The following is a 72,089-nucleotide window of genomic DNA, read 5'->3' as shown; positions in this document are numbered from 1 at the left end:
AAGTATTTTAAAAAATATTGAAATTATGTATTAATTTTGAAGTTAAAAATCCAACTAAATTAAATTAATTAAAAAATTAATTAATTATAAATATTGATATTACATTTATTTCTCTACCACATTAGACGAACTAATAAAAAAAGGAATATTGAAATGAATAACACTTTTCTTATTAACATTAAAGTTTTATAAATCATAAAGATATATTTGTGAATTGAATGTTTGCAAGCAAAGAATTCCTTCATTAGAACAAAGAATAAAAAACATGTGTGAAAGTGCAAGATCAGAAAGTCATTGCCTAAGTGTAACTAGAAAATTGAAATTAACCTATTTGACTCAGTTATATACAAGTTGTATTCTTTATAAATAAATAAATAAAAGTTTAATTCGTTTCATATTGTCAAAATTTTTTTTATGAATATTATGATTTCTATTGTATATCATGTTGAAAATGATGTTATTCATATAGATAAAAGATTAATATAATTTCGGCTCGTTTTACCCAAATTTTAGTTTAAAATAATTTTTACATTTTTTAAATAATAAATTTTAAGAATTCAAAATTTAAAAAAAAAATCTTGAAATTGTATTTTTCACGTCCTCTGTCCCTTCTGACCTTTGTCTTTAACAAGTTAAATAGGGAAGATTGATTTTTTGGGCTGGAGAAAACCAAATTCATTTATTTCTAATTGAATTGGTCAAACACAAAATTCAAAATTCATCCAACACAACAACATGAAGAGATATATTTGTTTAATTTAAATAAGCCCATGTGTTCATAACCATTCGCTCAGTGTTATTAAATCCGATCCGACATTTGCTCGGTGTTATTAAATCCAGTCCGGACGTTGATCCAACTAAAGAACTGAGTGGACCCAGCCAAAGCTAAAGAACTGAGTGGATGAGTCAGCTGATTTAACCAGCGGATCATAAAAATATTAATAATATATATTAATTAAATAATATAATATAATAAAAATATCAAAAAGCCAGAATACTGGTTCTCTTCCTTAAATATGGTTCTCTTTCTTTTGAGACCAGTTCATTAGTTCCCTGGGGACCCACCGGGTTTAATAACTATGCATTTGCTATTTCATTGCTAAAAATTTGTTCAGAATTTACTTTTATATTCATGTTCTAGTGAGACCATGTCATTAAAATTTACTTTTCAGGTATCATATGTTCTTTTTTTTTTTTTTCCTTTGTTTACAAAGAGCCGACAGTTTCAATCTCAATGCCAAAACAAGCACAAATCAGTAGGTTCTCACTCATTTATTTATAAACAAAAGAAATCATACTGATATAACCGCAACAGTGTAACCTGAATTCATGTCAAATATGAATTCGGCTCTCCCATGTCTCTCTCTTCTATAGCACAGTAACTAAAGTAATAACTCTTTTCAAACAGTAGTAGAAGCATGAAAATGTAAGTACTATGGGTGTGTGAAAAGCATTATCTTTGCAAGTTCCAGTGCTTTCGGTCGTCCAAACAGCTTCTCAACAATTGCCAACGCAAACTCCATTGAAGTTCCAGGCCCTCTACTAGTAATGAGGTTGCCATCAACCACAACCCTGTTCTCGGTTTCACTTCGATCTGACAGCTTCTCGCACAGCGGAGGAAAAGCTGTGGCTTTTTTACCCTAAATGGCAGTAGAAATGCATTTTGTAAATGAAAATGGCAATTGCATGATGTATAGATAGCTTACCTGGTTTGGAATATTTCAACAATCCAATTACTAAGACAGATTTAGTTTAAGTTCCACTTGGCATCTTGTTGATTTAAAAATTTATCCGGACAGATCGACACTTCATCCTTTTAATTTTATTAAATGATTTATTAACTATCTCTTGAACTCTTTGGCGTCATTGATATAAATTAGAAAAACATCTGACGCACAAGACTAGTATGCTTTTTCACACAAATTATGACCTGTTCATGGTGGGGATGTAATTGAAAAATGAATATATATAAATTTTATACTAAGGTGATGATATAGAAATCAAAACAAACTGTAGGCACCAAATGCGGCCTATCACAACTGATTTACCCTTTTTTTAAACTGACATTCTTGTCTGATTAACCAACCTAAATAATATATCTAAAACTCAATTTAGCAAAAAGTACTGAATATCAGTAGCATTTTTAACATATCAACACAAAGGATAAATAAAATTATTGTATGTATAATACAAATGGTCATTATTAACCAATTAATTAATATGAATTATTTAATTATCCACTTTTAAATAACTTGACATACTGAAGAACAATCCAGACCAAAAAAAGGCCAGTTTTCTTTTTTGGTATATCCAAAAAGTCCATTAATCAGCTACCAGGAACATATGAGTCAAACAGATGATATTCATTATTCAGTATCTTAAAAAAAGTACTGATGCAAGATAGACTGATCTTTGTAAAGATGATACCTTAAGCAAGCCATGAGGCTCCAGGACTAAAGCTGGAGATGCACATATTGCTCCATATGGTCTATTTGATTCCCTCTGTTTCTTTAGCATATTAACCAGCTTTTCTGATTTTGCAAATGCTTGGGCACCACCCAGCCCACCCTAAATAGGGCAAAACACAATTTAGTTAAACATCTTGGTAAAAAAAAAATTAAAATAAAATACAAAAAAAAGGTTACTTACAGGTAAGACAATTAGATCATATGAAAGTTTAGCAGCCTCATCAAGGAGCATATCTGCCTCTAGTTTAACTTTACGAGAAGCCAAAACTTCCAGCTTGTCCTTAACGGAGGCCACAATAACATTTGCCTTAGCTCGTCGTAGAATATCGATTATCATAATAGCTTCCATTTCCTCTGTACCATCAGCAATAGGCACAAGAACCTGAAAAGAAAAGCAGATGCAAAATCATACAACAAAAGCATTTCCCACAAACAACTGAAAAAAATAATGCTAGTCATGATCATTCATTCATAATTGAGAAATAACAAAAGATCGAAGATCAAAGCAAAAGTATGCTACCAAAAATAGATAACCTTATCAACTTTGCCCAAGTCATGGAACTAGTCCACTCAAGACTAATCGTATGCTACAGTACTACTGACTACTTTAACAAGTCCACATAGCTAACAGATAAAATGATTAGTTTTTTCATTTAAAATTACAATATTATTCCAACAAGTGATTTTCCACCTCATGTCAGATCCTATACTGTTCCCCACAAACTGAAAAACCATAAACACATTGCTACGGAATGCTGTTTAGTTGACATATATCTCTTTAAACAGCCTCACTCAGTCCTTCTCTTTATAAGAATAAATTACAGAAAAGTTGGATGTTGGATCCATAAACAGGCTTGGGTTGCATAACCATAGATGTTATTTTGCATGTGCCCCCCTACACTCTCCAACTTCATAATCTACATCTCACTGCAGCTAATCATGCTTCACAAATCTTTAAAACCTAACATCACATTTGATCTTTCCTTTATCTTGTAATCACACATTAATATCTTTTGATAAATGGAAAAAATAAGTTGAGAGAGAAGAATGAACACAGTGATAGAATCTTTTTCTCTTTTCCTTTTTTTTAAACGAGGCTGGTTGGTTGATATTAAGGAAGCAGGAGAAAGAACAAAAAGAAAAAGAGCAACATCTGAATCTCACCTGAGGAATATTATCAAAGGTCCACTCAACTGGATTTAGCTCCTTTATGGTATATTCATCCCCATGGTTGGTACGCATCAGCTGCATACAGAATAATAGTAAATATGTACTTGGTGAGTAAATCCTCAACAAAAATATGTTATAGCATAAATTAATATTTGAAGCTGCTTAAGAAAGAAATTTGAGTTACATGTTTTCTTGTAGAGTGAGCATTTTCACATATTCAAAAATATTGTGCATTTTGGCTGTACGAAGTAATGTTTTTAACAGCTTTAAGTAAACATAAATATAAGATGGTAGACGACTCAGTTAATCCTTAATCCCAACTAGCTGGGTCAGTTACAACGATATTGCATTCCACCCACCCTATGGTACCTCTTCTTGGAAGATCTAGGGCTGTTTAAGTCTATTTAGCTACTTCCCTCCATGTCACTTTAGACCTGCCCCTCCCTCTCTTATCTCATACCACTTCAACGAGCTTCACCTTTCATCCTGGAGCATTTGCTGTTCTATATTGGATGTGGCTACCTCTTTTCTCTTAGTTTTCCTCAGTAATTGCCATCACCACCTTCTTACAAATGTATTATTAGCCAAAGCTACTATCTATGACAAACAACAACTAAGCTTAGTCCCAATGTAAGTAAAATTCAATCTAAAATTCAGTGGATCTACATCATGTTTCTCAGTCCAAAATCACTTAAAACTCAAAATCAGGGAACTCAATCTAAACAATATTAATAGTTTGACAAGTAAACACAAATTACTGTTAAACAACACTAGCTAGCATGGCCTGTGTTCACCATCTCGAACAGCTACACAACTTTCTAAAGTTGGCTAATGAATAGTTAACAATGATAAGTAAACCACTCTACAAAGATAGATACAACTTTTTGGAAAAATCCAATAATAGAAGAATATATAAACTTCCTCATCTAAATTCTGAACTCAATATCATTGACTCCAGACCTGGAAAGAATGAGTATCCTTGTGCAAACCAGCATCACATTTCAAATACAGAAAAGATTTCGAAGGTGTCTGGATGCTGCATTCAGGCAATCCTACTCACAGTCATTGAACGGTTGAAGATAGTGCTCAAGGTTACCATCACAAACAACCTAAGGGAAGCTCATAGGCAGGTCTTCAAACCAACATGCAAAAGAACATTGGCAAGTGCTTCGTGAATTCTAGCACATGACCTTTAGGTCTTCATCAAGTAAGAACTGAACAGAATCTCAAGAGTAATACTTTCTCATCAGTCCTTAAAAAGTTCGTCTAATTACTCCAGTACCTTTTGATGAGCATACTAGTTTTTCTTTAGTATTTGTGGTGAACATCTTTAACAATTATTGATATAGAACAAAATCTAATCCATTATTGTAGCTTAAATTGATTTAGTCAAGTATATAGAGAAATTGAGGGAAAAGTAGACACCAGAGGACCAGAAACTTCATTAGCCTTCTCTTTCCCATACAATTGCTCAACCAGCGCAACAGCAAACTCCATGGTAGTGCCAGGTCCGCGACTTGTGACAACTACGCCGTCCTGTTGCACCCTTGATTCAACAGCCGTCGCAGAAGATTGCAACTGCTCCATAAATGATGGGTAACAAGTTGCCTGTCAAAAACAATAACACCATGACAACTTAAGTGTCATCATCATCAACAACAACAACAAAAGCATAAATTAGACGACGATATTAAATGGCTATCTCTGCTTACCTTTAATCCCTTTAGCACACCCCATGAGCCAAGAGCCACTGCAGGAGAAGCACAAACCGCTGCATAAAGCCGGCCATCTGCAGCCTGCTTCTTCACCATGCTTTCCAAGGCGCCAGAATTTTTAAGGTTGGTAGCGCCCGGCATGCCTCCCTACAAACATAATAGTGAAACCTCAAGTTAACATTAATAATTGAAAGAAATACAGCTAGAAAAGGCAGGGGAAAAAAAAAATACATGCAGCAAAAGTAGCACTAGTTAAAGTTATGGAATCACTTCAACATGACAAGGGTGATATAAAACTTCAAATTTCCAACTACTTGATGTATTTGTAACACACATGGAAATCAAATAATTGCACGTATTTAACAGTTTATAAGTCGCTTTCTGCAAAAACTTGTTATGGAAATATGGAAGATACATTTTCTGAAAGTTTAACAATAAAAGTTCTATTTTACTTTATTGGTAGCTCCAAATTGAATTTCACATTTCAATAGAACAATCAAAATTTGAGATACAACCAGTTTAACCATAGGCGTAGTAGGAAAACTTTGAACATTTCATTTGCCTTAAAATTTCTCATTCACCACAAATAGTATAGACAAAGCACCACATAGTCACAAGACCCCCATTAACCAGCTCACTAGAACTTCTACAATTCATTAACAATATAAGTGAAAACCAATAACACAGATATTCTACTAAATTGAGAAACAAATTTGAAAAAAATTCAAAAATAGAGCATCAACAAGTTTTATACTCTAATTGTTTGACTATTAAACATTCTCTTTTTCATTAAGCTTAACAAGCCATAGTCACAAGCATGAACCATCTATCAGTGAGTTTAACAATGCGAGATAAAGCGAGAGACACTTACAGGGAGAGAAATAAGATCAAAAACGGCGTCCGAGCAATCAGAAATGAGAGAATCGGCGATGATCTTAACGCCGTGGCCAGCCTCAACACGAAGCTGCTTCTCAACAGAAGCTACAGTAACGTCAGCGCTGGCTCTCCTTAACACATCGATAGTTATCACCGCCTCCATCGGCTCCGTTCCATTCGCGACCGGCACCAAAACCTAACAAAGACCACAAAACGCCTCATAACAAAATTTTACATTGAAGTTGTCGTTTTGGACAAATTAAAGTGTCGTTTGTTCTAAGGTTACCTTCTTATTAGAGGAAGCCATTGTACCTGTAACTTTGACAGAGAAGGAGAAGCGAGACTTGGAAGCAGGGAGTTTTGAAGACAACAGAGAAGAGTGAAGGAGAGATTGAGGGGTTACGTGGCGCATTAATGCCATTTTCGTTTTTTTTTTTATTAATTATATTTTTAAAAGTGGTAACAAATCCGGCTTTTCCAGAGCAACGATGAGTGCTGTTTCAGTGTGGCTAGCTAGAGCTAGCTTAGCGTGCGGATATGGCGGAGATGATTGAGATGTGTTGCTGTGATATTAACACGTCATCGAATAATTTTTTTGATTAATATATTGATTTGTCCAATTTGTTTTTTTATCTGGAACAAGGTTAAATTTGCCCTTCGACTTGGGACCAAAATACAACTTATCCATTTTTGACCTTCTTTTTAACATTAAACCCGCGAGTTTGGCACATAATAGAATTCTCTCTTTTTTTTTAGCTTGGTTTAGTGCGTGAACAACACGCTTTCTAGCCTCTTTAAAAAATTTAATGTGCAACGGCTGTATATCAAAGAGGGGCTAAAATCCTAAAGAGCAAAAATCTCCAAATCGTCTCTTGAGTGAAATCGACAAAGCATAAGTTTCAGCAACCACTGTTCAACATCCTTACCATTTAAAAACCATGGTACGGCTAGACTTAAATACGTTTAGGAGGTTTAATAAAATACTGTAAATTCAAAAGTCAAATTCAACCTTATTCCTTTCTAATTATATAAATATTAATTATTTAAAAATTTAAACACAATTGTACGTTGTAATGAAATTTTTTTAAAAAATTATTATATTTTTATTGATCATTTTTCACATCAACAACCTCATCGCTTGCTAACAAAATCTGAGGCATGCAACAAGTAGATTGTACACGAATTATAAAAATAAATATAAAGTTAATGTGGATTCTTAATGTGATTTTGGATTCATAGATATTCATTTCACTAGCTGTGCAATAAATGCAAATTTGAGCATTGATTCATTATATTTCAATTCAACTATAATTACAAGAAATGTAAATGGATAATGCTTTGAAAAGATAAAGATAAGACTTGGAAAATAAACTACATCATTGATTGATTAACTTGTTAGCGAGTTAATTTGTTTGGTTGAATTTGTCGATGAATAGATTGGGTAGTTTGTTTCTTCTTGTTCATCTTGCTTCTTTTTTATAGTTTATTTGGTAATTGACGGTTAATATTATCCTCCACTTTTTTTTTTTTTTTTTTGAAAGTAATATTATCATCCACTTGGTAAACCAGCTCTTCCATTTCAGCAGTTCTGTACATGTTTAAGTTATGCTCCATTGCCTTAATTTACAATTAAATTACAGCTTTAAGCTCATGTTTAATTTACGAAGCCCACATCAAAAACCATAAAATGGGTTAAATAATTACTCCTATGTTAACTTCGCCATCGGATAATGCTTAATATGTTAGTTCATTTTGGAGAGCCAACGCTCATAAAAATTTTTAAAAATTTGAAATTAAAAAAAATATCATCAACAATCTTCCCTTTCTAAACTCTCAAAACTCATAGAAACTTTACACTACCCAACAACAAAATTATTTTTTAAAAATCTTACCTTTGTCTCTTTTGTCCATCAATATCAACAATCAAAAATACAAAACCACCATCTGTACTCTTCCTTATTGGGGGCTGCTTTTCTGATTATATACAGGAAGACACATCCATATTCCTCATATAAAACAATATGAGAAATGAAAAGAATATTATATTCTCCATTGCCACTTAGGAGATATAATGAATTAATTATATCTCATATGAACCTTCCTGCTTTGATTTTGGTCACTGTTCTTAAGTTTATGGAATGAATGAATTGATCATGGAATAGGTGTACAAGTCATGTTCGAAAAAGCTTGGGATCTACTGTTTTAACTCTACAGCACATTAAGGTTTTTGATTAATTATCACAACTTTTTCATCATCTTTGTAGGGCCAATATCAATTATTCTTCTAGATATTTATGCTTTGACAAGCTTATTGATTGTTGGAGATACAAATTGAGCCTAGTTCCCTTCTCCCTTTGGTCATTTAACTCTTACTATTTGGCATATAAGAGTATGTATTTTCTAACACTCATAAAATCCACAAATCATCATAAGTCAGCCACATCAATTGCAGTTCAAATCAGTATCAAACTGGCTAAGAATCGAAACTAAATGGAAAGTCAAAGGTGGCCTTTCTCCACTTAATCATACTTCTAGAGCTTTCTAATGGAATATTGCACACTAAAATCCAACTTAAATTGAGCCTGGACAAAGTAAAGAAAATCAGAACAAAAGATTAAAAATCGAGTCGCAGTTGGACAAGACCAAGCCATGTTGACCATACAAGGGGCTACAGTTATCACAATTCAAAAAGACAAATGTATTATTCGCTCTGTGAAAACAATTAAACGTTGATTAAGAGTTTGAGTGTGCAAGTATTGAAGTCCACCAACAACCCAAGTAAATTATAAATCTATAATTCAAGTCTATAGTCTGTAAAAATAAAATATAGTGTAAACAAGTATGTTATCACTCAATAAGTTTAGCTATTGGATTTCTTCTCCTCCTATTCATAAATTTAGGAAAACAATATTCAAAGACTAAAACAAACTATAGAACTGAATGATTTTGATTCTAGATCTGATTATTGCTATGAGGGATAAGACGTGTAGATTTAGAGATTCATCCCTAAATTGCCAACCAAATTAACTAAAAAATATATATTTTCCCCTTCACACCTTCTATTTTCCTTTTTCTTTTATTGTTACTTTTGAAAGATGTGTGATCATCCTAGAATCCCCAAAAGGAGCTAAAGTTGATATTTTCTAATTTGATTTAATTAATTATTTATTGATTTGTTCATAAATCTTTCATATCGCATATGCATTAATTATATTAAATTGTTCACTCGAAATTATTTTCATCAAATCATGCTTTAATCTTCAGTCAAACAATTATTACTCTAAAATAAAATTCAGTCCCTAAATTACTCCTTGGTTTCGAGTTTTAATGCATGTTTTTCAATTGGACAATTAATTTGAGTCATGATTGAGATTTTTCCGAAGGTTTTCTTTAAAAATTAAACTAAAGGTGACAACTCTTTTCTTTAAAATAAATATAGATTAAATAGGCTTTTCTCGTTAAATTCAAGTCCAAATGAGTGTTTTGATCCCTTTAATGGATTGGATGAGGTGCTCGGATGGGGCCTCACACCATCAAATATGGACAAAGTACTAGTTCATTAGACTATATGTTGTTCCTTTGGATTTTATTATGCAAGTTTATCTTCTATTTGGCTCATGCACCTGCTTTCGGCCGATACTATTACCCTAGAAACTATACTTATGGATTCAATTTCCACTACATGCACAAGTTAATTACCACTCTGCCTTTTACTAAATGGAAAGGTAGTATGTGGATAGTATGGCTTTGAGAAAATTTCACTTTGTCGCTAGTTAATAGTGTGTTTAGTAGCATATTGTGGTTAATTTTATTTTTATTTTTTACCAAAGGACGCCATTTCTATTTTTTTTGTAACCTTAGATACCTTAGCAGTCTCTAGTTTATCTCATTTAATTAATAAGTTAGCAGTGACCAACCTCCCATCATGGTTAAATAATAGACAACAATTTACTATGGAGGAAGCATTGAGACATTGGGTTTCTCTACTATTGAGCTGTTTTTACATGTGAATGTGTCCTTTAACGTGAACTTTTCTAGTGTTGCTACTTTTGAGGCTTATGTTCCCAACCTGTGGTAGCAAGCAATGTTGAATGATATAGAATATTCCTGAGTTGGGAAAGTTTATGACCTCCATTTCGTTTTATAAAAAGTGTTAGTCCTCTACTTACGTGCGTAATGTGTCAAAATCATAAAGGCAGAGTTCAAAGAAATTATTTAACTCTACTGAAGACCCATGCATTGCATAACTTACCTTTCAAAGTTAGTAGACCGCTCTTCACACTAGTGTTATGGTTAAACCATTTGATTTCGCAGTTATATTGTTTACCCTTTTGAACTCCTATATTCCCAATCTACTTTCTGATCTCTTATTTGCTTTTGCAGATTTTCTTCTCCTTCGGCAATTTGGATCCACCAAGCAAGAATAGAAACATGACTTCCTAACAAAAGAGATATGTGCCAAAGATATAGACTCCCTGGAAAAAGTAAAGAAAAAGGCACCAACATAGACCAAAAAACACTTGCATCTAAGCGTTCTGTGTAAGTAGCCAACAAACTAAAGCCCTCATAAAGATTAGTCTGATAAGCTTAAGGCATATACAGATGACTCAGAGGCACAAAATCTCCACCGTAATATAGAATTTACAAATACATACTGTTAAACTGTCAAAAATTGAGTTGTGAGTAAATTGTGAATTAGCCTTTGTAGGCTTAATTGAGTGACTCTTCAGTACCTCGCCTTACTTATATAAAGCTCTCTCCTATCTCATTTGCTTCACTTTGTGTTTCTTGATTGTCAGAGCATCTCTCTCTAACTTATCCAAGTAAATTTTTACGTTTTATCTCTTTCTTCTTTTTTCCTTTTTCGTTGGTTAGGACTATGAGTTCTTCTAGTGATAAGGATATTCAAGTATCACTTGATCAATCCGGTGATGAGAACATCGAAAATATAGACTTGGGGGTGGGCGAGGCCAAAGGTAAAAAGGAGAATGTTACGATCACCGACATACCTTCTAACATTGATGAGGGCGAGCTACTGGACATATGTTTTATGTATAGTATTGTGCCATAATACAAATTGATTAGACCTTTAGAAACTATAAGGGTAATCAAGCTATTGGATGAAGACTCTATCATGGTGTATGAGGAACGCTTCCGATCTGGGGTTCAATTTCCTTTGTCCGAGCCTCTGAGATCATTTTTTTAATGATTACAACATCAATATTATATAGTCAGTTACACCCTAATGGTTTAAGACTCTTATGTGGTCTGATAGCATTGGCTAGCAAAGGTGGACATGCTTCAACGGCTCGAGCGGTTCGGGAGCTTTATCACTTTTCGTTTCGCCCTAACGAGGATCATTATATTCTTTAGGCGAAGAAAGAATGCAATGTCTTCTCCTAGATTTCCAAGATTTCTTATTTGAAGAACTGAAAATCCAAATATTTCATTGTTAAACGACCAGAGGGTTTGGAGTATCGAACTAGTGGTCGGAAGATCCACTTCTCCATCTCCCTACTTTACCCACCCCCTATGATCGAATTTGTGTGGAGTTAATAAAAGTCAGGGGACTGAGATCTATTAACCTAAGGTAGGTGATAGTTGATGGTTATCCACTTACTCTCCTGATGGACCTATAAGGCCCAAACCTTCCCTTACTAATAAATGTTGTCCTTAGTCGTATTTTATCTTTGATCTTTATAGTGACATTTTTTAATTTCTTATTTTTCTTTTTGTGTAGGTATGGCTAAAAAAATGAAGAGTTCTAAACTTTTCAAGGTGGCTGAGGCGATGAGGAAAAAATCAAATGCAGGCAGTTCAGAGAAAGGGGTGCCACAGGTTGTCGAAACAGGGGCGACTCTGGAAACTCCTCAAGTAGAGCACACTTATTCCAATCCTCTTGTCGAACCGAGCTGTAAGAGACCAAGAGATGCATCTGTTCCAGTTTCTCCTCCTCCTCAAGCTGGCGAAGCGATGGATATCCGAGCTTACTTTATGAGTAGGTACGGGGCTAATTGCAGTTTGCTGTCTAATGCACCTAGTCGCGAGATGGCTCGCCACTACTTGTTTCCTGTGGATGCTTATTTCTTTGATTCCATGGATGACTTGGCGAGGAAGGATTTTATAAATTAGAGTCTTTTTCAAGCATTGAATGCTAATAATATCAATTTTGCTCTAACCAAGCTAAAAGGCGCCTATACTGAGATGGAGGTGAAGAAGATTCAAATGGAGGATGCGTTGAAGAGTGCTGAAGTCTCAATGAGGGAGCAAGAGGCTCAATATAAAGTAAAGCTGGTTGCTTGTGACGCCGATCTAGAGAAGTTGAAGGAGGAGAATTGGGACTTGCTAAATAAGAATAAAGATCTTGAGGACAAGGTAAAAGAGATGGGGGATGAGCTAAAGGGGCTTCGGGACCAAGAAGGGTCTATGGTGGAGGATCTGGCTAAGGCGTGTCTGAGCTTTAGAAAGAATATTCTGACTAAGCTATAGACTAGGAACCCTGATTCAACTTGGAGTTGGGTGAACAATGTATATGCTAATGAGAATGAGGGGCAGAAAATGTTAAAGCGGACAATACTTCACAAGATCATAATGTTGGTGGTTCGCCCCCTCTAAGGATAGATACCGAAGTGTCAGCCGACATCCACCCTATTTCTTCTGAAGAGCAAGGCACAACTGAAGATATACCTTTTAGGCAAGACATTTAAGTTGTTTATAGTGAAATCTATTGTACTTAGATTTAATAAGGGAACTTTTTTATAATTTATCCTTGTTTAGGAAAATTTTTAAGATGACCTATATAAAACCTTTCGCCCTTATGTTAATGAAAAGAAGTTTTTTGAGTATCGTTTATAGGTCATTCTTGCCACTTTTATAATTCTAAGTATTTTTTTATGTTGAGTATTTATTTATGCATAAAGATGTATGTCAAATCGGTGAATTGTGCATGGCCGAACTATGTTTGTATGATGATTTATTTCCTACCTTGAGTAAGGATTGTTTAAGTTTATTCTGGCGAGCTATTAATGTCCTAACTACTGGACTTGGATAAACGACCGCTTAAGTTTATTCTGGCGAACTATTTATGTTTGAACTACTAGACTTGGATAAGGGACCGCTTAAGTCCATGTGGCGAGCTAGATACGTCCGAGTTGATGGACTTAGATAAGGGACCGCATAGGTCCATATGGCGAAATAGGTATGTCCGAGCGGATGGATTTAGATAAGGGACCAGTTAGGTCCATATGGTGAACTAAGTAGAAAGCAAAAAAGTTTTTAAGTAAGATCCTTCAGGAAAAACTTAATGCATCATGTCTTTCTTACCTTTATAAGGCATGATCCATTAAGTGAAAAAACTTGAGGTCCCTTTATTATTAAATATAAAGTTATTTTTACATCTTATTGGGTGAAAATACAGTATGTCTTCTTTAGATTATTTGCGTTCCATGTCCTGGGAAAGTCAGCTCCTTCAATCTTCATAAGTTTATATGTACTCGAGCCTAACCACTTTGAAACTTCATAGGGACCTCCTAGATCTATCCTAACTTGCCCACGCCCGCTGAGCATTTGGTTATTTCCACCTTTTGCCATACTCTATCCTCCTTTTTGAACTGTCTACCTTAGACCTGCCTGTTGAAGTACCTTCTAATCCTTTATCTGCATGCTTCAACTCGGACCGCAGCATCCTCTCTAAGCTCCTCTCCAAAGTTTAGGCTGATTCTTAGATTCTCGTTGTTGCTGAGCTCCTCATATGCTCTTGTCCTTTTGCTGGGTATACCTATTTCTACTAGTACCATTGCTTAGGTCCCATATACCAAGGAGAAGGGGTTTGTCTTGTTGCTTGCTGAGGTGTAGTTCTGTAAGCCCACAGCACGCTATTTAGTTCATTTACCTAGTTAGCTTTCTCTCCATCTAACCTCTTCTTTAAACCTTGTTAGATGGTTCTGTTGGCGACTTTAGTAAGGGTATTTGTTTGCGGGTGAGCTACTGAGGTAAAATGGAGTCCGATGTGTTAGTCTTCATAAAAAGATCTAAAGGCTCCTGAGTCAAATTGCTTTCCATTATCAGTGACAATCTTGTGGGGCACATCCTACGTGAATATCACATTGTTCTTAAAGAAGCAAATGACCCGAGCTAGGGTGATGGTACTAAGGGTCTCGGCTTCTACCCATTTAGGGAAATGATCAATTATAACTACCATAAATTTTCTTGTCCATGTTGTTGTAGAAAAAGGCCCTAGAATGTCTATCCCCCAATGAGCGAAGGGCCAGGCTGAACTTAAGGGTTGTAGTTCTGAAGAGGGCTTTTAGCACACGATCATATTTTTGACAAGTACTACAATGTCGAACATGGTGGCGAATATCTTTTTTCATTGTTGGCCAATAATACCCTGGGAGTAGTATTTTTCTTGGAATAGCATTTGATTACTAGGCCGGACATCATTTTGTATGAAATCAATGATCGAGCTCATCCAGTTGCTATTAGGCTGGGATATAAGGACTTCATTTAGCTCATAGCTTCGACGACTTTGGCGTTTGGTCATCACTTCCTTTGGCAAATCTTCTTCTCGCGCTGCAGCTTCTGCTATGGAGTTTGCTTCCTTATTGTTACCGCACATGTTAGAATAGAGAGCAAAGTGAGAGCCAATCAATGAGAGGAGAGCAACAAAAAAGGGACAGCAAATGATTATGTTATTACAACACAAAAAGAATTAAGAGGCTGTGATTATTTTACAAGCTTAGGACATGGGACGCCAAGGCCAACCACACAACAATTTTCAAAGTTTGTTATTTATGCCTATTTTTCCTTTTGTGTATTTTATTGTGGTTTATATATTTGTAATAATGTTAGGCTAAATATCCAGATCTACTTATGGGATTTTTTATTAATTTAATATGCAATGTTAAATAGTTTGATTTATGTCTAAATGCTAAAATTTCTTATTTAATGTGTTTGAGCTTAATGCATGTAATGTGTTAGGCCCCATATTTGCATGATTTTGAATCTGCTTGTTAGATTGAGAAATTGATAAGTTAGATCGGATCCCACATATTAAGTTTAAAAGTTTAGACCTAGAGATATGTTAAGTTCTTTGAGGGTAAAAAAATTTAACACCGACTTAATGAGTTTTAATCGTGTTATGCTATGAGAGTAGATGTCACATGATTTTAACATTCCATTTAAACTCAAGAGAGGAATTTAGATACCCTAGGTTAGTTCTCCTTCAGGAATTGACATAATAACTTTTTAATCACGTTATGCTATGAGAGTAGATATCACGTGGTTCTAACAGTTCACTTAAACTCGAGAGAGAAATTTGGACATCATAAATCAATTATTCATGGTTTGCACTAGAATTAATAGAGATACCATAGCTAGATTATCTCAATCCATTAATTGCTCGAAATTACTTTTGATTATCTCCACTTGCTAATTTTAATTTGAATATATTCAATTTAATTTGCAACTTAGTTTAATCATTTTCGCCATATCTAATGTTCCTAATAATTGTTGAACTAAAAAATTAATAGCCTATTCACTAATTCATGTGGGATGATAATCTTTTTACTACTTGTATGATCCGTGCACTTCCGGAGCACATTCAAAAGAGCGAACAATTATATTTGTGTGTCAATCATATGTGAGAATTCAGGCCTTATATTTCTAAGTAACACCAAAAAGTTAATTATTTTGAAAAATATAATGAAAAAGTTATGAAGGAATGTTTTAAAATTGAAACATGAATCTAAGAGAGGAGGAACATTTTATATGTTAGAGTTAAGCATAAGCTTTTTTATCTTTATTTCTTTATTTCCTTTGTCTTCTCTATATTCTTCTCCCATTCCTCAATCCATTGTTATTCTTCCACTTTGGTTGTTGTGTTAGTAACAACCTCCATTTTAGCCTTTGTTCCTCATTTCCTTATTCACCCGCTAGCTCCTTAACTCCATCACCAATAAATCTATAGTTATCTTCCACTTTAGCATTCATAACTCTATCTTTTGTTAGAAAAACAAAACTCATTTTCTTTCAACTCTTGACATGCTTCTCTTTTAATGCACACTAACCATGATATTTGGTGGACAAATTGAGCAACTATATTTATTTCATGATGGAATTTGTCAAAAAAACTCATTTTGAGCTTTTTGTATATCTAGGCCAAGTTTAAAGGCAAAATGAGCATTTTTCTAAATTTAAACAGTAAATGAATAATGCTTAATTTATCTTCTACATTTAAATCTGATACATAATTTATTTAAAAATCAAGTTTTTAATCATTTATCCTGCACACTTTTTACCATATGCAGTCAATTTAATAAAATAAATAACAAAATTGATCATGTAACTATCTTTTCATGATTTTTAGTAGTAGCCAACGACTTCATTGTACTTTCAATCTATGCAATTCACAATTGTTCAGCCATAATAAAATCAAACTATTTCAAAAACCTAAAATGAAAAATCCTATGATTTCTAAAGACAAATAAACATCAAGAGCAACATTCTTACGCTTCTTGTAAAGCTTATCAGAAAAACTATGAAGAATGGAGGATAGAATCATGAAAAGTGTATCAAATGTGAATAAGAAAGATCAAAACCTTGCAATTTCAGTGGCTTAGATTGCAGTTCTAGAAAAGGAAAAAAATAAAAATTTATTACATAAGAACTATATGATGTAAACTAAATTATTGAGTTTTAAGAAACTTTACAATTCAAAAAAAAAAAAAAATCAACGTTTATAATTTTTCAGCTTTTAATTCAACTCTTATATTTGTAAACTCAATTTTCCCTTTTATAAAAAATATTATTGTGATAAGATGTTTTATGATCCTAATCTAGGGTTAATTGTGTTTGTTGAGTAAGAAAAAGAGGAGATTAGAGAAAAAGTAGAAGAAAAGAAGAAAGAGGAAGAGAGACAAAAGATTGAGAGACAAATGAACTGAAGAGAGAGAATAAATTATTGAATTATTATTTCTATAATTTTTAATTACAAATCAGATTTATACCTTTTATGCATGCTTGCCATATCAGATTAGTTAAGCTATGCGTTACTGACATATCACTAATATTAAAATATAAGCTTACCATAAATTGCTAGCTGATTATGTTTGGTGAGTAAGAAGGAGAGATGATTAAAGAGAAAATGGAAGAAAAGAAGAAAGAGGAAAAAAGGCAAAAAAATTTGAGAAAGAAACTAAATGAAGAGGGAGAAAATAATTGTTGATTTATTATTTATGACATTTACACCCTTTATGCATACTTGCCACATTAGATCAGCTAAGCTATGCATTATTGATATTGTTATTGATATAATATATAAGATTGCCACAAGTTGTTAGTCAGATATCATATGATCTTAAATAAAATTATTCGTGTTGGTAAGTAAGAAAGAGAGAAAGAATTAAGGAGAAAATGGAAGAAAAGAAGAAAGAGGAAAAAGACTAAAGAGATAAAAGAAAATAAAAGAAAACTAATTGAAGAGGGAGAAAATCATAGTTTATTTATTGTTCCTGACATTTCTACTTTTTATGCATGCTCGCCGTATCATATTAGCGAACCTTTGCATGATTGACACATCACTAATATTGATACATAAGATTGTCAGCTAAGTATATCAGTTATTACAGTGCATCAATAATATTTGCAATTACATATAATTTTATTGCAATAAGCCCTTAACTCTTACCATCTAGACAATTGTATCTTAACAAGAATCTAAATTGTAAAAGAATTATTTTTTAGAGAAAAAAAAAAATATTTGTTCAGAATAACTTAGACCACATTAGTCACACACATTTATACCCTTTATGCATGCTTGCCACATCATATTAGCAAACTTTGCATGATTGACACATCACTAATATTGACACGTAAGATTGCCAGCTAAGTGCATCAATTATTATAGTCCATCAGTAATTTTTGCAATTACATACAATTTTATTGTAATAAGCCCTTAAATTTTATTATCTGGATAACATTATCAAAATCTAAATTGTAAAAGAATTATTTTTTAGGGAAACAATATTTTTACTGAATAATTTGACCACATTAGTCACATATCCAATTTAATTCAATTGACCTAATTATTTTTATTATTAAAAATGTTAAAAGAGAGAATGTACTATGTAATATAAGCGTTATAAATGCTGTTTTTTAAGTTTTAAACAAGTAAAACATAATATAAATTATTTAAAAAAAAAACATAATATAAATTAAGCAAATCAACTATGGTAAAACAATTTCCAAAGTGGAAAAAGTACACAAGATAGTGGCGCATTGTAAGATGGGTCAAGTATCGACCGATTTAGTTCAAATCAAACCAAATTAATATAAATCGAATAGATTAAATTATTTTAAATTCAAAGTAAATTCAAATAATGTATAGAATGAGTTATTTAATTTATTCCCATTTGATTTTTAAACTAATTTTGGCTGATTTAAACTTATTTTTAGGTTTAATAGAAATCAAAATGAACACAAATTCACAAAATGATTTCAATCTTTCTATTAAAATCAAAATGGAACCCATTATATAAAATATCAAATCGAATTGATTTGGCTTGAACCAGTATAAACCAAATTTCATTATCGTATCCATTTCATTAAATTCCATTTTAGGCAAAGAAATTGTCATTCCGTCTAATAATTTATTAGCAAAAACGGAAACGCAAATGGACAAAGCAAAAGCAAAGCAGAGTCCGTTAGACAGTAAGAGAGAAAAAGGTCAAACAAAACAAAGCGTACACTACCATTACATACACTCTCACATGGTAGTTCTTTTAGAGAGAGAGAGTGTACATGCCATTTGTTATACCGGAGAGAGCACTATTCGGGTTCTCCAAGGCCAACCACTGCTCTTCTCTCTCTGAACAGAGCCCACTTTTAGTGCTCTCTCCATTTCTCTTATCAGGATTCTCCTTTATCTATTTGTCTCTCCCCACTTTCTTCCTCTTATGAGAAAAACCCATCAATTTTCTTTAGATTTCATACCCTAATTTTATGTGATTACTTAGCTTTTATTACAGTTTGCAATCAAGGTGAGGCCTCCTTATTCTTCTTGTTCTTATGTTTTTTTTTTTTTTTCTTTTTTTTTTTTAAGATTTTGTCTTTTTAGAACTATTTGATTGAAATGTGAAATTCAAATGTGAGAAATGTCTGCAGTTTCTTACTTTTCTAGGTTGCCATTTCAACATTTCTCTTTCTTCTTTCCTTTTTCCTTCTCTTAGTCTCTGTTTTTTGGTTACCCTTAGATCTTAATTTTTCATTTCTCAGTGCATGTTCAATTCCGGCTGTTTCTACAATTTTTGGATTGAAATTTGCCTGATATTTGAATCTTTATACAAGATTGGTTTGCCAGTTCATGCAGTTGGAAGTGGTAATTTATCGGGGAAATGTAATAGTGGGTGGTGGAGTTTTATAACGACTTCAATAGTTGATGTTAATTGGCGGTTGTGTTTGAAGGAACTGTTTAGGAAAAATATTTCTGCACTATGTTACCATAAATGACATTTTTAAGTTCGTGTGCTTTTTAGGTTTTATTCCTTATAGGACTGTTATTTGAATTTAGATTCTTTCCTCTTTTGATGTCAGATTAAAATTGATTGAATAGTGTTGATGGAAGTCTGGCATTTTTTTCCTTATGTAGTTAAAATGCTGATTGAGCTATGTGAAATGTAGATAATTTTGTTGTTCAAGGCGACATAAAAATTATGGCAGTTTTAATTATTAGGAAAAGGGAAGGTTAGAAAATAGTCAAAATAGAAAGTCCTAAGCAGTTTCAGGTTTTCAGAAACCCAAAGAAAGCTGAAACCAGCAGTGTATCGAGCAGATTAGCAACTGCCATCCAGTTGGGAGTGTTATTTACAGTTTCCTTCAAATTTGTTATATCATTTACTTAACTGAAACACCTTTTGCTTTAACTAATCTATTTATTTATTTTATAATTTCGTCAGTTCCCTTCTATATTAGATTTGGTATTTTAGGTAATGCTATAGCTGGAGGAATGGCTTCTATGCTATCATGTGGTTACCTTCCCATGGTAACAGACAAATGATCCCCATCCAATCCCAATAGTTGAAAATATTTCTTTTTTAGGATTTGTTTCTCCGTTTTTGCTGTGTTATGATTGTAAATTTAATCAACTGCACTGATTGTTCGAGCTCATTCATAAAACTGATTATTTCATTGTTGCTTTGATTTCTCTTAAAGTTTGGAATGGCTGAATGGTCACCTTTGGGAATTGTCTCACTAGCTATTGTGCCTTAATTGTGGAAAATTGATAAATTCATATTTGTTTTATCCATGCACTCCACATTTAGAAAATTCCCCTGGGACTCTCCTCTCTTTTCTTTGATGGGTGGTTGGTTTGAGAAGTGGGTGATTATGACACTTTAGACATAACATGCTATTATGAGGGTGATGGATGTCTCGTGTGTTCTCTTTTCCTTTAGTTCCATCTGGTGCAAAATTTCTTAAGTTTGAGGAAATTATCCTTTCACACTTGATTTAGGTCCATAGTGCATGAAATCTACCCAAAAGTTTTTACAACGTTGTTGTTATGTTGAATTTGGTTCTCTTTGATTTAGAAGTTTACATATTGTTCTCTCTCTTTTTCTCTCTCTCTAATTTCATGGTATTTTGTTATCAATAAATGGTGGAACCAATATAAACTTCTAGGTTTATATAATAATGCAGCTGCATAATTGGCATTATGTATTGCCTCTTGAGTTGCATACTATTGGCATACTACTTACTGTTTTTGCCTTTTGTTTTTCTTTTTTCCAGATCATGACACATTAATGGGTGCCATTGCTTGTTAACATATCTAGTACATTATCAAGTGGTTAGCTTGTTGCATTGGAGATCTAATTTGCTGTTGGGGTAGGCCTATCTTGTGTCTGAAGTTATTAAATAGCAAAGGTTAGAAACTGTGGGACATAGTAGTAATGCTTGACTCGAAATTTGAGGATTGGTGTAATGATGGCTTTGGGGGTTCACATCATGAGAGCTGTATTTTTTCAGAAGTTTTCTTCGGGAAAAAAACTGGGGACACAAGTAAGGGGAGTCTTCTTAGTGGTTCAATTAATTTTGAGAGTGAGGACAGTAGGACGGCTGATATTTTATGCTCCAACAGCGAGAACTCAGCCATAACAAGTCAGTCCTCCTCCAAAAGTTCTTTGGTGGAGGATTCTGATATGAATGAGAATTCTGGAGGAGCTTCTGCAGGTTGTTTTGAAGAAAGACTAGAGAGAGATGACCAGAAGATGAGTGTCAAGCGAATGAAGTTTTCAGTTGATGGCCCATTCATCGCTGAACCTGATACAGTAAAAGTTTTTCCTTCATCTATGCAACCTAAAGAGATTGCTAATAATGAGCCTGCTGTTGATGCAGACTCGGCTACCCAAACTATAGCGTTATATATAGTTGAATCATCCTGTCGGGGTGCGATATCTTGTTGCCATCTGCCAAAGCAACAAGTAGAAATGGACAGAGGTGGTGATGCACATGAAAAGGATACACCAAAATGCAGTTCACTGAATGCTGATGGAAATGCTGGCAAGGAGGTGGCTATTTGTAAAGCTATTGCTTCACCTGTTTCCCAAGAGAGTTTTGCAACCAAGCTTTTGCTTCCATATCCTTCGGCAGCAATTACAGATAGGCCTGGGTCTCCTATTCATGTTGAGGAAAGATTAAGGGAATTGGAGTCACCAGGATTGGATATATCCAATACCTTGAAGATGGATTCTAAGAAGGATCCTCGTCCTTTTCTCCAGAGCCATATCATTCATTTACTTGCAGCATTGGGCTGGTGTATTGAAAGGCGTAAGAGACCTAGTCGGAAATATCCAGAGACTGTCTATCGATCTCCTGAAGGAAGGATGTTTCGTGAATTCCCTAAAGTTTGGAGGGTATGTGGTCAAACTTTATATGCAGATAGATACAATTTGGTGAAAGAAGAAAATGTTAAGGAATGGACTGATATAAGTCATTTTTGGTCTGATCTCTCAGTTGCGTTATTGAATATTGAGAAAGAGATAGATCAAACTGATTTTGTTAACACATTGGCTCATCAGTGGAGTCTTTTAGATCCCTTCGTTAATGTTGTATTCATTGATAGGAAGATTGGTTTATTGAGAAAGGGAGATACTGTCAAAACTGCAGGAAGCTTGGTGATTGACAAGCATGAGAAAAATGATGCTATTATGGCCTTGGCGAGTGAGGATGGTTTGCAAAACCAGTCTGATCTGAGAAATTTGTTGCCTTGGCATGGTGATCCTTCTTTAAGTACTCAAAGTGCATCAGAAATTAATGAAAAAAATTACCATGCCTATATTCAGCAATCTGGCGACAGGAGTTTCTCAAAATATGATGAACAGAAAAATGGGGTTGCGAGAGGTCAGGGAAATGATTCTATTTATGTAGCTGAGAAAGAAGGAATGTGTTTAGTTGATGCTGCCAATGGGATGGGAAATGAGCCTTTCAGAATGTGCATGGACAAGGTAAGCTGTGTTGATGTGACTTCCTTACTACCTTGTGGGTCAGAAAGCACTTGCGCTCAGTTGTGTGGTTGTGTTTGCGATGTCTCTGTCACTAATGGAAATATTAATGTGCTGGGGGGATCTGAATCTGTTTCCCCTCATCAAGATAGTAGCTTGGTTGATGCTGATGATGGCGTTGGTCACTTAGATTTTTCTTATGCTCAAGGTGAACCAACTTATACTCGACTTGTAACTTCGGATGTTGCGCAGAAAACAGAGCTCGGTGAAGAGGATAGACAGTGCACTCAAGCTTCTAGTTTAAAAACTATGGATAGAACTGTTGTTATGAAAAAGAAGACACGCAGGAAGTCCAGAAAGATATCTGAAATCAGATCAGCCCCTTTATGCCAAAGCAATGATGTTCAGTTGGAGCCAAAAGAACTGAAGGAAAACCTTGCTAGCAACTCAAGAACTAAAAAGAGCTGCAAGAAGATCTCACCTCTTGCTACTGGCCTACATCAGGTAAACAGAAGAGGCCCAAAGAAGAAGATGCATCATAATCTTGATGGTTGTAAAAGCGGACGAAAGAAACTAAATGAATGCCTAATTAAAGATGATGACTTATTGGTGTCTGCCATTATTAAAAACAAAGATTTCAGTGCGGATGCCATCAAATCTACTTACAAAAAGAAGGCATTCAAATCAAGAGCTCGGAAAAAGATTAAGAATAAGAAAGGCAGCTGTAGTTTACTCCCTAGAAATTTTAGCAAAGTGGGGAAAGGTTACAGCAATGGTAAGTGGTCAATAATGCAATCTAGAACGGTTTTGTCATGGTTGGTTGATGTTGGGGTTATATCTCTAAATGATGTGATCCAGTATCGAGAACCTAATAATGATGCTGTGGTGAAAGATGGTCTGGTCACAAAGGATGGCATCATGTGTAAATGCTGCAATACAATGCTTTCAGTTTCTAAGTTTAAGAATCATGCTGGCTTCAAGCTAAGTCGTCCATGTTTAAATCTCTTGATGGAATCTGGAAAGCCTTTTACTCTATGTCAGCTGCAAGCATGGTCATCAGAATACAAGACCAGGAAAAACACGACTCCAGTGGTGAGAGCTGATGATGATGATGAAAATGATGATTCATGTGGACTTTGTGGTGATGGTGGTGAGTTGATATGTTGTGATAACTGTCCCTCAACCTTTCATCAGGCGTGCTTGTCTACAGAGGTTTGTCTTTTGCATTTTTACATGGTTTATGCTGCTTCTCTTTACATGTTTTTATAATTGCCTTCTTCTTCTCTCCTTTCCCTTCTTCCCTTTCCCGTTTATTTGAACCTCTAGGAAATTTCAGTATCAGCCATAAGTGGCTCTGAATAACACTGATATTGAAGACCTTTTCATTGAGATCACCAATTTCCATCAATCTTTCTGCCCAAACATGTACATTTATTAAGTAGACCGCTAATTTTTCAGGCCCTTGGTAAAAATGAAATAAGTTTGTTTAAGGAGGGTGATTGTCGACATCTAGGTTTGGCTCAAAGTTATAGAGCTAGCTGTTGGGGGGGGGGGGGGGGGGAGAGAGAGAGAGAGAGAGAGAGAGAGAGAGAGAGAGAGGGAGGTGTATCTAATTTTTCATTTCTTCCCTTATTCTTGGAGATTTTTCTCTGTTGCATAAACAGGTATGAGAGAAAGGTTTTTGTATATTTCTGTGTGTTCAATGACATTACACACATCTTATTTATACACAAACATCTAGCTCAAAATTGGGAAAAATGCAAATAAGGGAGGAGCAATATTCTCTATAAAAGTAAGGAAAACAATCACAAAAGTGGACAGGCTCTTATTTGGTTTTCTTGATAGAGTAGTACTAGAATTAGGCCTAATTATGTAGGTTGACTTTACATTTAATATTCTAAGAAAAGAATGTTGTGTCAAATTTATATTAAAAACATTTTTAATTATAAAATTATTTCAGGTTTTATAGTTTTACTAGCCACATGCTTGTGCTATGCACACTTTTGATAAATATTAATTTTTAACATTTAATTTTAATTTTAACATTTCACTTTTTATTAAAATTCTTTTCTAATATTCATGTAACTTATTTGTAATCAAATGAATTTAAAACTTGTAAAATTCAAATTTATGATTTAATTTTTTTTTTATTTTAAATGATAAGAACATCATGATAGAAATAACAAATAACAATCAATAATTATAATAATAAAAATATTTTAATGAGAATTAATTGAAAATAACAGTTACAACTTACATGACAATTAATAAAGGGAAATGAAATGCCAAGTGTAGAAATAAATATTAATAAATAATATTTTAATAAATATTTACTTTTTTTAAAATTTTATGTATCAATTTTCATTAAAATATTTTTAATATTTATACAGTTGATTTGTAGATAAATAATTTTAAAATTTGCAATGTTCAAATTTAATTTAACAAATATAGATAATATTTTGTAAATTGTAATTATAATATTAAACCATTTTTAAAAAATATACGATGATATGGTTACAAAATAAAATATTCTATTCGTTAATTCTATTTATTTATATAGTCAAATAAAAATTTGTGATTTTGATGGCCATTTCATTTAGTGGAAAAATTTGATTGAGCTAATTATTTATTTAATCATTTATTTAGTCAATGACTATTGTTTCATATATTATTGATTATCATGTCTTGACATTTATGATTTTGCATTTAATTAATTAATTGCAATGCATACTAAGAGGAGGCTAATTGAAAAAATACGCCATATGACGTTTCTTGGAAAAACATGCCAAGTGGAAGCCTTATAGAAATGCCACATGTCAATTTCTTGGAAACAAATGCTTGCTTCATATATATATATATATATATATATATATATATATATTTATTTATTTCTTGTAATTTAGAGGTAATAGTTAATTTCGAACATTGTTATTTTTAGGGCTGTAATGAGCCAACATATTTATGGTTTTGCCTTTTAGATTCTGAATTCCATATGATTGTGGATTACAATTTAGAAGTGTAGCATGTATGATCGTGAAGCTTGTGTTGTGTTTGAGATGGTTGGGAATGTAACGTAATGATACACATGGATTTGTATGCTGCAAAATGTTGTCCTTGTGTCTTTGGAAGGAGGTGATGTGATTAAATTTAATTTCCCACCATGTAACTGGATGTTTTTCTTGCCCTTTTTTTTTTCTTTTGTAGGAGTAACTGGTGAGCATCTCGGTAAACTGAACCAAACCCGTCCCAACTGAAAAACCATATTTAAAAAATATAAAAACCAAACCAGCATAGGAAACCAAACGGAAATAATCCATTTTCTTAAATAAAAAAATGAAGCATAAGTAACCGACTTCATAATTATTGCCTTTCTAAGCAAACCGATTTATTTGAAAAATAGAATCAAACCGATAAAAATATGTCGATTCTGTTCAGTTTTCTTGTTGAACCAAAATTTGAATCGATCCGAACATAATTTCAGTTGTTTTGGTCTAGTCAGTTTTCTTGAAAAACCAAACCGAAAACCAAAATTTTTATTTCTTGCTAACCGAACCAAATTCGCTGAAAGTTCAATATGAACTGAACCAGGTTGGTTTTTGTTTAGTCATTTGGTTAGAGCCAAATTCTGCTCATCCCTACTTTTAAGAATATCCTCAATATCATTAAGGATGAGAAACAATGCTTTTGTTAATTGTTTTGAGCTGTTGTATATTCTCAACATTTGCTACATAATTTTTTGTTTGTTCTGTGATTCTGAGTGAATTATTTGATTAACATTATATCCAGTTTAATATACAAGAACTGAGAAATTATTTTCGTTTGTTTACTTCAGGAGCTTCCTGAAGGCAGCTGGTATTGCTCAAACTGCACTTGTCGGATATGTGGGGATTTGGTTAATGATAAAGATGCTTCCAATTCTCTTGGTGCATTGAAATGCTCACAGTGTGAGCACAAATGTAATGTTTCCACCTCTCAAGGCCAGCTTTGCTGCTGGATTGTTTGCTATTTGTCTGTAGCTATATTATTTTGCTTGAATCCAGTGTTTTAAATAACAGAATTGGAAATAGTAACAGAAGCAGAAACTGTGTCATGGAATCAGTCTAAGAAGGATTTTAATTGTTCCAAATTGGCCGCCACCTGCTGTAAATCACTCAAAATAATAATAAACAAGAATTCGTTTAAATATAAGATAAATACACACATATACACGCGCACAAATATGTTAAGTGAATAATTGGACAGAAATGGTTGTTTTTGATATTCTGTCTGCTGTTCTAGGTTATTGGTGAATAACCCATAAAGAAACAGAAAATAACATCACAGTGGGCTGAACTTCCGAAATGTTAAGAAATGACAGTTATTTAACATCCTGCTTTATATCTATTATTTTTACTGAAGCTCATGTATGACTTGGAAATCTTTGGTGCCAAATGTGCATTTTAAAACTGGACCTTAAGTTCAGGCTAATATTTTTTGGAGTAAAAAATTTCTCCAAGGCATGCAATGGCATATAGTATTGATTTAATGTGTAAAGTGAAAGCTTTTATTGATTTGAAACCCTACTTTTATGTTGATAACTTGTACGCTGCTTATCCACTCTTGTAGTAATAAGTAATGTTGGAGAGCTTTTCAGAATTTGAAGAACCATGTAACTTTTGGATCATGATTTGCTTGCAATCTTTGTAAACTTTGGGCTTTTATATTCTGTGTACAATCTAACGTTGGGCTTTTATATTCTGTGTACAATCTAACTTTGGGCTTTTTGCATTTGATGCCACTATTTGTAACTTCTGTAAATTTATAAGTAGTTTATCTTTCCAAAAGCATCCATGAAATCAATTGGTATTCTAGAAATACTTGTGTAGCCATTACTTCTACATGTGAGCAGTTATTCATGATTTCTCTGTGTTATCATGTTGTTATCCAAGTCATTAGGACCTTCTGATCTTGGCTTCTAGTTAGTGGTTGATGATGGTAACATGGACTTTGTAGCTTTTAATTTCTATAATCAATGTTCTTTTCTTGTCATTGGGTTTCTAATTCACCTGCCGATTCTTATTTTTATAGATCATGAAACATGCTGGAAAAGGAAAAATATACATAAAGATGCGGCTTCTGATTCTTGGTTTTGTGGTGGGAGCTGCCAAGAGGTATTTTTGCTCAACTTTCATAATCGTTAATTCATAGAAGTCTGAATTATTACCATAGTTATTAAAGGCGCGCCTTACTTGAGGCTCAAGGGCTTGCGCCATTTACCTTTCTATTTTTTTTTTTCCTTGAACAATTCACCTAGGATTTTCTTTGAATGTAAAGCTGTCCTGCTGAGATCTGTTACATAAAATAAATAAAAGAAATAGAATACAACATAAAAACCAGTAATGTGCTTTGCAATTCAGCCTTGGCTCTTCCATCTAGTGCTCACCTCCTACGATCTAGCTTCTAACCAACTGCCATTCAAATGTCTCTCAATTTCTCTTCCTATATTTGCCATCTATTTTCTTTCTATTCTCTTCTGCAAGTAGTTTGGGAATAAGTCTTAGTTGTTGTTATTGTTCTTAATTCTACTCCTTTCTATCTTAGCTCCGATATCTTAAAATATAAGTCATTATGTTGCTGATTTTTTTCTGATTTATTTTTTTTCCTTCATTTTTTCTTATTTATTCCTTTTCTTTTCTTGATATGTTATATATAGTTTTTAGATTTATGTTTTTTAATTTTTTCTTTTAAAATTTTTGCGCCTCAACTCGATCGGGCATGTGCCTTTGCCTAGAGGCTAGCGCCTTGGCTCAAGCAGCCCTTTGCATCTTTAATTACTGTGATTAATACCTTTTATAGTAATGGAACTTCTGGAGTCTTTTCCCGCGTCTTTGTTGCCTTCTCTATGATTGTTATGTGGTTATTAGTTTTTTTTTGGCCGAATACATAAATTTACCCTTGAACTTTGCTAATTTAACCGAATAACACTCTAAAATTTTATGAATGACCTATTATACCTTTAAAGTTGTCAATTTTGCCTACATTGAACACCTAAAACTTGAAAGGACAACATGAAATCAAATTCTTTTAAGCTGATAAAAAAACAAATTTTGTGTACCCTTTTTGGTCTTTTCCACTATTACTTATTCACCTTTTTTTCTCACCGTATTTCCTTATCGTCAAACTTTCTGTATCTTCTCAAATCAACTCTCTCTCCTACCATTCTTCTTCTTCTTCTTCTCCTTGCTATAGTAGGCTCTATCATTCACCTTACATTAGCCTCTCTTGTAATATAATGGAAAAAACAACAAATTTCAGTTTCAGATCTGTCAGGAGGAAGCCCAACAGAGATGAATTGCTTTTCTGCCAATATATGAGAAGAGCAAGAATGGATTGGGAATATTTTTTTTCTTTTATTTCTTTTAACTAGACTGGGAACTGGGGATGGTAGTAAAAGATTTGATAGCTTTCTCCTTTTGTTTTTCTTTTTTTTTTTTTTTCTTTCTTCCTATTTCTCCTTTTCTTTTTATGATTCATTTCTGGATTTCTCAATCATCTATCAGACCCATTTGTAGCTTTTCAATTATTCTTCTTATTGAGACCATAAAGAAATTCTAAATCTTGTATTGTTTCCGCAATGTTGAGCTAAATAGGAAAGGTCTGAAGAAAGCCAATTGTCTCTTCATGTATATTTTTTTTTTCCTTAAAAGAAACAAAAACGCTCATCTGACTTATTTCTTTGACTTTTTTACTTTTCCTTTCTATATGGAATGCATGTGAATCGGTCCATATTCCTCATAGACAGCCTGAGTCTTAAATGTGAACCTTAAGGCCTACATCAGCATGCCTGCTTATACATTATCAATCTAAGATGTCCTTACCTTTTATTTTGGCTATATGCATTGAGAGATAGACTTGCTGTCTTTGACCAAATAAGATGCGAGTATGATTCAAACAAATCTACTACCAAGAGAATGGTATCTGCATAAACCGCTATATGTAGCTTAGACTTTTGCGTTTCTGTAATAATCTTGCCTTAGAGGTTAAGCCGTGCCTTCTGCGCGAATGTTAATAATATATGTTTATACATGATTGTGACGAGAAAACTTGGATTCACTTGTATATGCAGGTTTGCTCAGGTCTTCATTCCTATGTAGGAATCAGTAATCATATTGCTGATGGCTTTTCTTGGTCACTTCTAAGATGCATTCATGAGGACCAAAAAGTTCATTCTGCTCAACGGCTTGCCCTTAAGGCGGAATGCAACTCAAAATTAGCTGTTGCTCTTACTATTATGGAGGAATGCTTTCAATCTATGGTAGACCCAAGAACAGGCATAGACATGATACCTCACGCTTTATACAATTGGGGGTGAGTGCTTCAGCTCCTGCAATCTTTTCTTTTTTATCAAGAATCTTTTTTTTTTTTAGGCAATCATATGCAAGTACCATCTTTCTCATATATTATTGCCTCTTGGCTTAAGACACTATTGTCAAAGACATTCCAACTGCAAGTTGTGAAAAATAGTCTAATATAACAAGTACTGCAAGAAAAGTTTCTGGATGGCCTTCGATATGGAAAGGTTAAAGGCCTTGGGGGCATTTGTGTTGAGAAGGTGAAAAGCAAATATTGGATGGTTTTAGGGGAAATACCCATATAGAAATCAAGGTTAAAGCTCTTGCATCAGGAAAGAGATATTTTGTTCAAAGGGACAGTGCCCATCCTTTCTAGCTAGGGATTTCTTTGCTATTGAGATATTTACTTGTCATGTAATCTTATCTAGAGTGGAGTGGCTGTTCTTAACAAAATAAAGTCGACTTTATTGTTAACCGCTGGAGAAAATCCATCCTATGGTTAAGAAGACAAAGTAGATTTGACTTTCTAGGTACAGTGGTGGAGTGCTGGTCTGAACCAAAATCGGTGCTATGTCAGACTGGCAGGGAACCAGGTTGGATTGGTTTAGGCTGTAGGCCCCACAGAACCGGACAGGACAAGAATTGCGGGGTTCTGTTCTAGTTCTAAACCAAGAAAGAAAAGGTAAAATTGAATTAATTGCCAGTAATGCCCATGCGAATGACCATTGCTAGCACCTAGCACTCCTGGCTAGTATGGACGCAGGGGCAATACCCCTTTAGATGTTAATCTTTTTCTTTCAATAAGAAAAAGGTGTAAAGGGATAAATTTGCCTTTACCAATAGCCAAATAATTGCTTGTTGAGAGGGACATTTTGGGAAAATAAAAAAAATTCTACCCTCTATAAATATAAAAAAACTTTTATTTCTCTCTATGTATAATTCCTTCAACCTCCATTTCTTCGTTTCTTCAACTCCTCGGTTGAAATTCCATTGTGACTTTTTCCTACTTTTCTTTTTAAATGCAAGAACTTTGCACAATTCACCCCTTGGTGGCTATTGACAAAGTAATGCTTACTTTGTAAATTCCAAGTTAACTTCGAGTCTCCCAAAATTTTAGCTCTTTTGATCACAAAACCTTCAAACTTTATGGAAGTTACTAGACCAGCACAGACCCTTCTTTCTTCCTACTTATTTTCCTACTCATAATAAGATTTAATGAACCATCCAAAATCTCATATTTAAGTTGCTGCCTCTAAAATTCCTACAACCAGAACTTTTAATGTACGCTGTCACACCAACTTTGATAGACCTTAGCCTAAGCAGTTAAGGGTATATTCCAGAAGGTCCAAAGAAGGGCCCAAGATCAAATGGGGATTGCTGCCTTGGGAATTAAGGGAGACACATCAGCCACACCAATGATTAGGACACCTGTCCAAATTCAGTTACAAACAAGGGGGTGATCGTGTATATAGTACAGCAGAGGGCAAGGAGGAGGCATCGGATAAAAATATTCCTTTTTCATTTGTATTGTTGGAGAGCTACTGCAGGCTCTTGGCTTGATTCTTAGGATTCAAAAATTTTCCCCTTTTGTTCTAGTTTCTGTTTTCTTTCTTCTTCACTTTTAATATCTGAAGATTGTAATCTGTTACACTTGACTCTGAATTGAAATACAGATTTCTTCTTCTTCACTTTCTTTTTTTTTTTATTTGGTTATTTCCTTACTCTATCAATTTGGTCCGACCTGCTCCTGGATTCCAATGACTACTACGCGATCTGATAGTCGTTTCGAACAGATAGAGAGGAATGTTTCCACCTTAGAAAACCGTATTAACTCCATCGACAATTCTCTCCAGACCTTACAAACAGAGCAGTCCAAAACCTTCCACACATTGGAAGCCCGTCTCTCCTCATTTGACCAGAAATTTACCACCATTGAGACCCTACTCCATAACCTCTCTTCACAACATATCACTCCTCAATCAGGTGACTCCTCAAACCCAAAACAGTGCACACCTTCTTCATCTTCTATACCCGACCCACTTTACACTCAACACCCCACTATCACTACCCTGCCTATAACCTTCAATAACCCACAGCCCACTAACCCGACAACTCATTCACAACCTTACCACCAGATTCTCACCCATAAAAACTCAGACATTCCCCAGTTCAATGGAACAGATCTCGTCGGATGGTTTGCCCGAGTCGAACAATTTTTTGAGATTCACCATATCCAACCGGACCAACGTGTCTTCGCCGCCCTCGTTGCCATGGTCGGCGCACCCCTTCACTGGTTCCTCTGGATTCGCCAACGCAACTCAACTCACTTGGGAAATGTTGAAATCAGAGTTAACCCATCAATATGGTGGCGACATCGCAAACAACCCTTAAGAACATTTGGCAGCAGTAAAACAAACTGGGTCTGTCGCTGCTTTCCTTGATGAATTTATAGCTCGCGCCACACAAGTCCCAGCCCTCTCCGATTGCCAGTATTTGGGGTATTTTCTGAATGGGTTGCGTAGTGACATCCGACTCCGCCTTCGCTCCAGGGATACCGTCGATCTATACAATGCCATGAAGGTCTAGCGAGAAATTGAAAGAGAACTACAGTCATCTCCACTACCCAAGACTTCAACCAGCTCCAACACCCAAACCCAGCCACTTACCCAATTTGGCATTGGCCCAAAGACTACCAGCCCATCCTCTTACAAACCCACAGCCCATATCACTAGCCCCCAACCCAAAACTACCTCCACTTGCCCCATATCACCAACTCATCCTTCTTCATCCATCAACGTTCCACTCTCCCTTCCAGCGCCACCCCACAAACCAGCCCCCACCACCCAAAACAACCGTAGCCGTGGCACAAGGCAATGCTCTCATTAAGAGTACCAGGAGCTACGCGCCAAAGGCCTTTGTTTCAAATGTAAAAACCCTTACACCCCCCTTCATGAATGCCCAAATAAATCCCTTCGAGCACTCATTGCGGGAGATGACGATACCCTTCCTATCAATAATGAGACCACTGAATCATCAGAAAATTCAGCATTGCTAAGCCCTGTGGAGTGGTACGAGATTCACTTCTCCAATATTGAACTTCCTATGTGTTCAATTGGCGGTATCACCAGACCCAAGACAATGAACTTGAATGTATCTCCAACTCCAGTTTACTACGTCAAGTTAGGCGACGGGTACCGCATTACTGCTACTGGGGTCTGTATGGGTCTTGAGCTTCAAGTGAGTGCCATAACCCTCACAGCTGATTTCTACGTCTTTCCCCTTAATGGTGTGGATTTTATTCTTGGTATCGCTTGGCTTGAAACACTTGGGAATATTCAGCACAATTGGGCAACCATGACCATGACATTCCACCACCAAAATCAAACCATCACCCTCTCTGGTAACCCTTCTTTGTGCAAAACCCCTGCTTCTCCATACTCCCTCCACAAAACGACAGAAATCCTTTATTCTGTCCTGCTATGGCAATTGGAACCAACACAACCGCAATCACAAGCCTCCGCAAATTCCATACCTACAGCCCTGCAAGATTTGTTGCAACGATACTCCAAAGCTTTTGCCGAAATCCAGAACCTTCCCCCAGAGCGCATCTCAGACCACCAAATTCCTCTTAAACCAGGCCAAGGCCCTATATGTGTCAAACCCTACCGTTACAGTCATGTACAGAAGGACGAAATTGAGCGGTTAGTGGCTGAAATGGTAGCTGCCGGTATTATTAGGCACAGCAGCAGCCCCTTTTCTAGCCCAATATTATTGGTCCGCAAAAAGGACGGGAGTTGGCGTTTTTGTGTGGACTACCGTGAGCTCAACAAGGTAACAATACCCAACAAATATCCAATTCTAGTGGTTCAGGAACTCTTGGATGAACTTCATGGGGCTCATATCTTCACCAAATTGGATTTAAAAACTGGGTTTCATCAGATTCGGGTTGCAGTTCCTGATATCCACAAAACAGCCTTTCGAACTCATTCAGGACATTACGAATTCATGGTTATGCCTTTCGGCCTTACCAATGCACCAGCGACCTTTCAGGCGGTTATGAATGACATTTTTCGTCCATACTTGCGACGGTTTGTGCTGGTTTTTTTTGACGACATTCTGATCTACAGCAATGACTGGGACTCTCACTTACAGCATCTCTCCACTGTTTTGCAAGCACTAATTGATAACCAGCTCCATCTCAACCAGAAGAAATGTTCATTTGGACAAACTTCAATTGAATAACTGAGGCATGTCATCTCAAGTACTGGTGTAGCTATGGACCCTGCTAAGATATCCAGTATTCTTCGTTGGCCCATCCCAAAGTCAGTGAAAGCAGTCCGGAGGTTTCTTGGTTTGACAGGGTACTATCGGAAATTCATCCGACATTACGGCCAAATCGCTTAGCCATTAACAGCTTTTCTCAAGAAGGAGGCCTTAGATAAATTTTTCTGGACAGAGGCAGCCCAACAATCTTTTGATTTCCTCAAGCAAGCTGTCACATCTTCCCCAATTTTGGCAATGCCCGATTTTTCCCAACAATTTGTTGTAGAGTCAGATGCTTCGGGAAGCGGCGTAGGAGCTGTGTTAATGCAAAACTCAAGGCCAATCGCCTACTTCAGTAAAGTTACCTCAGATTGTTCCTCCAAACGATCAGCCTATGATAGTGAACTAATGGCTCTGGTACTTGCCATCCGACATTGGAGGCCCTACCTCATAGGGCGGCATTTCTTGGTTTGAACAGATCACCGAAGCCTTCGCCACCTCCTCAATCAGTCCATTACTACACCAGCGCAACAATATTGGATTTCCAAGCTTATGGGGTATGATTTCTCGATTGAATATAAACCAGGCAAACAAAATGGAGCAGCTGATGCCTTATCTCGTAGTCAAGAGGAGGTCTACCTCCTTTCACTTTCCATTCCACAATGGGTTGATTGGGAGGAAATACACAAGGAAATTATGGTTGACTCGTACATCACAGAGATACTTACAGCCATGAGAGGAACAAATCCGCCAAGGCATTACAGTTTGGTTCATGGTCGGTTGTTCTTCAAAGGCCGTCTAGTTCTACTAGCTGCCTCACGATGGGTTCCTAAGATGATCTCTGAGTTTCATTCCACTCCAACCGGTGGCCATTCCGGAGCATATAGAACATACAGGCGCATTGCATCGAATTTCTATTGGAAGGGAATGATGCGTACCGTTCAAAAACAAGTGGCTGAATGTCTCACTTGCCAACAACAAAAATATGAAGCTCAAAGTCCAGCTGGTCTCCTCCAACCCCTTCCAATTCCAAGTCTTATATGGGCAGACATCTCCTTGGATTTCATAACTGGGTTGCCTAAGTCCAATGGGTTTGATTGTCTCATGGTGGTAGTGGACCGACTATCCAAGTATGCACACTTCATTCCACTCCGGCATCCTTTCACGGCCAAGAAGGTGGCTGCCATCTTCGCCAATGAAATCATCAGACTACATGGCCTGCCACATTCCATGGTTAGTGATCAAGATCCCTTGTTTCTTAGCAACTTTTGGGGTGAACTATTTCGACTACATGGAACCAAACTTAAGTTCAGCTCAGCATATCATCCGCAAACCGATGGTCAGACGAAAGTAATGAACCGTAGCCTAGAAGCCTATTTGAGGTGTTTTTGTTCTAAACAGCCACATACTTGGAGCAAATGGGTGAGTTGGGCCGAGTATTCATACAACACAAGCTTCCAAAGCTCAGCTGGCACCACACCATTCGAAGTAGTCTATGGCAGGCCACCTCCAACATTGCAGCAATTTCTTCCGGGGGAAACCAAAGTGGAAGAGGTAGCCACTTGCTTAGTAGAGATGAGATCCTTCGCAAATTAAAACTCAACCTCCTCCGCGCACAGCAAATGATGGTGAAATATGCTAATCAACACAGCAGAGATGTTGAATATCAAGTTGGAGATAGAGTTTTTCTGAAACTCCAACAATATCGTCAAATGTCAGTTCAAAATCGGCCTCATGCCAAGCTTGCTGCACGCTACTACGGGCCATTCGAAGTTATAGGTCGAATTGGGAAAGTCGCCTATAAACTCCTGCTGCCAGATACATCTAAAATACATCCTGTATTCCACGTGTCACAACTGAAAAGGGTTATAGGAGATCACAAGCCTATAACGGATCTTCCTGTGGATTTACCCATTGATGAAGAACCCATGGTTGAACCAGAGCAGATTGTGCTGTCCAAAACCATCACCAGAGATAATAGAGCTATTAGACAGGTCCTGATTAAATGGAAAGGGCGACCCATGGAAGAGGCCACATGGATGGATGCATCCGACATTGCGGGCCAGTTTCCTCAATTCAGCCTTGAGGACAAGGCACATACTCAAGTGGGTGGTATTGATAGACCTCAGCCTAAGCCGTTAAGGGTATATTCCAGAAGGTCCAAAGAAGGGCCTAAGATCAAAATGGGGATTGCTGCCTTGGGAATTAAGGGAGACACATCAGCCACAACAATGATTAGGACACCTGTCCAAATTCAGTTACAAACAAGGGGGTGATCGTGTATATAGTACAGCAGAGGGCAAGGAGGAGGCATCGGATAAAAATATTCCTTTTGCATTTGTATTGTTGGAGAGCTACTGCAGGCTCTTGGCTTGATTCTTAGGATTCAAGAATTTTCCCCTTTTGTTCTAGTTTCTGTTTTCTTTCTTCTTCACTTTTAATATCTGAAGATTGTAATCTGTTACACTTGACTCTGAATTGAAATACAGATTTCTTCTTCTTCACTTTCTTTTTTTTTTTATTTGGTTATTTCCTTACTCTATCAAACTTGCTCCTCTACATCATTCACTACAATCCCAAGTTAGCTTAATAATCTTAATACGCTAGTCATGTGCAGGCAAATCACAGATCTATCTTATGTCACAATGAGAAGAAAAGAGAAGATATAACTCTTTCATCTCGGATGAGAGAGATTCATAAATTGGTTGAGCGCATTGTTATTTAATATGCATTGGATATTGTTTGCTTGTGAAGGTAGCTGAATATGTTGCAAATATAGAGGAGAGGTTTAAGTTTCTCTCACTGTTAAATTATTAATTCCTGATGTGAGACTTCCATTTCAGTTTCTAAAGAGCTGCTTATCCCCTTCCATTTGTATGTTTTTCATCTCCTCTATAGATTCAGCATGTCTAAATGGAGAATCAAGAATGCTGTGTATTTTTCTATATATCTTCAAGCTACTGAAAGCCAGGCCTCACTTTCCATTAACTGCAATGTCATGGACGTATGGCAGCAATGGAAATTAATTAGTTAGATTATTAGCTTAAATAGGATTCAATAAAACATGGATTCCTAATTATTATAGGCTATTGACTTAGTTGATTTGGAGTATCCTTGTATAGGCTATTTAGGAGTATATACTGCTCTTTCCCTATTTATTCTTTTTCTATTTTAGAATTTGATACTTGTGTATAAATAGGTTGTATAAGGTCTCATTGAAACACAAAAAATATATAACAAATTTTTCCCAAACCCGTTCTTAAAATCAACACGGTATCAGAGCCAAAACCAGACTTTTTTGGCATTTTTTGAACCAAAACGGAACCAGATCGGAAATTGTATAGGGAAGCAGGGTACCAGAACTCTTTTCACGATCGGCAGGTTTCTAGGCGGAGTTGAAGTACACCACCACCCCTAGAAGAAAGTCCAACCGCCGGCAACCTAGACCCCAAAAGTCGGTGACCATCCGACGAAGCGCGTGAGCTCGCGCGCCGATTGAATTTCCGGCGCTTCCACCACGCGCCGACGCATGAAGCCACCTTCTAGCATCCTCTCGTGGCAGGACCTACTCTGGCAGGTTCGTTCACTTCCGGCGACTTCGTTCATGCTCTGTAAGCCTCATTAGTGACCGTTTTCGTCACTTCGGCTATTCCGGTACCGTTTTTTCTACTGTTCTCTGGGTTTTTCATTTGTCGTTGCGTTTTTTGCGTTACCATATTTGCTACTGTTATTTGTGTTTTTATCTGTCCTTGCCCTTGTACTGTTGTGTTTTCTCATCCTAGTAATTGTCTACTTTCAATAAATCATGGGTGATTGTTTTAAAATCATGGAAACATGTTGGAAATTACTTGGACAACCGATTAGGGGTCGTGGGAGTAAAAGCATGAGTCGTGGTGGTAAAAGGATTGGTTCAACTAGACTTGTTGCACCCCTACCTGAAGCATCTTCTACTCGGAATTTTTCTATTGAAGAGGTACAATTATTATGACATTTTTTGACAAAACTTCACTCTTCATCCTCCGTAGCTACTTCCAATTTTGTGCAATCTGGTATGGCCTTTCTTACTAATTCTGTTTATGATTCATGGATTATAGATTCAGGAGCAAACAAACATATGACAAGCTCTTTTCATAAATTTTTAACCTATTCTTTTTGTACTGGCAAAGAAACTGTTCGCATTACTAATGGTTCTTTGGCACCTATTTCTGGCACAGGTTCTATTAAGTGCACATCCACCATTGATTTGGCTTTTGTCCCTCATATCCCTAGTTTTCCTACAAACCTTTTATCTAATAGTGCCGTTAGAAAAGCTCTCAACTGCAAAGTTGAGTTTTTTTCCTACTCATTGTGTTTTGCAGGATCTAAAAATAGGGAAAACGATTGGCTTTGGTAGACTGCATGATGGCCTGTATCTTCTCGAAAAAAATTGGATTCCTTTGGCTCATAGTATTCTTCGAGCACTGTTAGGAGCTCATGGTAATGCTAGTCGAGAAATAATTATATGGCATAGGTGATTAGGACATTCTTCTTTTTCAGTTCTAAGGAAATCATATCCTAGTCTTTTTGAACATTGTCAGTTAGAATCTTTAAAATGTGATGCCTGTGAACTTGCTAAACATACAAGGAATTCTTATATTTCCCATAATAATAGAAGTCCTGTCCCTTTCATGGCTATTCATTCAGATGTATGGGTTCCTACTTCTACTTTTTCCTTGTCTGGTTATCGAGGGTTTGTTACATTCATTGATTGTTGTACTAGATTAACTTCGGTTAGCTGCTGAGAGCAAAAAGTGAAGTGTTTTCTTGCTTTAAATCTTTTCATAACATGATTAGTACCCAATTTGATGCAAAGGTTAAAATTTTGAGAACTGATAATGGAACAGAATATATGAATAGTATGTTTCAGGCATATTTAGACTCAACTGGGATCATACATCAAACTAGCTGTGTGAATACTAGTGCACAAAATGGGGCGTCTGAAAGAAAAAATAGGCATTTACTAGAGGTAGCTAGATCACTTTTATTCACCATGAATGTTCGTAAGACTTATTGGGGAGATGCAGTGCTTACTGCAACTTATCTCATTAATAGAATGCCTCTTAAGACACTCAATTTTAAAAGCCCTATAGCAGCTTTACAGGGTAAGACATCATATATTGTTCCTCCAAAAATATTTGGTTGTTTATGTTTTGTTCATCTTTGGCATGGAGGCAAGTTAGAACCTCGAGCTTTGAAATGTGTATTTGTTGGTTATTCTACCTCTCAAAAGGGTTATAAGTGTTATCATCCTCCAAACCGAAAATACTTTGTGAATATGAATGTGACCTTTAGAGAGTCCGAGCCTTGTTTCTCCCCAGCTCCTCTTCAGGGGGAGATTAGGATAGAAGAGGAAGCTCCTTTAGCTCCTATGTCTGTATCTGTTCTTGAACAATTTTTGAATCTTAACACTAGTAATGAGCATGAACCCAAAAATGGTAGACTTGATAGGCCAGATTTAAAGAGGTACAGTCAAAGAGAGAAGGCTAAACGCATGACACACCTGGTCAACCGTCGTCTCTGTAACAGCTCCTGAAAAATCACCTGGTAAGTCTTCTATAACTCCTAGTTCTAATTCTGATGCAATTTCTTCTGTTATTATTCCTAACCCTAAACCTGCCATTGATGATGTTGATCTTCCCATTGCTCTCATAAAAGGGGTTAGAACTTGCACCAAACATCTCATAAAAGGGGTTAGAACTTGCACCAAACATCCTATATCCCAATATGTTTCTTATGACTCTTTATCTCCTTCCTATAGAGCCTTTGTGTTGTATGTTTCTTCTGTTTTGTTCCACAGAATTGGCAGGAAGCATATCAAGATCCAAAATGGAAAGCAGCAATGGTGGAGGAGATGAAAGCTTTGGCAAAGAATGGAACTTGGGAACTTGTTACCCCTTCATTAGGAAAAAAACCAGTAGGGTGCAAATGGATGTTCAGTGTTCACAGTAAAACATAGGGCAGACGACATAATTGAAAGGTACAAAGCCAGATTGGTAGCCAAGGGATTTACTCAGACTTAAGGGGTGCACTATCAGGAGACTTTTGCACCAGTTGCAAAGATGAACACTATTAGAATCCTATTGTCTTGTGCAGCCAACCTGGATTGGAGTCTGCATCAATTTGATGTAAAAAATGCTTTTTTGTATGGTGATCTAGGAGAAGAGGTGTACATGGATATTCCTCTAGGCTTTGATGATGAGAAGACTAGAGTTAAGATTTGCAGATTGGAGAAAGCATTGTATGGGCTGAAGCGGTCACCTAGAGCATGGTTTGACAGATTCAGTAAGGCCATGATTTCCTTTGGCTATTCTCAAAGTAATGTTGATCATACCTTGTTCATCATACACTGTAATGGTAAGATCACTTTACTAATCATCTACGTTGATGATATGGTTGTAATTGGAGATGATGAGGAGGAGATTGCTCGATTAAAGAAGTTTTTGGCTCAGAAGTCTAAGATACTTTTTGGGTATAGAAGTTGCTAGATCAGATAAAGGGATCTTTCTCTCTCAAAGGAAATACATCCTGGATCTCTTGAAAGGAATTAGCTTGGGTTGTAAATCAGTTGACTCTCCCATTGATGATGAGGAGGAGATTGCTCGATTAAAGAAGTTTTTGGCTCAGAATTCTAAGATACTTTTTGGGTGTAGAAGTTGCTAGATCAGATAAAGGGATCTTTCTCTCTCAAAGGAAATACATTCTGGATCTCTTGAAAGGAATTAGCTTGGGTTGTAAACCGGTTGACTCTCCTATTGAAGTTAATCACAAGTTACAAGCAGGAATGGGCGAACAGGTTGACTTGGGTCAATATCAAAGATTGGTTGGCAAATTGATTTATCTCTCACATACTAGACCTGATATAGCATATGCTGTAAATCTTGTTAGTCAATATATGCATGATCCTCATAGTTCTCATCTTGAAGCTGTCTTTCTCATTTTAAGATATCTAAAGTCTTCTCCTGGAAGAGGTCTACTTTTCTCTAAGTATGGTCATCTCAAAACCAAAGCCTTTACTGATACTGACTGGGCTGGATCTCCAGATGATAGGAGATCAACTTTTGGTTTGTTGGAGGAAACCTAGTTACTTGGAGAAGTAAAAAGCAGACTGTAGTAGCACGTTCGAGTGCAGAAGCGGAATATAGAGCTATAGCTCAAGGAGTTTGCGAACTGTTATGGCTAAGAAAGATAATGGAAGAATTGCAAATGTCGAAAGGAGAAGATTCAACTTTGTTCTGTGATAACAAGGATGCAATTAGTATTGCTCAAAATCCAGTTCAGCATGACTAAACAAAGCACATAGAGATTGATAGATATTTCATAAAAGAAAAAGTCATTCAAGGTGTTGTGAAGCTTACTCATGTGACTTCGGATAATCAAATTGCAGATGTTCTGACTAAAGGGCTTAACAGCAAACAATTCCATAACTTGGTTTGCAAGTTGGGCATGTGCAATATCTATGCATCAACTTGAGGGGGAGTGTTGACTTAGTTGATTTGGAGTATCCTTGTGTAGGCTATTTAGGAGTATATATTGCTCTTTCCCTATTTATTCTTTTCCTATTTTAGAATTTGATACTTGTGTATAAATAGGTTGTATAAGTTCTCATTGAAACACAAGAAATATATAACAAAAGTTTCCCAAACCCGTTCTTAAAATCAACATAGGATCCCTAGGATTAGTTAAATTATTAGCTTAAACAGGATTTAATAAAACATGGATTCCTAATTAGCATAGGATCCCTAGATGTTAGTTAGTCTATTCCTAAATATAGATTAAACTTCCTGTTTTTATAATTTCCTAGTTTATGTGTAACCTCTATTTAAAGAGGTATTATTGGTATTGTTAAGGATTAGTTGTAAATAGAGTTCTATTAGGAGTTAGATTCCTAATTAGTTTATGATTTGTATTCCTAAATAGCTAGGTAACATAGGAATTCCTTATATATAGACCTATGTAATCGATTGATGAGATACAAAAAATACAACTACAATATTATTCTCTCAACATGGTATCAGAGCCTTCCATTAAAAAAAAAAAAAAAAAAAAAATCCCGAAACTTCCCTTATGAGAAGCCACTGCCACCCTAGGAAGCCTTTCTAGAGTTAGTATTTTGTCTCACCACTGACCTCAGGATATTCTCTAGCCGCTGATCAGCGCCTCCCCAGAATCCAGTTGTCGGATTCCAAGTGAATGGCCCCCACGCGTCTCCTCTTTCTTCTTGCTCTAGTTCATGCGTTGGCGCATGTCCAATGGTCTTTTTCACTCCGGTTCCTCTCTCCGACGTTGACTTGAAGATAGACGTGCAACCCAGTGAGTTGCATCTTTACTCTTGGGCTTATTCAATAGGTTTGTTTGCTGTGATTCTGTTACAGCTGTGTCGGGCAGTCTTCTGCTACTGTTGTTGCTTTAATTTGCTGAGGAAACATATTTTTCCTTTGCTGTGACAATTGGTTTAGGTAATTTTCGGTGATTTTCTAGTGATTCCTTTTTGCATTAGGGTTTAGTACTGCACCTTTGCTGCAGTTACGGGTATTCTGCTTTTGAACTCTCTCCTTTGTCGAGAGCAGTGCAATCCCAGTGAGTTAGCATTGTGTTCTTGGCCTTCAGTGGTGTGCTCTGTTTGCCAGATTTTCCTTTGATGCGTTTCTGAATATCTGTGCTACTGGGTTTCCTCTTTGAGGCATTGATTATGGAAGCTTGAAACAGCCCTATGAGTTGTTTTCTGGTTCAGTGAGATTTGTTTTGACAACCTAAGTGTGTTGTCTTGATTCTGCTACTACTATTTGGTTTGGGGTTCTTTATTGCTATAATGAAGTGGGTACAGTTGCTGAGTATGGTATTGTGCTTTGCTGAAAGTAATAGTTTGTAACAAGTTGAGCATGATTATCATCTATGCTCCAACTTGAGGGGGAGTGTTAAGGATTAGTTGTAAATAGAGTTCTATTAGGAGTTAGATTCCTAATTAGTTTATGATTTGTATTCCTAAATAGCTAGGTAACATAGGAATTCCTTATATATAGACCTATGTAATCGATTGATGAGATACAAGAAATACAATTACAATATATTCTCTCAACAGGTATTAATAAAGTAAGTTGGGATCTTTCCCAAACATGAGATTGGAGCTCTCTCTCTAACGAGATCCAAAGGTGTCGAGCTCCCTTTGATGAGTTTGAACATAATTCACGATAGGTTGCTCAAAGTAATTGTAATAAGAGCAGATCCTTGAACCAGATTTCCAGTGAATCACCCTGTGACAATATCCTGGTCTAGGGAACATAACATGCAACTTTTAGATTGTCCTATAAATGTTCGAATAAATTCTGTTGTCTGAGACAAGAACACACCATACAAGGTCTTTTACCCAGGAACGTTGTAGATTTTAAAGATAAAATAATGAAACAATAGATCTGGTTGCTTGTTATACACACGAATCCTATAACCTGTATTCATAACTTGCCTTATCCATGAGAAGATTGTATAATAGCAGGAAAGTATTTGCATTTTCCAAAAAGACAATAGTTAAAGTTGCAAGATGGATATACTTATGATAGTATAGCTAATGTTAGTGATATTGATATTTGATTAGGAGATTCTTCACTATGTAACTTAGGATATTGTGGGCTATGAATCATGGATGTATTTGGTTCCTATGTGTTCTATATTTTTTATTGTCTTGTTCTAGAGAAAATAATACGAATCTGAATTTTATGTTATCTTTAATTGCTTCAATTTGTGCATGTTCTTCAGGTCAGAATTTGCTCGTCTTAATTTTCATGGATTCTACACTGCAGTCTTGGAGAAAGATGACGTTCTTTTATCTGTAGCCTCCATCAGGTAGTATCAAATGTTTACCCATCTGTAGGACATGTCATAATTTGAATAACATCTAAAGATACTATCATGTGGCAAATAACTGTGTTAGATTTAATTGTTTCTGTTTGATATCACTAATATGGTTTTATTTTTACTCCTGAAACCATTTCTATACTTTAAGCTGATCAGTTTCCTCAATTAATGACTAAATCTTTTTAATAGACTTTGTGATGATGCATGGCATATCTTGAAACTCATCTACTATAATTTGGTGATTTAGGGAGTATGTGGAGTTTAGGTCATGTGATGGTAGACTAAATCGTTTATTGCTCCTCATAAAAAAGAAAAAGAAAAAAGAAAATACCAAAATGTTATGGGGCTGGTGATTAGATTGAAGAATGGCTCAGAAACAACTCAATGGAATTTCAGGAGAGCACTAAGAGAGAATTCCCAGGTTGATTTAACGAGTGGCTGAAATTAAAGAAGCTGAGCTTCTTATTGACTTAAAAGTGCAACAAAATGCAAATACTGTAGGGTCATGACAATGCTTAAAGATCAAGGACAATTTGGGGCGGTTAAGTGTTGCAAGTTCTATGATTTCTCCAGTAAAAAAAGGCTGTTTTAATAGTCTGGTGTTCTGCTGTTGTATTTATTATGATGATTACTCACTTAGAACTAGAATAAAGAAGGTATCATGAATAAATTAACGAACCATTTAGTTTTCTTTTTGTTTTTGCTCTTGGCTTTCTTAAAATCATACGGCGAACAAAAACAATTTATCAAGTGCAAGAGTTGATTGTTGCATAAAGTTCCTTCTTACAATTGATTTTCACTTTTTTTATGTGAAAGGAAATTCTTGTATATATCACGCATGCCATTCTATGGTTAGTTTTTCTTCATAGGAAAATCAAAATGTGCGAGACAATGCTTTTCAAAAGAGAAAATCAAATTAAACCAAAAGGAAAAGGACATTGCTATATTAGGTGAGAAAAATGTTCCTAATAGGGATGTTAGCAAAATCAAATCCCTGAAAAGGACATTCTACTTTCCTAGAATGCCATATGGAAAAAACTCAACAGCCTTTCTACTTCCTATTTAATTTACAATTCCATTAACCATACCTTCTCTCTCTCTTTTTTTTTTCTTTTCTTTTTGAGCGGCAACTATACCTTCTTTAGTGACAGGAAGTTAAGAAGATATTTAAAAAAAAAAAAAATCTTTGAAGATAACATGGGGAATCAAGTTCAAGTACCAATTTGTAAGTTAGGATTTTGTTAAACAACCGGTCTTCAAGGCATAGGTGTAAAAATTTACTCTTTTAAACAAATTATTCTTGGTAGGTTAATACTTGAGAAATCTATAATTATCACTTCCTATGTAATTTACGATGGAATGCTTTCATAGACTCTATGATAATTGCTAGAAAGTAAAAACATGCAAATATGAGTGGCATGTAGCTTTTTGCCGCCAAATAGATGTAATGAAGCTATACCAGTGAATTCTCTCTGCTCACCTCTAATGGTTGATAGATTGAGGAGGCTAGGGTCCTTAGACACTTATTGAAGAATAATTTCTCTTTGAAGTATCAAAACAAGATTCTACACTCATTGGTCGCTAGACATTCACAAGCATGATATGAATCAATACCACACAATGAATGTGACAACTTGTCTTTAATACCCTTCTCTCCATGTACTCCCAATGAAAATTGAAGATATTAATTGAAACAAGAAACTGTAAAAGAGAAAGAAGAAGAGAAGTTTGAAAACAAGCAATCGGCTTGATCGATTCCTCATATGAGTTTAGGGTATATATAGTACAAAGTCTATAATTTAAAAAGGAAAATAATCTCCTAAGTATCTCTAATTATGACTAAATATCACCCTAATATATGCACAATATATTCTAATAATTACAAGGTTCTAACACTCCCCTTGAAGTTGGAGGCATACACGTCATATGCTCCTAGCTTGTTATAAATGTATTCAATGCGGGGACCTCTAAGAGACATTGTAAGGATGTCCGCTAATTGGTCATTCGAACCAACAAAAGAGGTAGAAATACATCCTGATTCAATCTTCTATCTGATGAAGTGGCAATCTATCTCTATATGTTTTGTCCTTTCATGAAACACTGGATTAGAGGTAATATGAAGTGATGCTTGATTATTACAAATCAATTTCATATATTTGATTTCTCCATATTTTAATTCTTGAAGGAGTTACTTTAGCCAAATAAGTTCACACGTAGCCAATGCCATGGCTTGGTATTCTGCTTCTACACTCGATCTACAACTTGTTTTTTACTCTTCCAAGATATCAAATTTCCACCAATCTGAACACAACTCAAAAGTGGACCGTCTATCAGAGCGAGAACCTGTCCAGTCTGCATTAGAGTATCCAACAATTTGTCAGTGATCCCTGTCTTCATACAACAAGCCTTGGCCAGGAGTTCCCTTGATATACCTAAGAATGCGAATCAATGCATCTCAGTGGCTATCACATAGAGATTGGAGGAATTGGCTAACCATACTTACTACAAAAGAAATATCAGGTCTTTTGAGATAGTTTAGCTTACCAACCAACCTTTGATATCTACCAGGATATTCTAATGGCTCCCCAATCCAGAAATAAGTTAACAATTGAGTCCATGGGCTTATCCACATATTTGCAATCTAGCATGCTAGTTTCTTCTAGTACATTTAAAGCATATTTTCTTTGTGAAATGGAAATACCCGTTTTTGATCGTGCTACCATGATCCCTAGGAAATACTTAAGATTTCCTAATTCTTTGGTCTGAAAATGGCTAAACAAATGCTGTTTGAGTTGAGAAATCTATTCATGAGCATTACCTGTTATCACTTGTCATCAACATAGGCCACTAAGTAGATACACTTGCTATGATCTCCATGTCGGTGAAATACTGAATGATCAATTTCACTTCGGTTCATTCCAAATTGTTTCACAACAGCACTGAATCTTCCAAACCATGCCCTAGGAGATTGCTTTAAACCACAGATCTCTGCGTAAACAACAAACTAAGCCAAACTCCCGCTGAGCAACAAAATCAGCAGCATTTTTAATTAATGGTCATCATATTCTTGTCCCATAAATCATACTCTACTGAAGCATACCGGGAGATATAATTACTACTACCTTCCAATTTAACGGTAGTAATAGTGGGAGAAGTTGAGAAAAGAGGTTTGAAAAGACCTGGAGTTGGAGTCAGAGTTCCATTGTTCTCAGGCATGATGAGACTGAAAAAGGAGAAATGCTATTGCTGAACCTGCTGTTGTATGCATTCCGGTCAGAGAGGTTGCTGGAAAAGATGTCTGAATGTACTGTTTATGTCTTGACAGAAGAAGGAAGCTGATCTGAGAAGAATGGAGGTGGTAGAAGAGATCGTTGGAAGCAGGTGACCTTGCTGGTAGATTTCCCAGTCAGAAACATCGCCGGAAAAAGAGCTCGCACTAGTGAATGGATCAGAGTCCGGACTGTTACGGCGGGGCATGGTAGTCAACGGTGGGGATTCCGGGGCTGGGATTTTGTCTCTGAGGTCGCCAGCAGCCGCTGAAGCAATCTAGAGGGGCAGTGAGAATTATTTCTTTCAAAAATAGGTGGTTTTAATAGGTCAGTTTTTGAACTCTACTTTCATAGTAAGCCGATCAGGGTGAGGAAGAGATGAAGAAGAAACTCAGGCCAACTGAGGATCTGATATCATGTAAAAGAGAAAGAAGAAGAGAAGTTTGAAAATAATCTCCTAAGTATCTCCTAATTATGACTGAATATCACCTTAATATATGCACAATATATTCTAATAATTACAGGATTCTAACAAGATTCTAACATACAAACTTGAAAATCATAATTCTTGCTCTAATGGCATAAAGCATCCAACCATTGTAAAAACTTTGAATAGCAATAGAGGCCCACATATAATGTAGGGGTATATCCAAATGCACTATTGGAGTTGAAGTCATCCTACCAATGATGCCAAGTTTTTGTGTCATGGGCATTAGGATTGTGTCATTGAAGTCAACCATCATTCAGTTGTGTTTCGTGGGTTCTGTTTGCATTTTGTTGCTTACACGAGGTATTTTTATTAGAATTCCATATAAACACAGCTTGTACCTAAAGTGTGCATGGTAACAAAGTGTTAGCTAGTAGCTAGTATGAAAATATTGTTTTAAGTTTGATGAAAAATTTATTTTGATGAAAAATTTATTTACCTTTTTGCAATTATTACAAATACTTAGCATTTCAGCTAACTGTTTAATTAGAAAGTTGCAATAATGCTTATTAGGTTGTAAGCTAATTTTTTTTATGGTGGTAATACAGTTATTATGGTAGTATCGATTACATTATTGTATGTTACTGTCCATGCAACTATAAATAGAATTATTGTGTTAGGTCCTTTTCTGAATTCTTATTCACTGGTGCATAATTGGTATGTGTAGCATATTCCCCTTGACAATTATGTGTAAGCATGTTTGCACATGCACACATTCTGGTGCATTAAAATACTATCTATTTTCCCAATAATTTACTGTCATCTTTCTCACCAACACCTCAATCAAAAATCACAAAAAGGGAAAAGAAAAAAAGAAAGAAAGAAACCTTAATTCCACCTCCACAAATGATGGTCAAAATACAACTATGCATAACTTACTGTCGGTGACGGCTGTTTTAAAGACTTGATGTCAGAAAATGGAACTGTCTTCAAAATTTCCTTCTCTCTTGAATTCCTAAAATTACTGAAATTATAATTTGATTTAGGTCAGCGACTTTTCTTAATTTGAGTCCTTCAGTCTGGAGATAACGAAATGATTTCAATTGAGTCCTTCCATACTGGACTTAATGAAATGATTTCAACATTAACCCTTGCTTAGAGAGACTAATAAAGAACAAATGCACATAATCGAGCCATAAGAGATCTTGTAATAAATTTATAGATCTAATTATTTATTACCTTAGAAGATTCAATTCTAACCTTTAGCGGATAAGAAATTTGAGAGTGAAAAATTAAGTTGAATGTTGCTTTTGTGTAGTGCTGTTTTTTACACTTTTTTTACCTATAAAGAGACACCATTTGTCTCTAACCTATTCCCATCTCCTATTGTCCGTTCAATCACCATCTCCAGCGGTTTCACCTGTCACAGCTGCATCTTTGCCAAATTGCCAATGACAAAGAAATACACGCATCACCATTTTCACGCAGTCATTTATTGCTGGGATCCCTACAACCCATTGTAAAATACTGGTCTCTATTGAATTCATTGTTCAATCTGTCACAGCCAATTCCCAGACCACGGTCCCGTTATTATTTTCGCACCAACTAATCACCTTCCACCACCACTTTCTAATTTAACAACTATGATCTCCTATCTGCATAACCTATTAAACATCAGCTGCAATACCTGTAATTGCAAACTGCTGAAAATACCTCCTAAACCACAATCAAATTTGAATTGGGGAACATAATTACAGAATCTAGAGAATAGACAATTGCAGATGCGAATTCTTTAGGCAACTGCAGAACCACACCAAATACTTCATCATCAACACAGCCGTACCATAGCTGTCCAAACATCAAACCATCTGTCAACCTACCACTCTACTGACCACCAAGTTTCAAGAGAGTAATCAATTCCTTGAGCTCAAGTTAACTTCACCCAGAAGCCACCCAAATTTTTTCTGAGTTAGGTTTGCTGGTCATCCTAGTAATTTTTGGGCATATGGAGCTTTAATAAAAAATTTATACAATTTTCATGATAGTGCCATCATGAACTTCCTTTTTGCTTTATTTTAGTCGACTCTACTCATTCATTTGTTTTCATTTGCATCTTTGTCACTATTGACATTTTGTTTATTTGCAGGGTACATGGAGCAACAGTTGCAGAGATGCCTCTCATTGCAACTTGTAGCAATTACCGTCGTCAGGGCATGTGTCGACGCCTTATTACTGCTATTGAGGAGGTATATTGATACTAATAAAGTATATATGCACTATTGCATTGATTGACTTAGTACTTAATCTTACACAGCAGCATCTTATTCTTTGTGTCATAGCTCAGCTATAATTAATTGGATTTAGCAAAACAATTTGATATGAGCAGAACTTTTAAATCTGAACTTCCCAATAGTTTTGCTTGGCTTTGTCCTTGATCCACTTCTTTGTATATAGGCCATGATTTCCTCATTGCATCAACCCATCATATCAGATTTCCCTGAGCATTTAACAGAATTTAATCACTCTTCAGAAGTGGTGAAATTGTTGATTCATAATGCATTGTCAAATTCCTTGAGACAAATTTCTCCTCCTTTTAATTGATTGGTAGCATATGGTTTTCTAGGCATTCTTTCTTTATTCTTTCACTAGTGACTAGTGAGTTCTTGCTTCGTTTTATTGCCTGTATGCATCTCTGATATATCTTTTCTGGTTAGGCTTACTTTACCAATTGCAGCTTATGTTCTAGTTGCTATAGGATTCTTACCTCTAATTTCTTGAGACAAATTTCTCCTCTTTTTAATTGATTGATAGCATATGGTTTTCTAGGCATTCTTTCTTTATTTTTTCACGAGTTACTAGTGACTTCTTGCTTCATTTTAATGCCTGTATGCATTTCTGATATATTTTTGCTGGTTAGGCTTACTTTATCAATTGCAGCTTATGTTTTAGTTGCTCTAGGATTCTTACCTCTAATTTGGCTGCGTTTAGGCTCTCACAGTTTCCTTGCTTTTGATTCTCTTCGAGTTTTAAATTGCTTTTATAAGAAGCCTATTCTACGACTGATACTTCCCTTTTCCTCAATTGTGTTTGCAGATGCTAGTCTCTTTTAACGTGGAAAAGCTGCTTGTATCTGCCATTCCAGATTTAGTGGAGACATGGACAGAGGGTTTTGGCTTCACACCAGTAAGTACTGATGAAAAGCGAAGTCTGAACCAGATAAACTTGATGGTGTTCCCAGGAACAGTATTGCTAAAGAAACCTTTGCTTAAAATAAACAAGGCAAATGCACAATTGGGTGAGCGCTTTTCCCTTTTCAAAAGAAGCTAGGCATTTCTTCATGAAGTTTATTCAATTTTCTGAAAAATCAATTTAATTTCTTTGTTAAGTCAGAACTCAGTGCTCCACCAAAGGTTGAAGGAGCAACTTTTAATGCTGAGGGGCATAACATTGAGTCCTTGCAGCAATTCAATGAAAGTGATGTCAAAATGGAGGCTGAACTTGTTGAAAGCCAAGATATTCAAGAATCGAAAGTTAGTATTGATAGGGAAATAACTAATGGCGTCAATGGTGTTTGTTCCAATCAAGAGGTTCCTATTGAATCAGTAGAGCCATCTGACACAAAATTTTGCTCAAATGCAGATGCTGCTAGACTGGAGGATAAGAATTTGACAGTAGGGGAAAACCAAGGTAGCAATTTGCAGGAACAATTTTCAAAGCTGTTCTGCATAGAATCTGTTTCAGAAGTAGGAAAAAACCAAGCTGAACTTGCTTGTAATATTCATTTTGTAAATGATAAGCCTTCTATAGACAGAAAGCTAACAAGTTTTTAAGATAAATGAGAAGTAGAAATAAATTTGCAAATTTTGCCAAATTTTCTTTTGTTTGTCGTGTGTGTGTCTGTGTGTGTAGGAAAAGGAAAGGGTCATGAACTGGACTCATTTTTAGCCAATTTTGAATAAGGGATGTGATTGAGAATCATGATGCTTAGAGTTTGCTTTTGTTTAAATGTGATCTGATATTTGAGTTGGCCCGTGTAAATGTCACTGGAGCTAATGTTATATTGATTTACTACTTAATAAGATTTTTATCAGATGTTAAATAAAGTAATGAATTTTAAAAATTTTTCCTCCGATTTTTATTTTGCTATTTTGCTTTGCATTGCTATTAATCTGATTAAAGCGGATAATAGAAATAAAGAATTCATATGATTGATATCTAACTAGTTTGGAACTAAAAAGCTTATAATACCCTACAAATACCCATTAAAACACTTTTTCCCTTTCTGAAGATTTTTTTTCCATAATGTAAATGTATTTTGAAAAATATAAAAATAAATTGTGTTCCTTGATATTTATAAATGAAACAGAAACATATAAAATTTTTATGCATGTTAATAATAATAAGTTGCAACTTTTGAAATATATATATATAAAGATTCGGTTAAAAATGATCAGAAACACCCAGAGAGAGAGAGAGAGAGAGAGAGAGAGAGAGATAGACTCGTCTATAGAATTTTTTTTCTTATGGGAAATGAATTGTACTCATACAATATCAGACTTGTGGAACTCTGAAATTATTGTCTGAAATCAATACTATATCCCACTGAACCAACACAGGTTTCTATTATTCAAGCACAAACCTGGTTACACTAAGAAACTATTCACAGTTTTCATGAATTCAACTAATCCCATCATCAGAGATTTCTCATACTAGCTACCATGTTTGCTATTCTAATATCTTTCCCAAGCCGTAATCAAACCATAAAATGCTTTCTCAAAAAATAACTTGGCATAAATTGCAAACCCTTTTTCTTCACCAGTGATGAAGCACATCGACATGGGTACATTTTTAATGTGTGAAATTAATTTAGTTCCCTACTGGCAAAGTGGCCAAGAAAAGAATATATATCACAATCACGAAATCTTGGCCCCATCATTTCCCTTTTTCTGGTAATAGCCATTCTCCGAAAGCCTCATTTCTTCGCCTTTGCAAACCTCAGGCAGCGATACTTTTCACCACTTACAGTGATTTCGAGAGCTCCATCTTGATTATCCTGATTTGATGCAGTTCCCATTAGAACACTTTTCTCTTTCTCAAGATTTTCTTTTTCCATCTTCAGCCTTGCTTCTTGGCGAGCAATCTCTGCCTGCAACAATTAAACCATGTTTTAGAGGATAGAACAGATATAATCTTACCAAACTCTTCATTGCACTAATTTAGCAAATATTTGACATTGACAATATGAGCAGTCGTTGATTGTAGGACCACCAAAACTAACAATAAGCACCCATAAAAAACAAGTGTAATTACTTGACAATACTAACAGATGTCAGCCAGCAGCCAAAGGCATTGAAAACCACTATAGGAACATTACTAAATGTACAATAGTAACATGAATGGCCAGTTAGGAATAGAAAAATTGTTGGATGCTTGGAAACTAGGTGGTGTTTGATAAGCAAACCTGGTAGGTAACCAGCATATTTACATTTATCACAACAATTAGATGGCACTGTAATTAAAAAGAGAACCTTGCCACGACAAATTACAATACATAATTTCCTTCAGCAACTTAAAAGAAATTGATCAGGCATTCTTTACCAGCAACTAATTTCCGGTGACTAAGGAACATCAGTTCATGCAAAAGCAAAGAGAGGAACCAAAAGACCTTTAAAAAATGTCATAAATCATGAAACAAACAAACACAAGCTTTGACTCTTTAATTCCGAACAAAGTCAAACAAACCCAAAAGGCCATATACAATACTTCTGTTGGTTATCATTCATAAAGCAAGTGGTTATCATATTATATATATCTGCCTACGAATTACGAAAAGTATGTTTTGCTGTCAGAATTAAGTGCTTGCTACTAAGAGCAGTCAAGATACAAAAAGCAATTGCTTCATCTAAAGTATTGAATTACTAATTCCAGTAGAAGCACCTAAATATTTTTCACTACATGTAGAAGAGTAATCTATCCAAAGACAGCTCACACTTATTCAAGGCAATCTTTCCAAAAGTCAGAGAAAAGCACGAAAACAAATGTCTTATTAGATGTGGAGCTTCTGGTCTTGTAGTTAGCACAGGACCGACAAGTGATAGCTCAAAATGTTGCATTATATATTGAGATTGTGCCATACTAACACCTCGAATTGGCTAGCAGATAACTATTGAGTCCTTCGGCTACCAATCACTCTCCCTACTGTTCAATCCTTCTGTTCTCTCCCAAGTTTTCTCTTCTATAGTTTGGTTCTTCCATTGCACCAAGTATTCTATGTGTAGGGTTTCCAAGGATCTTTCCACTTCTTTGTCAAAGGACTTTCTCTTATGGATGACTGGCTCTTGTGGTTTGTTTTGACAGACATTGCCAGCATCCAGGTGATATGGTTTCAGCTGATTGACATGAAACACCTTTGTATCGCCATCCATGTTGGCGATACAACATGTAGACCTGGTATCAATGTTTCCCACTTTGGAAATAATGGGAAACACACCTTCGTATTTGAGTGACAGTCTCTTATTAATATGATTGGGAAAGTGGAAAGTGATCTTGATAAGCACCGGATCTCCAACTTCAAAACTAAGTGGCCATGACTAGAACAGACATTGCAAGGTCGCAAATAGGCACAAACTAAATGTTAAACAATGTTATAATTTTGCTTGGTCTATCATATTCTCTTGTTAGAATCATCATCAAGTCTTTCTGTAAAGCCTCTGCTAATAGCATTCTTATCCATTTATTTGGATGTTAATTGAAAACTTAAGAGTAGAAGATACATATGGCAATTGGTAAACAACAATAACCCTAGCCAAACTGTCAAATTCTGTAACCCCATCCATAATATTCAAAAGCCTCTAATTCCTGAAATCGAGACAGCCGCTTCCATCAAGATACTAGTCCATTGTTGCAATTAAAACATCAATTAGAAGACCACCATTGCTTTTTCCAGCCGGCCTTTTACCAAATTAAATTTTTCCTTCAACAACAACCTATCCCCAATTCAACCTACAAACCCTAAATTCATAATCCCAAAAAGGTTCAATTTTAACGCAGCTTACAAATACTTGCAAATATTAAAAATCATAGGACACGATTAATCCTTATTAAAATGGGGAAAAAAAAAAAAAAAGAACACCAAGAAAGTAATAAGCAAAAAATGGAAATGAACCTCGCGACGAGAGAGCTCAGCCTTCCAAGCAGCTTCACGCTCAGCGACTTCGCGTTCACGCTCTTCAATATAACTCTGCATTTCTCTCTCTTTCATTATTCTGTCTTGAATATCCGCATCCAAAGCTTCCTTTAGCTCCTGAACGAACTTGTCAACCACCGCTTTGATCCTCAGTGACATCTCTTTTTCTTTTTCTTTCTTTTTCTCTGTTAATCTCCAACCAAACAAACAATCTGCTATCAGAGCTATCCAATTGAAGCTTTACTAATAACATCAGCAGCGAGTTTTTGATTATTAAGCCATTTTGGTATCATAATCAAAGGCAACTATGATTCAAGAAACCAATGAAGAAGGCAACCATTTGACACAGAAACACAGATAGCTACAGAAAGACAGAGAGGGGGTCCAGCTTCCAGAGAAAATGGGAAGTTTGCGTGAACGGGGACGATCCCATTTTTACACTACTTTTTATTTTGTGGGCGATACACTTGCTAAGGAGACGGTGCCGTTTCAGTAGTTCCAGTCTTGCGCAGGAGGGAGCAAAGTCCGGTGAAAACCGAACCAAGCCTACCAGGTTCGGTTTCAGTTTAAATTTTGGGAAACTAGTTATTTCATCTTGACATTTGACCAAATTAACTAACTCGCTTCTGTATTTTGACAATATTAATTAACAGTCATTGAGAAGTAGCTCCGTCAAACCACTTATTCTCTTCCATCCATTTTATTTCCGTTAAAATCATGAGAATTGATAAAAATATCCAACATTTAAAAAGGTAAAAACTAATCTAATTATTAATTTACTGTACTAAATTTATAAATGAAAATAAAAGCAAAGAAAATGAACCACTTCCCAAACCAAAGAAACCAAATATAAAATCATTAAAACCATGTTAAATCTGGGGGGTTCCACTTAAATTGAACCAAATAAGAGAATCAAACCAGTTCTAAAATCCTCAATGAATAATCGAAGAGAGAGAGAGTGAAAAATTAAAAAGTCCCGATTTCTCCCTCGCGATCACTCTTTCCCCTTTTCTACCAGACTGATTTCGACCACCAAAAGATTGGCCGAAGGTGGCCAGCCACTCCTCAAACGATGGTGATCATGTTTTCAGTTCCCGTCAACCGACCAAAGTCTATTTGACGTGAACCGAGGCTTTCTTTCTTCTGCAATGTTATCTTCTTCTCCAATCGACATCTCCGGCCACCCTCTCACAAAGTCCACGCCAGCGAAGTCTTACCGGCCATCGAGTATGCATCGGTTCCTATTTCCTTGTGCGATTTCGGCCTGTAGCTTACGTTGTCGAGTTTACGGGCCTTCTTGATCTCAGTCTCTCCTGCTGCACCGATTTCTTCACATAGTCGATTGATAGCTTTGGTTCCACGTAGTCAGGCACCTCCTTCACTCTCAAACCCCCAATCTCTCTGTAGAATTTCCTTAGCGCCATTTGTCTTTCAAGTTTCTATCATTTTCAGTTGCAGAGAAACGGCTAGTGATGGAGACAAAAAGGAGGAAGAGGAAGAGAGTAAGCAAGGATAATTATTGTCATTTTAGATTAATTCTTTCCCTCGCTCTTATTTTTTTACACATTTGAAAGGAAAATTTAAAAAAAAAAAATAGACACCAGGACCAAGTAGCCCGTGAAGGTAAATCTCGTAAACAATTAATTAATATTGTACAAACTGCAGTAACGAGTTTCGATGAAACGGGATGGAATAATTACTTTCCCTTAGATTTTTAGATGACTTCAGATTTTTGGTTTGATTTATGAAATGGGTTATTTATTTTGCCCAAAACTAACAGGTTTGGTTCAATTGCAGTTTGATTTAAGAATGAGGAAAGTTCCATTTTTGATTTTTGGAGTTCATTGACTCAAACCTCCTAACTGTGTACCCCCTAGTCTTGGGCCAGTTTTGGGTTAACCAGTTTGATTTGGACATCAAATTTACACAAACGAGATTTTAATTTAATGGTTTGATTAGCCACTGAGTTAGTTGTTTCTATTCATTGAACTGATGATTCAAAGTAAAATAAAGTTTAGGATCTCTCATTTTAAAATTGTATCTTATAACTGTTTTAACTTCGGTATTTGTAACACATAAATGACTTTAACGAGTTTTCGACAAAAAATAATCAGAAACGTGACAGGGCAATTCTGTGAGATCCGATTTTTTGCGCATGGCATTTTACATGGAAAAAAGAACTCCAACCTTGCCAACTCAGCTGTCTGAGTGGATTCCACGTGAGCATATACATGAATTCTCTATTTTGTCCTTAAGAATACTAAAATGTCTCATCCTCTCTCTCTTCACCAGCAACATCATGACCACCGCCTGTACTTGGAAAACTGTCCAATTTTCGCAGAGAAATAATACAAAACGACCAATTCAGGCACCAAAAATTCCAACTTTGATCGAAAAACAAATAAAAAAAAACCTCAACTCAAAAGGTTATTTATATAAATGATAAATTATTCATTTCCCTAAATTCTCTAGCTCATACCTAGTCTTGCTCAAAGACTTCATTTTCTTTTGTCTCTCAGTATAGGGATCGCTCACTAGAGGAGGTGTACGAGCGATCGATGATATCGACTTCGGGGACAGGGCCATCGTGACACTACCATCAAGACCATACTTTTTTGGCTTCCTCGCTTTTTCTTCACTTGCATCGCCAGGTTCGCCATCTTGGATAGCGAAGGAGCCGCTGTCGGTTGTGATTTGGGTTTTAGTCGGAGGGAACATCGGATCCCACCACTGTAAACCACTCCACTATCACTTCTAAGAGTTTCTCTCCTCTTGTTTATATCTCGTTATCGGGCCAAAAACAAAAGCAATGGTGGTTGTGATAAACTCAATTGCTTCTTTTTATATAGATTTAGTTCCTTTATTTTCTAAAAATATTACTAAAAAACAATTTTGAATTCAGCTCAAATTATCTAAAAACAAAATTCAATTTTTGAAGAAAAGGAAAAAGTTACAGAAAAAACACAAAAAAATAGAAACTTATGGGTTTGAGAAGCTAAGTAGGAGCTAGAAGAGAAATTTTACAATAAATTTAATCTGCGAAAATTTGGGTGTAGCTTTATTTAAAAAATTGGCTTTTTATTTTTTGTTTTTAGGGAAAGAAGAAAGGTTTAGATCACAGCGATGGTTGAAGAAGGTGGTTTTGGAGGTGATGAACAAGGTGGTTTTGGTGGCATTGCTGGCGAAGAGAGGGGATGAGACACCTTTTGATGTTCTTAAAGACAAAGTAGAGAATTCAATGTATACGCTCACGTAGAATCCACTCGGGCAGTTGAGTTGGCCAGATTGAAGTTCTCTTTCTCCATGTCGGATGCCATGTGTCAAAAATCAGGTCCCACAGTATTTTCCTGTCATGTTTCCGATTATTTTTCAAAAATAAGTGTCTAACTTTTAAAAAAAATTTCTAATCAGATGTTTTTTGCATACATGCCGCGCTGGACTTGTGGGATCCATCCTCTGCTACATCAACAAATGACATGTCATATAGCCATCCAAATTAGTTATTAATGCGCCCAAAAGAACGTTATTATCCCTACTTGAATGATTCACCTAATTGATGATCCAACGGTCTTAAATCAATGGCTATTCTTACTCTCTTTGATTGAAACCCTAGCCCTCGCAGCCACTTCCATTCTCTTTTGTCCTCCTCCTCTACTCTTTATAGATCTCGATTCTTGCCTTTTTCCTTCATGCACAATATCAAAACTACCATCGCTCTTATCCCCTGCACTGCCTTCCTTCTTGACCTCAGCAGCGCCCTTATAGAAATTGGTAGATTAACATTTCAAGGTACGACAAGTACATTGCAAGGTACTGATCATTTTGTGCGGCCCAGTGGTTTCACATTCACCAGCACAGTAGTCATTTGTTAGAGAATGTGTAAGAATTACCCATTAATTCATTTTCTTTTCTTTTTTTTAACTGTGTTAATTATCTAATGGAAGGAGCGGCCATATTACGGTTCCGGAAACCGAAACCGGTCCGAACTGGAACCGGAACCGGCGAGAACCAGAACTGGTACGAACCGAACCGGAAATAGATTTTTAGTTCGGTTCCGGTTCCAGTTTTGTTGGAACTGCAAACCAGCAGTTCCACAAACCGGATGGAACCGCCGGTTCTCCGGCCGGTTAGAACCGCCGATTCTAACCGGTTGGAACCGGCGATTTTGGCCGTTAGAAACTGTCAGATTTATTTTTTTTTTAATTTTATTGTGAAATCTCTTAATTACCCCTCCCAACAACTATAAACGGCTAGTTTCAAAAGTATTTTTGGAAAAATAATTTTTTGGATTTATTATAAATACCTCATTTCATTCCATTTACAAATTTCTCACAAAAAAATCTCTACTCTCTCTACACTATATCATTCTTCTCTACTCTACAATCTCTCTTATTATTCTCTCTAATTTTTTTTTATTCAATTTTCCAAATTATATTTTATTATCATATAATGGCAAGTGGAGAAACTCAAATTCAGGTAAGGGCAAGGGAAAGATTGGAGAAACACAATATTCATCTATCCCTACAAACGATATCTTTGATTTCATTCCCAACCAATTTAATTTTGAAGGATATCCAAATGAAAATTTGGAAATTCCAACTCAAGAATCTGAATTTAATAATGAGCAATTAGAAGAAGAGGAAGAGTAAGAGCAAGAGCAACGTGCACAAATTGTTGGAAGAGCAAGACAAAGTTCCGATATATTCACCATTCATTTCACGAAAAAATTCAAAAGTGAGAAAAGGTTCTATGTAATTTGCAATTATTGTAGAAAATCTTATAAATTTAAACAATCGGGCGGCTATGGATCATTTTGGAAGCATTTGGAGACAAAACATCCAACAAAAATAGGAGTTGATCGGTCTCAAACACAAATTTCCGGGTACGCATCTTCTAACCTTTCTTTATTTCAATATTCTGAAAAAATGCAAAAAGAAGAATTAACAAAAATGATTTCTATGGAGCATTTATCTTTTAGTTTTGGTGAAAAAGTAGATTTTAAAAAATATTGTCAAAAAGTTTTAAATCCTTCTGCTAAAAGAGTGCCAAGAAATACTGCAAAATGAACTATTATTTCTTTATATAATAAAGAAAAAAAAGAGTTAGAGCTTTTATTTTCTCAAATGAAAATTCGTGTTTCAATTTGTTGTGATATTTGGAGTGATCATTGGCAAATGCATTCTTATATGGGCATTACATGTCATTGGATTGATGATGATTGGAAAATTCAAAAAAGAATTATTGCATTTCGTGCTTTTAATGATAAATATACTGCAAATAATATTTATAGAATAATTATTTCAATTTTAGATGAATATAAGTTGACAAAAAAAATTTTTTCAATTTTATTTGATAATGCTTCTGCTAATACTAAATCAATTATTAAATTTAAAAATATTTGTGAACCAAATATTGGTGAAAAATTTTTTCATATAAGATGTGCATGTCATGTTTTAAATTTATGTGTACAAGATGGTTTAAAAATTCTTGAATATTTTATTTCTCTAATTAAAAAAGCTATTTCATATTTATGGGGACATCCCTAAGTGATGAAAAGTTGGGCTAAATTTGTAAGGAAAATAATAAAAGACCAAAACGTTTTCCAAGGGATATCCCAACTCGTTGGAATTCAACATATGAATTATTAAACGAGTCTTTTTCTTATAAAGAATTATTATGCTTTTTTTGTTACTAATAATATTGAACATATTAATTTATATCCATAAAATTAGGATATTTGTGCAAAAATTTTAGATATTTTAAAATTTTTTAATGATGCTACCTATAAATTTAGTGGGGTTTATTATCTCACATCTCATTTATTTTTACCTATGTGTATTAATATTGTTAGTGCACTCCAAGAATTTGAAAATGATTATATAATAAAAGATTGTGTTTTTTTCAATGAAAAAAAATGGTTATCTTATTTTAAAAATATACTACTCCTTTATCTTGTTACTATTGTATTTGATCCTAGATGTAAAATTGATGTTTTATGTGAATATTTGACTATTTATTATGAAGTATTGCAATACTACATTTATATTAACATTATCTTCTATATCAAGATTTATATTAACATTAACTTCATGCAATACTATATTTATATTAATATTATCTTTTATATCAAAATTTAATACTTCATAATAAATAGTCAAATATTTACATAAAACATCAATTTTACATCCAGGATCAAATACAATAGCAACAAGATAAATGGGTGATATATTTTTAAAATAAGATAACCATTTTTTTTATTGAAAAAACACAATCTTTTAATATACAATCATTTTCAAATTCTTGAAGTGCACTAACAATATTAATACACATAGGTAAAAATAAATGAGATGTGGGATAATAAACCCCACTAATTTATAGGTAACATCATTAAAAAAATTTTAAATATCTAAAATTTTTGCACAAATATCCTAATTTTATGGATATAAATTAATATGTTCAATATTATTAGTAACAAAAAAGCATAATAATTCTTTATAAGAAAAAGACTCGTTTAATAATTCGTATGTTGAATTCCAATGAGTTGGGACATCCCTTGGAAAATGTTTTGGTCTTTTATTATTTTCCTTATAAAATTTAACCCAACTTTTCATCACTTGGGGATGTCCCCATAAATATAAAATAACTTTTTTAATTGGAGAAATAAAAGATTCAAGAATTTTTAAACAATCTTGTACACATAAATTTAAAATATGGCATGTACATCTTATATGAAAAATTTTTCCACCAATATTTGGTTCACAAATATTTTTAAGTTCAATAATTGATTTAGTATTAGCAGAAGCATTATCAAATGAAATTGAAAAATTTTTTTTTGTCAACTTATATTCATTTAAAATTGAAACAATTATTCTATAAATATTATTTGCAGTATATTTATCATCAAAAGCACGAAATGCAATAATTTTTTTTTGAATTTTTCAATCATCATCAATCCAATGACATGTAATGCCCATATAAGAATGCATTTGCCAATAATCACTCGAAATATCACAACAAATTGAAACACGAATTTTTATTTGAGAAAATAAAAGTTCTAACTCTTTTTTTTCTTTATTATATAAAGAAATAATAGTTCGTTTTACAGTATTTATTGGCACTCTTTTAGCAGAAGGATTTAAAGCTTTTTGACAATATTTATTAAAACCTACTTTTTCACCAAAACTAAAAGATAAATGTTCTATAAAAATCATTTTTGCTAATTCTTATTTTTGTATTTTTTCAGAATTTTGAAATAAAGAAAGGTTAGAAGATGTGTACCCGGAAATTTGTGTTTGAGACCGATCAACTCCTATTTTTGTTGAATATTTTGTCTCCAAATGCTTCCAAAATAATCCATAGCCACCCGATTGTTTAAATTTATAAGATTTTCTACAATAATTGCAAATTACATCGAACATTTTCTCACCTTTGAATTTTTTGGTGAAATGAATGGTGAATATATCGGAACTTTGTCTTGCTCTTCTAACAATTTGTGCACGTTGCTCTTGCTCTTACTCTTCCTCTTCTTCTAATTGCTCATTATTAAATTCAGATTCTTGAGTTGGAATTTTCAAATTGTCATTTGGATATCCCTCAAAATTAAATTGGTTGGGAGTGAAATCAAAGATGTCGTTTGTAGGGATAGATGAATATTATATTTCTCCAATCTTTCCCTTACCCTTACCTGAATTTGAGTTTCCTCCACTTGCCATTATATGATAATAAGATATAATTTGGAAAATTGAATAAAAAAAATTAGAGAGAATAATAAGAGAGATTGTAGAGAAGAGAAGAATGATATAGTGTAGAGAGAGTAGAGATTTTTTTGTGAGGAATTTGTAAATGGAATTAAATGAGGTATTTATAATAAATCCAAAAATACCCTTGAAACTAGCCGTTTATAGTTGTTGGGAGAGGTAATTAAGAGATTTTACAACAAAATAAAAAAAAAAATTTAATCTGACAGTTTCTAACGGCTAGAACCGGCGGTTCTAACCGGTTAGAGAATCAGCGGTTCCGACCGGTTTGTGGAACCGCCGGTTTACAGTTTCAACAAAATTGGAACCGGAATCGAACCGAAAATCTCCGGTTCTGATTTCGATTCGTGCCGGTTCCGGTTCCCACCGGTTTTGATTCCGGTTCCTATCGGTTTTGGTTCCGGTTAGGACCAATTCCGAACCACTGGTTCCGGTTCCTGGAACCATAATATGGCCACCCCTAGGCCCTAGCCAATACCTATTATTTCAGAAAGTTGAACTACTAAGATATCAAACTCAACCATCTAAAAATCAACTCAATTCTTTTATTATCATACACTTCATGGATTTCCATCAAGTCTAAAGCCTTTAGGCTCGGTTTGGAAAAAGAAAAATATTATTGTAACTAAATAAAAATCAACGTGGTTTTTTCTAACGAGGGTAAGAGTGTCTGTCTCTTGCAGGATTAAATCACACGTGAAATGCATGTGTCCGGCAGATTTGGATGATTATATGATATGTCATCTGCTAATGTGGGGAGGGATGGTTCCTATTTGATCCAGATGTCAACTCTAGCGTGCCACATACAAGAAACACTTGATTAGAAAATTTTTTTATCCTTGGACAATTAATTGAAAAATTTTTCTGTGTAGACACTCAAATATCAAAAATTAAAAAGTTCAGATACTAACAATATAATTAAGCTTTTTTTCTATGCTTAGAATGAATCGCTTATGTGCCACAATAATTAATAGCATTTTTCAAAGAAAACATGTTGAAAATTAGTTTAAAAAATATTAAAGTCTTTAATTTATAACACCATGAAAATATAAATAATAATAGAAATTTTGTATTTTAGAATTTTATTGTTAAATATAAAAAATGTAAAAAAATGGTAAATTATGAAAGTTCTCAATGACCGATGGTGGCAGCCGATGATGATCGGTTGTGGTAGCTGGTGGTGGATGGTGATAAGTTGTGGTGGCTGGTGGTGGATGGTGATTGGTGGTAGTGGCTAACGATGATTAATAAATTAAAAAATATAAATGTATAAAGTTATAATAAATTTATCGATGTATGAAACTTGGGAATAATGATAATTTCAGTGTATAAACTTTCACATTTTTTTTCTATTTGAGTATCTGTCTGAAAATATTTTTAATTGAGTGTTGAAAACATTTTAAAACAACCAATCAAGTGTTTATCGCTTGTTTTGCTAACCGGAATGCTGACTTTTTAGATGTGGTCCCAACTTACGTGGCAGCCAATGTGTATTAAAAAGACATATTAGCTAGGATCTAAGTGGACAGATACATATAAAATCCCAAAATTCAACCCATTTTCTCCGTCTCTCACCCCCAAACTTCTTCAACCTTTACATGGCGAATAGTTAGTAAGCATGTGAATAATCTAATAGAATATCCAAAATAACCTTCTGCAGATAAGCATGCCGCAATAGCCTCTGCTTCTTGAATCGTTTATTGCACTTCGTCATTATCAAAGCCATTCCGTCCAAACGTCATCCCAAAAGCTATCGTAAATGCAATATTCACAATAAGAGCATATGCTTTTTTGCTAAGATTAACAAGAGCTGCGGATGATGATAACTAAGAACAATTTCTTGCAATATGATTTTCATGGTTTTTTTTTTTTTTCTTCAAAATCAATTTTGGACCAATAAAAACTATAATGCAGAAAGCCATGTCAGTTAGCTTAATCCAAAAACTGTTATTAGCAATGGCAATGTCAAATAGGCTTTCATAATATGATTTTAGAGTTTAAAAAAAAAAACATAAAAAATTTTAAATTTTTTGCTGCATATATATAAATTAGATGAGATGCATAATTTTTTTCTTGTTTTATTTTGCAATACTGGTATAAGGATCTATCTCAAGTTACATTGAAGGGTGAAAAAGCAATGTCAAGGTAATTGTGAGTGAGTCTCTGAGCACCAGGTAAGCAAGGTCTACTGCAACAGTCAAGATCATGAGTTTTGAAGACCTCTTTTGCTGCTTCTTCTTGTACTTAGTCCCCGGCTGTTATTGATTTTACAAGACAAAAGGCAATCTTGCCCTAATATGCTTTTGGAGGTGAGAGATAAAGAAGATAAGATCAAGTTTGGAATTTTATGTATATGTCCATATAGATCTCAATTGACATGTCTTTTTAATACACATCGACTGCCACATAAGCAAACATAGGGACCATATCTGTAAAGCCAGCATTCCGACGAGCAAAACTAGTGATAGACACTTAGTCGGTTGTTTTAAAATGTTTAAGCACTTAACAGTATTTTACTGTGAAATACTCAAATAGAAAAAATGTAAAAGTTCAAGCACTGAAATTATTATTATCCTTCGGAAAATATTTTTCTCTCTTTAAAATGGAAAATCATTTTCTTAAAGTGACTCAATTTTTCATTAAGCATGAAAATATTTGTTGATTTATTTTCTTGAATGCTCTAAAAGATGAAAAATTATAAAAAATATTTTTCTTCACGTTATTTAATGAAAATAAATTAGCCTTAATTGGAGTTTTGCCTCTCCGAAACCTCCGCAATGATTCGATAAGCCAAATTAGCTTAGAAATTTCATTGTAATTTTTTAAATAATTCAAATATTCAATGTTTTAAACTATTTTTTATTCGAAAGTAAAAGTAGAAAAATTGAAAAGTTTATATATTAAAAATATAATTAACCCTTGAGTTTTTAACAAAACGGATGAATTCTATCCATGTCCATATGTGTAGAGTGTCCGAAGTAATGAAAGACGAGACACGCTTAAATTTAGGAATCGTAATAAGAGAATTCAATCCATTAAAAAACACTAATATATTTCATCTGAAACTCCAATAGATCTAAAAGTTGGTTTAGGGTCACGTCAAGATCTGAATCGCCAATGCATTTCTTAACTACCAATGACGGAGCTTTACTCTTCCTTTCTTCCATTTCGAAGTTTTCAACTTAGCTCGCTCAGCTCAAAGCTTCTGAAAATCCAAATGATCCTTACTTGATAAGCTAAGCTAAACCAAAAACCCAACTAAACTTACAGCCATGCCGTCATCTCCTAAATACCTTCATTCCCGCCTTTCGCCGCCATCCCCTTCCCGCCGATCAGCGTTCCTAATGTTCTTCTGCCTCTTTATCGGCATCTCCGGCCTCATCTTCGGACTCACTGCCCCGTCCGGCTACCGCTGTTCCCATACCACCGCTGACCCACGATCTGTTCGCGTGGTCTGGGACATCAATTCTAATACTAATCTTAACAATAACAATAACGACGGTTCCGTTTTGAATACCGAGAAGAAGAGGCACAAGGTTATGGGGTTTGTAGGGATTCAAACTGGGTTTGGCTCTGCTGGCCGGCGAGAGTCATTGAGGAAGACGTGGATGCCGTCCGATCTCCAGGGCCTTCAACGGTATGTACATAATGTATTTATGTTCTCATTTTGTAGTTAGTTGATGAAATTTGGAAAGTGCATTCTTAGTTTAGAATTTATATGCTTGAATTGGGTTTTACTAAGATTCCAATTTAGGACTTAAGCAATCAACAAAAACTAACTGTTTTAGCTTAATTAATTGGTTTCAGGTTGGAGGAATCTACTGGTTTGGCTTTCAGGTTTATTATTGGTAAAACTAATGATAAATCGAAGATGGCTAAGCTGAAGAAGGAAGTTGCAGAATACGATGATTTCTTGCTATTAGATATCGAGGAACAGTATAGTAAGCTCCCCTATAAAACGTTAGTGCTCATTAATGAATATATTAATTTCTTAATCTTATAGGGAGTCTGACATTTTGCGAATCATATGCTCATCAGTCATCTGTTTGTTCAATTGCAGTTTAGCATTCTTTAAAGCTGCTTATGCGCTTTTTGATTCAGAGTTTTACGTTAAAGCTGATGATGACATATACTTGAGACCAGGTGATTGGAAAACCTTATGTATATTCATTATTTTTGGCCTACATTGTTGATTAGCTCTTGTTTCCTTGTACACTTCCATTCAAGCATATTACCATCTGTTAATTGCTTTCTTAGATCGTCTCTCCATACTCTTGGCCAAAGAGCGTGGCCACTCTCAAACATATCTTGGATGCATGAAAAAGGGGCCAGTATTCACTGATCCAAAGCTCAAATGGTTTGTCCTTTTCTTTATTGTTCCTATTTTATCATTTCTGTTGAAGTTCTTCTAGGCAGTGACTTACTCATCTCCTTAGTGCCCCTGGATTTTATATTAATATTCCTAATGGTCATTTTTCCCATTATAGCTTTCATAATAGAAGGAAAAACTGTTAAAATATTGCAAGCAATAACATAGTGCCACATGGATGATGAAAGTGCCTTTTGGCCTTCTGTAATATTAGCATGGATGATTGCCTGAAAGACATTGCAGATAGGAAAAAGTAATCAAATTTATGAAGGGTATACGGACAAGGATGAGTATATTATAGCTTAGTGGTGCTATATTCCTTCAAAGTCATGCATCTGTCTTAAGCCTTTGAAATTGGGATCTCATCTCCAATAATCATCACATATACCACTACAGTTCAGATATGTTGTCTAACCCAAAAGTTAAAGAACAGGGATCAATTTTTGGGGAAAATGATGTTAAATAGTAATTGATTCTTAGGAGAATTTAGATTCTAAGGATTCTTACCTGGATGGGACTAGGGAATTTGTGGACTGATAATGGTGCTGATGAGACGAACATCATGTTTGAGGCATAGAGGAGATTGTTGATAGAGAAGTTCTTTGAGAAATATGAAGATAATCATCTACGCAATGATTGAGATGAAATATTTTCTGAGGTTGATGTCAATTATTTTCCAAACAGGCAGGGGTTCACTACTTTGATCGGGGTATTTCCAGAACCTTCATCTTATTGATGATTAGCTTCATATTGATTATGGAGTTTCTTATCAAGATTGAGGATTCTAGTGCTTATTATGCTTAGGGGACCACATGAATGACAAAAGATTGGTCCCTGTGGTGAAAGGCCAGACCGTGGTTGGTGATAACACCCTAATAGTATAATTTCTTTTTTTTTTTTTTTTTTTTTTTTGACCTACTGTTGTTGGTGTTCACTAGTTGGAAGGGTGCATTTTCCTTTAATTGAAACTTAGCGCTTCAAGTTGACAAGTAGGTAATTGATTATGCTCAGCACATACGTTGTGCCTGGAACAATATTCATTTTCTTTTCCACCTCTTCCTAATTGCCCAAATCTTAGCATCTCCTACTTTCACAGTTTTGTTTTCTCCTATTTGTCTCTTTCCTTTTAACGTTCTTTATGTTCTTCAATTTGTGAGATTTTAGTTGGTGAGATTTCAATTGGGCTTGACATCTTATCTCAACCCCATGAGATTCATACAAGTAATTTATGGGGTTAACTAAGGTTTGTAATCCCTCACAGAGGCTTTCATTATCTTCAATGAAGAGAGCACCGATGGGGACATGGCAATTTCCTTCTCTTTCTTTTGTCCTGTTTCTGCCTTTTATTCTTCTATTCTTTGCTGGGTGTCGGAATTTGTGCTAGGGTGGTAAGGGGATGTGAGAAGATCATGAAGGATATCCTTCAAGATAGGATAAAAGATGGTCAATGTAGCCATTTGGTGAATTGGGATATTTTCTTTAAACCAAAATTCTAACAGTGTAAATCCTGGATGATTTGGTGTCCTAGAACATTATTCTGCTGAGCAAATGGTTCTGGCAACTGTCCTTAGAACTAGAAACTCTTTGGCATAAGATGATTATGAGCATGGGATTCCCCAGAATGGGTATGCAAAATATGGAGTAATGTGAGCCCTTGGAGATTTGCATCTGTATATTTTAATTTTTGGATAGCCTCATTATGCAAGTTCTTGCCCTTGTTCATTGTCCAGTTTCTGACCCTTATGCTTTGGCCAATCACATTCAGAAGGCATGGTTTCTTCGAAGGGTTAAGCTCTTTATTTAATCTGCACTCTGCAGTTGTTAACAGGATTAACGCTAATAATCTGGTTCATGTGTAAATATGGACACGGGTAGTTTCAAAGATGCATATTATGTGCTAGCAAGAGCTGCAAGATTCATAAGTCTCTGTTTTAATGTTATTCCATTATGTAAGTATTTGGAGTAGGAATTTTGGTATGCTCGTAAAACTATGTCTTTACACATAAAGTTTAGAGTGTTTATTGTTGATTTCTGTCAATGGTTGGGATATTCTTTTCCAGAGATGTGCTGTGATTTGGTGTCTAATGTGTTGGAAAAGAATACATTGGTCTGTAAGGATCATGTTTTTGAATTTGCAATTTATTTAGGATAAGGTTGTTTTTTTGGTATCATTCTGGTGTTCAGTGTCTCGAACTTTGAATTTGTTTAACCAGGGGCAGAACTAGACTTCAAGTATTAGGGGGCCATTTTTTTAAAAAAAGAAATAAAAAATGAAGAGCAAAATCAGTGGCCAATACGGATATCTTAATATATATATATATATATATATATATATATATATATATATATATATAATTTAGGAGGAAATTTTGAATTTCTAGAAAATTTTGGGAGACAAATATGGATATTTTTGAAAATTCATATAAAATTCTGAGGGGAAAGTTCGAATTTAAAATGTTGGGGGCAAGTATGAATTTTTTTGGAAATATATGTAAAATTCTGAGGGGAAAAATTCAATTTTAAAAAACCTGGGGCAAACAGTAGCCACCCAAGGCCCTATGTGGATCCATTCCTGTGTTTAACAGATATCAGCGAGATTGGACTGTAACAGTTAGGTAGAGAATGTATCCAAGATGCAATCAAATATGGATTGTTACATAAACATTCTTTTTATGCTTAATTTACAATGTTAACCAGAGTTGCACGAAGAAATTCAACTTTTTGAATTCCCTCAAAAAAAAAAAAAAAAAAAAAAGGGTTGGCATATAGATTATATTACCAAAATTCAGCATATATTGATAATTTTTGTTTCTTTCATCTAAAAACCTAGAAAAAAAATAAAGAGAATTCCAAAAAAAAAAAAAAAAAAAAAAAAAAAAAAAAAGGAAGAAGAAGAAGAAGAAGAAGACTACTCCAGAATATAAGGAAAACCTGTCATGCTAAATAATAGCACATTGCACTTCCTTGAGATAAGATGTGATGAGAGGTCAGCAATTTTTAGGGAGAAGATAAAAGTTTGTGTGGGTGTCTTCAGGCAACAGTTATCATGTTTAGAGAGGAATTATCCTCTTTAGCTGATTTTTCAATCAAGAAGCCCTTTGGACCCATGTCAGTTTCTTTTTAGGTTTTGAATATACTTTGTTAAAAATTGTTTGTGTGCATGTGTTTAAAGTGAAAATGTATTCAGGTTACAGTATTTAAATCTAAATCAAGTTATGTAGGCATGGGTAGTGTGCACTTGCTCTAGCTGTGAACAAGGACTTCCAAATCCAATTCTAGTTACTTGGGTATTTAAGGTCCTTTTCTTTTCTGCTTAGTGCCTTGGGTTTTTTTCTTGCTTTGTACTTCCAATATTTTTATCAATAATTCATTTTCTTGTTCTTTCAACTGTCCATAGAAAATGCTAAGGTGTGGCACAAAGCTATAACGGAAATAGCAGCATAGAAAGCCTAATATCAGCCTTCTTCATTATTCCCAGTTCTTTTCTGCAATAGCCCTTAATTATTCCCAGAATACATCTGCATCATACTGCTACCCTTATGCCCAGTCAAATATCATATTTAGAGGACAGGCTTTTTTGTTATGTTTTCCCATTTCTCATGTTTAGAGAAGTAGTTCATCAAATAAACCCTAGAGGCTTAACAATAACTAAAAAAGAATTAGTTCTTCAATATGCAGTCATAAGTTATTAGGTAATAAGAATATATACTGATTCATGCAGGTACGAACCACTGTCCTTTTTGCTTGGGAAGGAGTATTTTCTTCATGCTTATGGTCCAATATATGCTCTTTCTGCTGATGTTGTTGCAAGTTTAGTTGCTCTTAGAAACGACAGGTGATTTTGCTTATACCCTTTCAGGCCTCCACCTGGAACCTTTTACTTATTAATTCTGGAACCTTTTTCTTTTTAATATCTTGTTTCCGTCATTTACATTTATTTAATTTTATTTTTAGACCTAAATTTTTTGAGTAGCAGCAAATTTGGTATTTATTATGGTTTTGGTACTCTGTCATCTGCCAAGTCTTAGAGGAAGCTCTTGTTGAAAATATGAAATCCTATAACAGTTGTTGATATTACGAGGAGCCTATTATGCTGCTCTTCTTTGCTTTTTTTTCTTCTGCACTTGTTTTCTCACCATCAAATTCTTGTTGAAAAGAGCATAACTCTTAGGACATAGGCATGAAGGGAAAAAATCCTTAAAAATAAAAAATAAAAAAAACGGAAAAATTCTAATGACCTTGTAATTTATTCTCCTTACTCATTGCTCTTCTCTTCCTGAGTTAGCAGGTTTATTTGGTGTGATGAATATTGCTTGCTCGTGTTTGCTTGTGGCATTGCAAGCACTTTGATCATTAGTTTTGTAGGAAATTGCCACACTATGACTGTGGAAAATCAGAAATTCGAGAAAAAGTTTTCCTTCCATATGACATCTCTTTTTTCCTTTGAAATATCAGTTTTAGGATGTTCAGCAATGAGGATGTTACAATTGGTGCATGGATGCTTGCAATGAATGTTAATCACGAGGATGATAGAGCACTGTGTGAACCGGAGTGTACGCCATCATCTATTGCTGTCTGGGATATTCCTAAGTGTTCAGGTTAGTGTCTTTTAACCAGATAGAAGCAAACGGAAAACAGTATCTGGGTTAAGCTTTTGTTAGAGTTCAGTTCCATGATCATATGTGCCACTGATTTTATTTTATTTCACATGATTGAGAATCAAAGCACATTGTTTCAGATATTGGTTGTAAACACATGAAATGGTTTCAACATTATAAAACTATGAATGGTTTATTACTATCAGATAAAAATATAAGGTACTGGGACAGATTTTTTTTTTTTTTTTTCCTAGTTTGGAGATGGTAACTAATTGA

The 72,089-nt window shown here is 35.1% G+C and overlaps 4 protein-coding genes and 1 long non-coding RNA gene across 7 annotated transcripts in view; 3 read left to right on the top strand and 2 right to left on the bottom strand.

Moving 5' to 3' along the window:
• Positions 1-1,245: 1,245 nt before the first annotated feature.
• LOC105639201 (protein DJ-1 homolog B) lies at positions 1,246-6,707 on the bottom strand. 2 transcript variants are annotated; one of them, XM_012223184.4, is made up of 8 exons: positions 6,516-6,707; positions 6,225-6,425; positions 5,351-5,500; positions 5,064-5,246; positions 3,633-3,713; positions 2,650-2,850; positions 2,428-2,568; positions 1,246-1,640 (listed from the first exon to the last, which is right to left on the bottom strand). In XM_012223184.4, the coding sequence occupies exons 1-8, from the start codon at positions 6,648-6,650 to the stop codon at positions 1,434-1,436; spliced, it is 1,299 nt and encodes a 432-aa protein (XP_012078574.1). In that variant the 5' UTR covers positions 6,651-6,707; the 3' UTR covers positions 1,246-1,433. The 2 variants fall into 2 exon arrangements, with proteins under 2 accessions (XP_012078574.1, XP_020537019.1); XM_020681360.3 differs by having other exon boundaries at positions 6,542-6,661.
• Positions 6,708-18,950: 12,243 nt separating this feature from the next.
• Positions 18,951-51,774, top strand: LOC105639203 (hypothetical protein). The gene is given in 10 exon segments (XM_012223185.4): positions 18,951-19,266; positions 21,014-23,937; positions 26,558-26,681; positions 27,793-27,875; positions 29,831-30,072; positions 44,109-44,195; positions 50,050-50,149; positions 50,997-51,198; positions 51,294-51,720; positions 51,722-51,774. Coding segments are annotated over 9 exon segments (4,056 nt in total). The 5' UTR covers positions 18,951-19,266; positions 21,014-21,174; the 3' UTR covers positions 51,750-51,774.
• A 632-nt stretch (positions 51,775-52,406) lies between these two features.
• LOC105639204 (beta-mannosyltransferase-like protein) lies at positions 52,407-55,527 on the bottom strand. The gene is made up of 2 exons (XM_012223188.4): positions 55,069-55,527; positions 52,407-53,049 (listed from the first exon to the last, which is right to left on the bottom strand). The coding sequence occupies exons 1-2, from the start codon at positions 55,246-55,248 to the stop codon at positions 52,876-52,878; spliced, it is 354 nt and encodes a 117-aa protein (XP_012078578.1). The 5' UTR covers positions 55,249-55,527; the 3' UTR covers positions 52,407-52,875.
• Positions 55,528-57,684: 2,157 nt separating this feature from the next.
• LOC110010069 (uncharacterized) lies at positions 57,685-63,771 on the top strand. 2 transcript variants are annotated; one of them, XR_016321622.1, is made up of 4 exons: positions 57,685-57,821; positions 58,185-58,420; positions 58,577-58,968; positions 63,530-63,771. It is a non-coding gene; the product is annotated as an uncharacterized LOC110010069 (long non-coding RNA). The 2 variants fall into 2 exon arrangements; XR_016321621.1 differs by having other exon boundaries at positions 58,501-58,968.
• A 2,058-nt stretch (positions 63,772-65,829) lies between these two features.
• Positions 65,830-72,089, top strand: part of LOC105639205 (putative beta-1,3-galactosyltransferase 14) — a 7,006-nt gene continuing 746 nt past the window's right edge. Inside the window, exons 1-6 of the mRNA XM_012223190.4 lie at positions 65,830-66,483; positions 66,654-66,806; positions 66,907-66,989; positions 67,104-67,203; positions 70,937-71,050; positions 71,671-71,813. Of these exons, the coding sequence (XP_012078580.1) occupies positions 66,119-66,483; positions 66,654-66,806; positions 66,907-66,989; positions 67,104-67,203; positions 70,937-71,050; positions 71,671-71,813 (958 nt within the window). The 5' untranslated portion in view covers positions 65,830-66,118. The remainder of the gene's footprint in view (positions 66,484-66,653; positions 66,807-66,906; positions 66,990-67,103; positions 67,204-70,936; positions 71,051-71,670; positions 71,814-72,089) is intronic.

This window comes from Jatropha curcas, chromosome 7, assembly GCF_041381405.1.
Source record: "Jatropha curcas cultivar XTBG-Jc1 chromosome 7, XTBG_Jcur_1.0, whole genome shotgun sequence".
In the NCBI taxonomy this organism is placed as follows: Eukaryota; Viridiplantae; Streptophyta; class Magnoliopsida; order Malpighiales; family Euphorbiaceae; genus Jatropha; species Jatropha curcas.
The sequence above is the reverse complement of the archived record's forward strand: the minus strand, read 5'-3'. Positions and strand labels throughout refer to the sequence as shown.

What these genes read in the sequence shown, in the direction of transcription:
- LOC105639201 (XM_012223184.4), bottom strand. Translation starts at nt 6,650, where the DNA reads ATGGCATTAATGCGCCACGTAACCCCTCAATCTCTCCTTCACTCTTCT. An exon ending in GTGTGCTAAAGGGATTAAAG is followed by an intron (nt 5,247 to 5,350) that starts GTAAGCAGAGAT and finishes TGTTTTTGACAG; the next exon opens with GCAACTTGTTACCCATCATT. An exon ending in CCTTTGATAATATTCCTCAG is followed by an intron (nt 2,851 to 3,632) that starts GTGAGATTCAGA and finishes TTTTCTTTTCAG; the next exon opens with GTTCTTGTGCCTATTGCTGA.
- LOC105639204 (XM_012223188.4), bottom strand. Translation starts at nt 55,248, where the DNA reads ATGTCACTGAGGATCAAAGCGGTGGTTGACAAGTTCGTTCAGGAGCTA. An exon ending in CTGAGCTCTCTCGTCGCGAG is followed by an intron (nt 53,050 to 55,068) that starts GTTCATTTCCAT and finishes TAATTGTTGCAG; the next exon opens with GCAGAGATTGCTCGCCAAGA.